The following is a 72,089-nucleotide window of genomic DNA, read 5'->3' on the forward strand; positions in this document are numbered from 1 at the left end:
GGTCGACGGCGACGGCGGAGAGAGAGGACGACGGGGCGAGCTCGATTCCGATGGGGAGAAAGGGCGGCGAGTGGCGGAAACAGACGAGGGAGGTGCGGGGAGGGTTTATATAGGGTTGGGAGTGAGAGAGCGCGGCCAACGGGGAAGGAAACAGCCGCGGGAGACCCGGCCGCCATTAATTGTGCCGGCGGGATTAGGGGGTGCTTCCATCCGAAATAAAGAGAGAAAGAGAGAGGGGAAAATGGGGGGAAAGGGAGAGGGAATCGGGGGGAATATTTCCCCCCATTCAATTTTGAACGGGAACGGCGGAGCGCGGCGGATTTGGCGGCAGCGGCGGCGCTAGGCGCGGGCGGAGGGAGCGGCGCATGCGGAGGGAGGAAGGGGATGACGGGTGGGCCCCACCTGTCAGCGAGGGTGGTGGGTGGGCCCGCCTGTCGGCGGCTGCGCGCGAGGGGGAAGGGAGAGGGCTGAGTGGGCCGCGGGGAGAGAAGAGAGAGGAGGGAGATGGCCCGGATTCGGCCCAAGAGAGGGAAGGAGGATTTTTAGGGTTTTTCTTTTTATAAAACCTTTTCAACTTTGTTTATTTCTTGATAATTATTATTTGTGCTCTGAAAATTCCACTAAAATTTATTTACACCTTTTAGGCTTTTAGGGAATATACTACAAAAATCCTCCAAGCCTTATTTGACTTTTAACTTTGCACATTTTAATTTTTGGAGGCTTTCACTAGGATTTTAATTATTCTAGGCATAATTTAAAGGATATATTTTAGGGTCGTTTTGGGATGTGACAAGTACACTTCTTGGTTTTCACGATTCCTGTAAAATCGATCTCCAGAAAGGAATTTCTTGGTTCGAGAAAAATAGGTTTGGGGAAGACATTTCTTGTGCCCCAATTTGCAAGAAACCTAGAACGAATGATATCCATAATCCTACACTTAGGCTCATGCACAAATGGATTGCTATGACTTTGTTTCCTAGAAGTGATCTGAGACCCATTAGGGGGGATGAATTGATTATCATGTTTGCCATGGTTAGAAAGATCAAAATTGCTCCTATGAAATGTATAATAAGGCAATGGTTAGAAAGTATAAAGTTCCCTATTCCTGTTGAGTGCACTTCTCTGATTACTCGGATTGCAAAAGGGCTAGGGGTCGTTAGCAACCAAATTGCTTTTATTTCAGCCACTCGTCCGTGTATTGATGAGAATTATCTAGTACAAGGGCATATTCTAAAACATGGAGTAGATGGATCTTTGATTTACATTTTCCCCGGTTGTACAAATGAAATCCCGTTGCCAAATGCGGGGTATCATCTGTACAACTGCCATAAACTAACCATTCCCTTGCAGACCATAGAAGAATCTCGTACAGGTGGAGCATACAGGGAGACGCGCAACATGACAAGGAATGAACGAGAGAATTCATCATCCTCAATACCCGTACAGATGTATGAGGCAGATTGGGCACCAACTGGGATGCACCCGGATGGACCCAAGCTCCACGCCACAGCATCGGAGTCTCAACTTGGGTGAGTGCCAGTGAGGACCGGTGGCGTGCGCCTCATGACATCCAATGGGGGGACAACCAACCTTCCAGATCAAGTGGTAAGCCTCCATCTCCAAGTGAATGGAGCTCAAGTTCTTCTCATTGGGACTTGGGTGAAATCACTAGGAGAATAGAAACCCTTGATGTGTAGGCAGGGGAGGTTCAGTACAACCTCACGGAATACATAGCTCAGACGCAAGAATGGCAACAATCCGCTGATGCTCAGTTCGCCAACTTCAACAACATGATGCAGCAACAGCACGATGACCTTCAAGCGTACTTCCGTTTTCAGGGGTTCAATTCTTATCAAGGACCCTGAGCGAAAGCCAAGCTTGGGGAGAGACATCTCTCCCCTCACTAAGGTAACTTGTATCAGATTGCATATTTCCCTTTCCAATTGCATATTTGCTTTCCAATTGCATCTTATAAAACTTGAAAACAACATAAAATTTGCAAAATAGAAAATACCAAAAAGATAGGATAGGTTTGAGTCATGCTAGGTTAGAAAAGCTAGTTCTCTTTGTTGAAATGATGAATAGTTGCTATGTTTTATATCTCTTATATATGGGTTCATAGGTAAGTGCTCTCTCAAAGGCTAAATATGAGTAGCCAACAATTATCCAAGAACCTGAGGTAAATGAGCTGCACTTGCTGATCTAAGTCTAAGTTGTTGTGAGATATGAGATAGTAAATATGAGTTGCTATGATCCTGATACTAGTTTGACGTGAATTCCAGATGTTTTGTTTTTCAAAATGATAAATTGAGAGTTCCTCATTTGATATAAATTCCTACCAGAGCCAAAAACGTGCCATCATGATTAAACCATATACATTTTGGTTGCTTGTCATTCCATTGAACTTTGTCAAACTCTTGAGACTTGTGTAGATACTTCTCATGCTCTATGATCAAGATCATACATCCACATATATGCACATGCTAAACTCCTACACTGGGACCTAAGCAATATTTCGTTCCATTCCCATTTTACCACCAAAATAAATTCTCCATGCTTTCATGTGCTTTCTTCTTATAAAAGAGAAAAGTGCTTTTGAAAAAAAAAGAGGAGGGAAAGGCATGGTTATGAAAAAAAAAATAAAGTTATGCTCTATCAAGCATGAGCATGATGTTGAAAAAAAAATGTAGCCATGCCCTCTCCTAATCAATAAAAGAAGGATTTTTGGAAGAAGAAAGTAAGCACAAAGGAGAAGCATTTTTCTTTTATTTTTCCTCATATACCACACACATTTTGCACGATCTTGATCTTGAGTATGTTTAGTCATCTGCTTTAATCTAAGTTTTTGACTTAGTAATAAATGTGAATGCAAGTATGCCATGTTTGATCCCTGCTGAGTTCCACATATCAAACCTTAGAGTAGGAATCAAAAAGGCAAATTGGTGAGGAATTCATTTTGATATACTTGGAGAGACTGTGTGAATCAATTGAGGAACTTGGCTTTCTTTTGCAAAATCATTTGAAAACTTCCGGAATAAGAGTTGAATAAAGATTGGGTGATTGGTGCTCTAATTACTGTTCTGTCTTTCAACCGCCCAAGACAAGGAGAAGCAGAGTCTCGTGGGAATCAGGGGTAAGGGTAAGCCACGTGCCAAAGATTATTTAATCTGAGAAAGAGTACATATACCTTGCACCAGTATCTTTGAGATATGCAGCATAGTAGCAACTCCTGATCAACAACCAAGTCTTTATTTCCTTTCGTCCTTCACTCGGGACGAGCAAAGGTTCAAGCTTGGGGGGTTTTGTTGACGGTCATTATCGATCAGTTTCGACCGTCAATATTACTAAAATAGAGGAGAACTAGTGATGCTTGCAATGCATATACCTGTTAGAATAATAATATTCCACTAGTATTAGGTATAATAACCTTTTGCAGAGAATGACAATAAAGTGGAGGAGAATTGACATCAACTCAGACGTTAAACCAATCGGACGGTGTCAAGAACCAGACTTATGTATGAATGGGCCAAGAACTCAGAAATAACACGACACATGAGCCAAAATTCACAAGTCTACAGAGGAGGACAAGAAAGGAGGTCGCCAGCCGAAGATGGACTGGGTTGGGCCAGCCCATGGTTTGGCCGAACCATAGGGTTCAGCCGAACCTCCCGTGGCGCCGATGGATGCAGGGTTTGGATGGACGGCTGGGATTGATCCCCAATGACAGTTGGAGGGTATTATCGACCATTCCAACCGTCACAACCGTCATTACCTGCCTATAAAAGGAGCTCCTCTTCTCACTTCACTCACACACCTCAAGCAATAGCTCTCTCATTTCTCTCAAGTTTAATTTAGTAGTATCTAGCTAGTGGAATAGGAATAGAGTAGAAATCAGGAGTCCGGAAGCCTTCAGAAGAGTACGGGTATTCCTCCGCACCGGTATATAATCCTAAGTTAATTCCCTGGGGAGGGTATTCCTATGCTTTTAGCCCCAGTTGTATGGTCATGACAAGCTGTTGTAATGAACTCGGCAGTTAGGGGTGGCTTCTCGAAGTACCAGGAGGGCATCGGAAAGAGGATATTAGCTAGTATATCGGTTAACTAGAATGTATACATACTATGTATATTAGAAGTATAGGAATAGATTATCTCTCTCTTTTCTTTTCACTTAGCTTAGATAATTTATTATGAGAATGAGTAGTTAATGCATGTGTGTCACTCTACCCTTGGATTATTTTAACCCATGCTTAGAATATGATTATCAAAAGTAATATATAAATTATTAGTCAAGTTCTCTCTACATGATCTTCCCACGAGATAAAATAAATACGATACCCTTGGAATACTCTCGGGTGAAATACTACTATGGTATATCCGTGCGCTCGGGTGAAATGCTACTATGGTATATCCGTGCGCTTGCGGATAAACTTTGTAACTGAAATTTTACAAAATTTGAGACATGCCACCCGTATCTCAATGACATGTAGGACCCACATGAGTCAATGACATGTGGGTCAGGGTGGCATATCATAAATTTTACAAAATTTGTGTGGCATGGTTCAAATTTTCCCTTTCTAGAAATACCAACAACCTGAACTGGCCGACTCAAGCTTGCTGGGCCACTTGATGGCATTATTCTGTATGGGCCATGTAGGAGCTAAGGCCCAACTTGACATTTATATGATAAAAATAGTGCAGGCAGTGGGATTCGACCCCTCACTGCTAGGATTGAGGCAAACTCTTCAAACCACTAGGCCAAACTAACTGTTGTGACTAAGGGGAAATACTAAATGTACATATGATATAAACCGCGGTTCAACTGGTGACCCAACGGTTGAGTCGGTAAACCGGTGAACCGAGCCCTCCACCGGGTCAAGGACCGGTCCAGGTTTTCTTACTATGCTACGGACCAAAAGTGACGTGGTGAGATGGAAGTGGACTTAGGGAAGGTCTTAGTTTGGTCCCCAATGAACTTCTTTGATCATCCATGCATTCCTTACGCTCGGTTTCTTTTCTTTCGCCCAACCAAGTACCTCTGCAAATGGAAACACATGAAACTCATTGTGTAGCAACATTTGTTCAAATATATAACATGTAAATCCAATATAGAACATATGCACCTTTGGTTAATTAATACATAAGATAGTCATGGTTATATCCAAGCTAGTCGTGTCCTCATCAAAGTCTATGTCAGTCTTCCTTGTTTAGGGCGGTACTAAACGATGGGTTATGTCATGGCTTCGGTCAATTTGCCGTGGTGGCATGTGGCACATGGAAACATGTGAGGAAGATGTGTCTGGTGGGTAACGATGTACACTTCTGATCAGAGTATAATATATTCGAATAGTTGCGCCCTTGGTTATGGCAAACCGAGCAATGTACCCGAGTTAGAGTTTAATTCTATTAAAATTTGAATAACTAGAGTTATCACTTGTGGCCTTGGATTAAGGCAAGATCGCGTTGGTGCACGGCTTGGTAATAATTTGACTAGAGATATGTTTGTGTTTTATTTAAATGCTTGTAAATATTGAAATGCTTTTAAATTCTAGTTTTCTGCAAAATAACCTTATAAATGAATTCTTTGTACTCCCTTGCATTATATTTGCATTTTACTAGCATGGCTTGCTGAGTACGGTGGTTGTACTCAGCCTTGCTCCTTTTTCCCCCTTCCAGCAGAGGAGTACTTTGGAGATAAAGGCTTTGATGTCTAGCTCGTGCCTGCCGTCAAGTACCTGTAGTGGCCCGACGTAGCATCTGGCTTTTATCGTTTATCTTTCAGTGTTGGGCCTTTGGTTGCCACTCTATTTACGCTTATGTTTATATACTCCGTTATTTACCAACTTTGTAATGTGTACCTTGCCTCCTGGGACAAGGAATTATGCACTCACAAATGGAATATAGTGTTCTATTTTCCGGGCATGACATTATGCAAATATAGTAAAGGACCACAACTATATAAAGAAGAATATATCATTAATGGATTAAGTCTTACAAGAGAGGGAAGAGCTACTAGAACCATACCCAAATTCTCCAAAAGACTTGAAGAACTAAGGAGACTATTCTAATTCTAACTCTACTAGCACTAGAGCAAAGTGAGTAAACTAAGAGAGCTTCTTATTCGCGAATCCTTCTTTGTGTATGCTGGAATGAAGGATGAGAGGTCCTTTTATAGCTTGAGGATGACGGTTGTGGGCGTCATTGGAAGGTCGATTACAACTGTCATTGGCTTGGGCCTAGGCCAGCGGAGCCAGGCCAGGGTCGGCCGACCCCTAGCAGGCCTCCCTAGCCCAGTGCTTCCTCCTGGACGTCGTTTGATGGATCCTCAGCCCAGTGGCATGGTGGTTGGGCCCATTTGTAGATGTTTCAATGGGTTTGTGGGCCCATCAATCCATATGTTTGACACAGGTTTTGATTGATTGAACGGTGAATTTCCATCGTTTCTCCTCCATTTATGAAGTAATCTCCTGTATACAAATACTTTAGCAAGTACAAGTGGAACTAGACTATTTCTAAATAAATATGCATGCAAGCTTTGCTAGTTCTCCATTATTTCCAGAAGTATTGATGGTAGAAATTGGTCTATAATGAACGTCAACAAACCCCCCAAGCATAAACCTTTGCTCGTCCCGAGTAAAGGACTTGCATAAACTAAACTTAGTTGTTGATCAGGAGTTGCTACTATGTTGTCCATCTCAAAGGTACTAAGTGCATAGTTGTTGATGGCTCTTAAGTACCAAATTCATGCCATCAGTACCTGCATAAAATGGAAAGCATAAAACATCCAACATAGTGGTAGGGTATATTTGTAACAATTTCCACGAGTGTTGGTGTATATTTGGATGTAGATGACAAACTACCAAAGTTGAGAGAAAATATACATGAAGAACAAGGAGAGTCAAACTCATATCCAAACTTACGAAGTTTTGGACCGAAAAGCCCAATTAAACTACCATGGCAATGGATTGAGGGCCCCAGAATGAGTGTCTAGGCTGAAAAGCGGGGCCAACGGAGCTGGCCAAGGTTCGGTCGAACCCTGACAAAGGCCATTGGCCCAGGCCCAAGTTCAGTTCGGTAGATAACGACATCCCAATAATGGTTGTGACTGTTTCCGGCGCTCTAACCATCATCAGAAAGGACACTTGGCACTAGGAGGATGAAGATACTCATTGGATGCTTGGAAGAAACTGTAATACCCCGTATATTAAAAGGTATTTAGGTTTTTTTAGTTTGGGTTGACTTGTTAAAATAAAGATGTTAACAGAAATAAATAAAAGAAAATACCTTTAGAAGTGGCCCAACATGAGAAGGCCCATAAACCCAGCCCACTAGTTCTCCCCTAAAACCTAGAGAGAGGGGAACCGAATCCCACCTACCCTCTTGGTGCCGCCACCCCTCTCCCTGGCCGGCCTCCAACGGCGCCTCCTTCCTCCCCTCCTCCTGTGTTCACATCTCTCCCCTCTACAGCAAATTGCCCTCATAGATCTCCACCCCAACAACCTGGATCAAGAAGCGAAGTGGAAAAACGGAACGAGGAGAAGGAGAGGAGTAGGAGGGGTTAGATCGGAGTCTCCTCTATTGTCTCCTCACAAGTTCTCTAAAGAAACCCTAGGTGAGGCTTTTCTCTTTGTTGTATTAGTTGTTCTAGCATGACTTTATTGCTTTAATTCGTGGTTAGGGAAGGCTAGAGAAGGAGTTTGGGTTCTTGCGGTTCGGTTTGTTGCAGTTCTACATTTGGGCAAATTTACAGTGCTTCAGTTTTTCGATGTTTCGGGGCTCTAAATGCTATTTTCTGCAAAAGTGTATACTAGGAAGATGTAGATAATGTTTGGATCTATCTTCTGACCAAAGGGCGTGATTTTATCTCAAGTGGTTTAGGAGATATAATTTTTTTAGTATGACTGTTTTTATGTAGTAGTAGATTTAACTGTTTTTGGAGGATTAAACAGTGGAATCAGTCAGGCCGCCTATAGGCAAAGTTATAGAGTTTTCTCCAAGCTTTCCATATTGGTAAAATAGACTTTGATCGGATGAGTAGAACTCCATATATAGTTGTTTTTGTATGTATCCTCTGAAATTCTGGACAGATTCCGAAGCCTACTTTCAAGCGCAAATTAAACCATTTAAATGGCAGAATAAAAATATGCTTTCTACATAAAAGTTGTAGGTATTGTTTTGTAGATTTTTGAAATGTATATATTTTCAGTCATAGCCTTTTCATATTTCAAGATATAAAGGTTTGAAGCAGTAGTCTTGTGTATAGTCCAAGCGGCGTTCCTTGTTATTGCGTTTCGACAGGATGGGGCAGTAGGTTCACCTTTTTCATTGTTTTATATGTATATTTGAATGTGTTTCCTGAGGTTTTGTTTGTGATTAGGTGGTGGTCCTTCAGATCGTGTATCATACCAACCCTTCATTGGAGGCAAGTGCATGACGAACTAATTGTGTGATTCTTGGAGTGTTTGCTCTATCTATTTATTTTCATTATATTTATGTGTGATATGTGATGGCATATTTTCATATTGTTGTTCATGCTATTTTGATGTCAAGTTTATCTTATGTTTACGTCATTATTCTTGTTTCAATATTCCGGATTCAGGTTCTGGTTAAATAGTTAAAGTTCCATGCTTGTCATGGATGTGCAATATGGTTTTCAATTTGGTTCTTTATTTCTGGTTTCATTTATTCATGTTCCATGTGAGTCATGGATGTGCTATCTGGTTTTATTCATGTTCCTGTGGGTAAGCGTTGATCACGCTTACTCGGCTTTGCTGGCAAATGCTAGGATGTATTCACTATTGTCTGGGATGGAAACTACTATTTCAATTCATGTTTACCCGGGATGGGAACTACTATCTTCTTTGACTTGGTGTTTGAAAATGTGTTTCCTATCAAAGAAAGAAAGCCTTTTGTACATGCTTTATTGCCAATGATGTGTATATGTGTTTTCTAGTTCCATATTGTACTTGCTGAGTATTTTTATACTCACTCTTGTGTTTTATTTGGTTTTATGCACGCATTGAGACCGACATGCATGGGCAGGAAGTAGCTCCATTATATACACATTTATCTGCACAATATCAAACTATATTGCCTAGGTCTATAATGACACTTAAACTACCTTTTAGTTTCTTTCCATGGATTAGATGGATGGATAGTGCTATGGGAATGATGTTATTATTAGTTTAATCTATAATTGCATGTCGTGGATGTCCGTATTTACAGGGATACTCTTTCGAAATTTTTAATGAATTTAGGACTCAGTGGTTTCTGTACCGTAGTGTGTAGCATCCTAGGTAAGAGAATGTAAATCGCCCTAAATTTAAATCGTGCTTTAATGCATTTCTAGAAATTTTAAAAAAAAGCCTCCAACAATTAAAACTCACCAACATTTATTTCAAATTGGCTTGTGGGTATTTTTAATAAATTCCCCATGCTTAAAAATGTTTAACCAATTTTTACTTGAATTTTCAGAGCATTCTAAATAATTTTAAGGCAACAAAAACAATTAAAGAAATTTTATAAAATGGAAAAGCTAAAAGAAATCCTCTTCCTCCTGTTGGGCTGTTTCCAGCCCATCTCTCCCTCTCTTGGCCCAGCCCAGCCGCCCCCTCTCCTTCCCTCTCTCTCCTCCCCCTCCCTCTCCTTGGGCCGGCCCAGCTCATTCCCTCTCCCTCGGACTAAGTCCATCTTTCCTTCTCCGCGCGCCCCAGCCTGGGCAGGTGTGCTCCCTCTCGATGGCATGTGGGTCCCACTCGTCATCCCTAACCTTCAGCCATCCTCTCTCTTTCCGGCCGAATTCCTGCCGACGGCAACCTCCGATTCGCCTCCTCCACTCGCCGTTTCATCAAATTAATTGAGGGGAATTAATTCCCACCTCATCCTCTCCAATTCCCTCATAATTTCCTACTCTATCCCGCATTATTCGTGGTGGATTTTGATGGTGTTCTTTAATGGTCAGCTCCACCATGGCCGGCGTCGATCTCCTTCCCCGGCGTCTCTCTCCCTCCCCTCCGAACTATAAAAAGGGACCCCTGACTCCCTCCTCTCTCCCCACACACCGCCGCCCTCTCCTCCTTTCTCCGCGGCCTCCGCTCCGCTCTCTTCTTGTGCCGCTGCCGTCGCAACTCCGGCCATCCCTCGTCGGAGCTCAGAGTCGCCACCATCCGCTTCGGCGATTCCTCCTATTCCCCGTCCACCCCTCTGTTGAGCACGAGGACCGCAGGAACGACGACGACGCCGACGACCCGAAGCTTCTCACCGTTTCTTCCTCACCGCCGGCAACACCGCCGACCTCTCGCCGCCGTGTCTGCTCGGTGAGAACCGTCGTCTCCTCCCCTTTCTGTTTTTCCCCTTCCCATACTCTGTCGCACCGCCGCCGCGCCGTTGGCCGTTGCCGGCGAGCCGCCTGCTCGGGTACTGCTCTACTCGGCCATGTCTGTGCACGTCGGTGCACCGTGAGCCACCTCGGTGTGCTCGGCTCACGGTGGACCGAGCGGCTGTCAAGTGGGACCCGCTCGTGGACCCGGTCCGCGTGCGCTCTCTCTCAATAATTCAAGTTTTCCTTTAGAAAAATAATTCACAAAATTGCAAATTTCCATTTAAATAACACCTAAACTTCAAATGGCCATATCTTGACCGTTTGAACTAGGAATCAACCCGTTCAAATCTCTAATTTCTCCTAAAATTGAGTAGATCCCATTTATGTGCTTTATTGCTTATGTTCATGTGGTTTTTATTAGCCTTTTTGTATTTCTTTGTGTTGGTCGTGTAGATCCTGCCGTTCCGGAAGATCAGTTGTTCATCGTCGTTGATGGCGAAGACTTTGTGAGCAATCAAGGCAAGTCATATCTACCTTGAACATGTTGAATCCCATATTGTGAAAATTATGTTGTTTTACTTATAGTGCATTGCTTTATAAATTATACTTTTCATTATTAATATTGTTTTATTAGTTATTCCTATGCTCTTTGTTATGGCCATGTTGTTGATTTGATATCCATGATCATTGTGAACCCTAGTAAAATTATAACTTGACTAGTCTAGTACCCTACATGATGGACTAACTAGTTGCTTTAGGTAAATGCTTAATCATGCTTAGTTCCAACCTAGAACTTTTGGATAAACTAGACTGGTGGTTAACAACTAAAACTGGATTAGTTATGGACTATTGACTGGTTTGTCAATAGATAGGTGATAAAATGCTTTGTACAGCTAAAATATATTTTTGGGTTGGGCTTGGGGTGCAAGCTGGTTACTTTGGTAGTCGCACCCTGGCTAATATAAGGACCGGTCTTCGGGCCTCTGTTGCAAGGCATATTCGTGCAACCACAAGTCTAGTGGGTAAGGCCTGACTGGAAGTTTAGATCTTCTCAAAAGACAGACCATTGTTTGGAAGGGTATGGGGCCAGGATTAAGGCTGTCTTTTCACCCGGCGCAAGGGGGGGCCTGTCTCGTCCCGGGGGATCCGGCAACCTTTACCTTGTCGTGGACCGGCGGGCGGCGAAACCTCGGCGGGTTCTCCTGTTTTGGGTAGACCTAGATGGATAGTCTTGTCACGACCTCTATCCGGGTACCGTGGTGGTACCCAGCGCGTGGCAACGCGTGTTGAGGTTGTGTCTTATGGGTAAAGTTGTACACCTCTGATCAGAGTTAAAAACTATTCGAATAGCCGCGACCTCGGTTATGGGCAAGCTGAGCAATGTACCCAAAGTTAGTTTTGTTTTATAAAACCTTGGGAGGGTGAAATCATGATGGTGTAGTCATGTGGAGATTAGCCTGGGTTAAGGCAGGTTCGCAGGCTCATGCGACCTTGATGATATTAAAATATTGGCTTAGAACAGGATCGTGTTTTAAAATGAGCTTTAACCTGATTAAAATGTTTCAACTATGGCTTTATGCAAAATAAACCCTATTAGGCCATTTCCTTGTTTCCCCTATGCATTATGGTTGCATTTCCGGTGTGACTTGCTTAGTACGGTGATGGTACTCACTCTTGCTCACAAAAATAATCCAGAGGATGGACCTAAGGAAGATGAAGGCTTGGATCTCTAGTTCGCTCCACCGTTGAGTGCCTGTGGCTGCTGCTGTTCCGTAGTCTTCCACTGTTTTATTTGTTTATCTTTGAGTGTGAGGGCTTAAGTCGCCCATGTAATAAAGTACTTCCTTTACGCTTCCGCAAGTGTGGCTTGTAATAATCAACAATGTCTATGTGTACCTCATCTCCTGGGACGAGGATTAATGCACTGAGCGTTTGGAAATGGTGTATATTTCCAGGCATGACAGAGAATACCGGGGGTGTTACAGAAACTCTATCCTCCCAATGCACTTCCACCTATAAATACCCCTCTCCTTCCTCATTCTCACATACACCAAAGCGTGAGCTGAATTATAAGAGGCTCTATTGTACTTTATTGTATACTAGAATTAGGGATAGAGTAGAGTACAAGAAGTCGGAGGAATTCTACAATTGTCGGTAGTCCTCTCTCATTTCTTATACTGTAACATACCCAAATTTTAGACCTTAAAAGTTTCGTGTCAAAATAGTTGGAAGCTAACTTTTCCATTTTTGAGAGCCAAAAATTTCCATTTTTAACCTAGGTGTGGTCAGTCTAACTTGAACCTAAGTAAAACTTGAGAACAAATTAAAACCTTTGCATCTCTAACCTAGGACAAAAATGTAAACCTATGTGTAAGCATGCATACTCATAGGACATGTTTAGACTTGAGTCCTTCATATGCATTTGGATTTTTGATTTGCATTTCATCATAGGTCTTATGAATATAATTACAATCTAGACAAACAACTAAACCATTAGAGCTTAGTGCTAACTAATGGAAAATAATACATAGAAACCTTAAAATATATCAAAAGGCCAATGTCAAGCCCCACAAAAATAATTTGGTCATCCATATGAAGACGAGTCATGAACATGGAAGTGAACAAATAAATTAAGTCATATAGGGTATATTCTATCTTAATCATCTCTATAAGCATCCTCTTAATCTAATACTAAAGTAAACTTATACATAAATAGGTAAGAAGCTTATGATCTGTGTAAGGTAAACTGTAACTCAAACATATCAACATCATCTCAGGTTAAGAAGAGTCCAAATATAACTTATATAAATATTTGCATGCATTTAGAAAAGGGAAACACATATAAGAGATAAGCCTTGCGGATTATCTAAGATATTTTGTGCAAGATAAAATCATGGAAAAATTTATGTAGAATATTATTAGCACAAGCTATTCACTGTAATTTTGGTCAAACATTAACTAAATTTGATACCTTAAATAAACAAGTCAAACTAGTCGAATAATAGACTAAATATAGTTCTTAATCAGCTAAAACCATACATAACTAAAATGTGCATTTAACTGCATGGAAGTGTATAGGCGAAATAATTTATTCAAATACTAGGTTAATTATAATGAATAAATATAATTTTTCCAGAATTTATCTTCTCTGTTTAGGTCTCTTAAAAATCCAAACTATTTTCCAAAGAGCCCCTCTTCTTCTAATTTCTGTGAGTAATCTATCCATACTTTTTAAGTGCAACCAAAGAAAATGGAAACTAGGTAACTTCATCTACCTCCAGTAAAATCAACACTAGTTAATCTGGTCCACACATTAAGTTACGAAGCTACAAATTTAGAGGAGAAAATAATCCTGAAAATTAGTCCAAAATCAATTAACACCCCATCTTCTACCCACCTCTCACAATCCAGCCTTGTTTCCTTCGCCCTGGGCCATGTTCCCTTCGCCCTGGGCCCACATGGCAGCCTCTTTGGCTTGCTCCACACCCTGTGCATCTCCTCCAACCGACCAGAGACAACCGAGACTGAGAGAGAGATCGGCGCCGGCTATGAACGACACGTGGCCACAACGTGTCGACGCCATCAAACACCTAGTCTAGCCTTCTCCTCCTCCCAGCTGCATCGCCACACCCCATTATCCATTCCTAAACTGAAGAAACCAAGAAGGAGAGCTCCATCTCCCTTTTCCATCTCAACCTCGCCGCCGGTCGTGAAGACGACGACCGCCTCCAGCGTCATTAAGCCGCCGTCGTTTCCTCTTCTCTTGCGTTCCATTATCACCTCTCCTCGCCGATTCCAGCCCTCTAAGTTTCATCCCATTTCATGCAGTGGTTTGGTGGGAACTCAAACCTCGACGATAATGCTCTGGAGCGCGCACTGGACGCCGCCATCGGGACATCGTCTTCGTTGCTGTCGAACCGGAGCAAGCCGAGCCGAGCCACCGCATCATCAACATCTCCTCGGTGTCCTCTCTTAAATCCCTCATGAACCCCAGCCAGTGGTGCATCGAGCTTGGAGATCGGCATCGTCTTCCCCAATTCCAGCCGTCAAGCTCCACCTTCGATTTCTCCCTCTCCGGTGAGTCACAGCTCAATTCCTCGGGCATGAAGCTTTCCAGAGACCTATTATACACCGTGTGTATGCATGCATGGTAGATCATCAGCCATATCAAGCCGGCGACGTCATTCCGAAGCTCCCCGCCGTCGCCGAGTCGTTCTGCTCGCGGTCACCGCTATCTGGACCCTGCCAAGTTTCATTGGACGCTCGGTAAGCATCCTAGGATCCCATAGCGGCACATGCATGTAGCTAAACATCTAGATCAATGCTCTAGCTCCACATGCACCATCACCCGAGAACCACCGCAGCTCGCGCCGCCGTCGCCATTAATTCCGGTGACTAATGCTTGCAATAATACCACCAAAAGCGTCGCCTTGAACCCCTTTACATTTTATCCTTACGTTGCACGCCGAGATCTGCCACCGTTTGTCGCCGGCGAGCTCGAGGACGAGCTCGGCCATGGCTAGCTCTGTATCAGCTCGAACCAAGGACCTCACTTGAGAAGAATCAAAACTCTAGGTAGTAGTTTGTAAAACCTACTTCACACACAGAACAGTCATGGGACCGCGGGTTGATTTTGCTGAAACACCAGGGGCCTTTCTGCATACTGGCTTGAGACTAACCTGTCGACCCAATCTATTTAAATTCTGAAAAAATCTAAATGAAATACCTAAAGCTTTATGTTTTCAACAGAAAAACATGTAAACTTGTAAAATCCATAACAAATTGAAAACAACTCATCTTAGAGTAATTCAAATTACTGCTAACTCATCTAATCAAGAACTTTAGTTTTATTGCATAAAAACTTGCACTCACAATACAATTTCTGTCTCTAAAATTCATCTACGTAAAATCACATATAAAACATACACAGGATTATAAAATGCATACAAAATTCATTTCAACTCATTTTAGAGCAAACTTAGTTTCTACAGATTCCCCAACATGTTCTCTAAAAAAAAGTAAAATAAAACGTATACACACTTTACATCAAATGCCTCTAAAACTATTATCTTTAAAATAACTAGTTCTGCATAAGCTGAACTTTAGAAGTTTATATAAAATTCATCTTAGATCCTTTTCGAGTAAACTCAAGTTCTGTAGAATCATAGAGTTGTGCACTTCAATGTTATAAAATAAAAAGACATACTTACAGTATAATAAGAACCCCTAAGCATTTATGTAAGGAATAAGCAACATGGAGCATACCTTAAATTGTAAAATTTGTAGAAAATTCATCTTTAGTCTAAATGAAGTGAACCAAATTTCTGTAGAACCAGCAAGTAATATACTTTAACCTAGTAGAGTGAATTATGGCACCCTCTGTACAGACCATAGCTCTAAACCTTAATTTGGTAGAATAGGTACTAAACACATAATAGTGGTTAAACAATACATATGAATAAGTGTATATATATATGCATGGTAGCTCCAAATAAATCCAAATAAAACTTGTTAGGACCAGTGGAGCCATAGTTCCATCCCCATCTACCAAAACTTAGATGAACTTATCTCATGCAACAATCTTTAGATTGATAAGTTAAGTAACTAACATAGAACATCCCTATTTATAAAATATGTAGTAAAATAATATAAACTCCGAAATTATGAACTAAGATTAGATTAGTTAACTAAAATACTCATTTTATACAACACTAGCAAGTTAAAGCAAGTTCTGGACCTAAGGGCGCCATCGTTTTGCAGTTGCTGCTGCTTTTCAGCAGTACTAGCCTAATGCTTATAAGCATCAGCAATTCCATTGTTTTGTTTATGGCTGATTACTGGATCTTCTATGAACTGATGCATTGCCTCTGCTTGCCTGCCTCTGTGTGCGTTGTGTGCTCGTCAGCACTGAGTCCAAATGCGTGGCCGTAGATAGATCCCGACATGTGTAGGGCCCACTACCAATAGCTGTTTGCATTTAGGCCGTAACAGCGAACCGATGCGCTTCTGCTGCAAAACAGCAACCGCAAAAGCGAACCGATGGCAGCCTAAATCTCCAAAGCCATGTACACATAGAGACTATATGCCTAGAACACGTTATAACTTGTAATTTGTGAACCACATAAAGAATACATAATAACTCTAAAAATTGTGAAACCAAATGTATTAGTCTTAGAAAACACACCTCTACACCTCTGTAAAGTCAAACTTAATAAACATCACTTTATAAAAATATTTTATAACACTACCTAAGTAAATACTATCCTATACCGAGCAAACTTCTATAATTCATAACTCTCAAATGAAATGAGATAAAATAGAAATTCTTTCACGTAAATTCATTTTAGACCAGTACCTATCCACTGTGCACAAATCATGCATTTTAGAGCATTTTAGATTTTTCGCATATTTCGGTGTTTAACTGCATAACATGTACTTTGTATAGATGATTGCTTAAACGGTGAAGAAGTGATTTAGGTGCTGACTTTTTCCGGTTACAAGGAAAGTCCCACCTCCCTCTCTTTGATCACTTTGAACCTATGTTTTGGAGGTTATTGAAAATGTTGGCAAATCTTGCATGTCGATTGTACACTAATAAATTAAAATTTTGTTAAACTTGTTAGGCAAGCTCCTATTATTTGAATTATCACCTTAACCCACATATATCCATATCCCTCATTCCTAACCTTAGGAACAATACGACTATACCACTTTATATATGAGTTTTGGTGACACTAGGTTACTATAATGCTTAGCCATGTTTAGAATGGTTTTCCTTGTCATTATGGGCTCATTACAAACATGAAAATTAATTTTTAAATAATCTGGAAAGAATTTTAATACTTGTGATTTTGATAAATAAAATGGTGGAAAACATGGATTTTAGGTTTGGGCCTCAAGTGGTGCACATATGGTGATTAGTTGTGTACCGATAGGGGGAGAGTGTGCCCAAACCAACCTAAGGACTTCACTCAATGTCTGTTCATTATGTTTACCATACATCCACATGTGTCTTTATGGGGGATCTTGGCCTATTAAGTTAAGCACTTGTCTAACCTTGCATTCGGGAGGCCGTTATAGTATAGGTAGGGGCCACGAGTGTACTGTGGGCTACCTAGAGGAACTACCCATGTGTGTGTTGAACCTTAGGACGAGTGTACTGTTCCTAAGTGTGATCGTAGGATGATAAATTCCCTACGTGTGTGATTTCCGTGAGGGGACGAGTGTACTGTTCCGCCTCACGTGTTCCGCCTCACGGCATGGGCGTCTAAGTGTGTCCAATACAACGATATTGTGCCACGTGGTGGGTTCCCATTGTGTCCGCTACCACGGCGTTAAGTTTAAAGCGTGTGCCCGCCACTTAACGGTTCTAGGTCATATAACGTGTATGGCCTAGGATGGAGAAACACGTATCGTGCTCATGCATGGTTAGACAATACTTAATGTAAAAGCCTCGTTGTGTCCGCTATCACGGCGTTAAGTTTAAAGCGTGGGCCTGCCATTAACAGTTCTAGGTCATATAACGTGTATGGCCTAGGATGGAGAAACACATATCGTGCTCATGCAAGGTTAGACAATACTTAATGTAAAAGCCTCGTTGTGACCTCTAGACCATACTCAATGTGTAGAGTATGGTGGTACCGACGGGTACCGGACAAACCAGAGCGATTCACATCATGTGGGTAAAGCTGTATAAAGTCTGCAGAGTTCTAAAACCTAATCGATTAGCCGTGCTCGCGGTCATGAGCGGCATGTCGATATGTGTTGAGTATAGACTTGTGTTTATTCTTCTAAATGCTGAAATTTAACTTCAAAATGTGATGAGATTTGAGAATGATCTCCTTGTTGCCATGGATGGCAATGAGTAGTATATTTATACATGATTAATGACTACTTTGATGCCCAATATGTCAAGTACTTGCTTGCTGAAATTTATTTGAAAGCAAATCTGATTTGGAAATGTTTTATGCAAATAAAACTTGCTTTATGCTAAAAAGAACCATATCATGCCTTCCTTGATTATATGCCTTGCAAGTAGAGTGTTAGGCTTGTCTTGGTGCTTACCAGTACATTATTTCTTATAATGTACTGACTCTTGCTATTGAATTAACCTTTTGTTTGCAGGTTTAGACTTAGTCTTTGAGTGATTGCGGTAATCGACTGCTTCTTATAGGACTTGAATTTAATGGGGTAAATGTCATAATATAACTAGTAATATGCCCGTACTAACGTTACGGGGATGTTTCATAAGACCACTGTGATATCACAGAAAAGGAAATTCCTGCTGAGAATGATACAACTTTACAGTGTAAATGAAATGATGCTAATTAATTAATTAATTATACTTGCATCTCACAGCATATTGATTTACGCACAAAACTTACTAACACATAAAACTCATTGCATGATCAACTTCACTTGAGCTATTAGAAGGGTTCTCTGAAAAACAAGAGCAGCACATGCAACATTAGTGGAGACTTAACATAATTTACAGGATCATTCACATGTAATTACAAGTGCAATAGACATGCTTTCTCCTTTTCTCACCTCTAGAAATATGAATATTGATTCCAAAGGACGGTATGCTAATAGTTCACTAATCCTACTCTCCCAAGTTACTCCAGGAATGTGGACTTTGAAGATCGTCTGATTTCCAAAGAACATCCTTTAAGGTGTTGGAGACGTTCTTGTAAAACTACATACATTAAAACCTACATGATTCAGTACAAGAAACAAGAAATTCAATCAAATGGTGAATATTAAATGATAAATTATAAATCAGTGAAACCCAATGTATCAGATTAGTGACTCAAATTTTCCAATGAAAGCCCATGAACATCAACTTCATGATCACCACATAAAATATCTACCTCAAGGAACTTCAAGTTGCATCCTCTCTTAATTTGGTTGATAATAATGCACAATAACAGTTAGATTGAAAAGCTTTTACACAAAGCAGATTGCAGTATACCATTTTTTTTCATATTGCCTCAGTAGCAACATTGGGATTTCCTTTTCTCCCTGTTTTTGTACCTTTTCTAGCTAATATTCAATGAACTAAATAGTTCAACATGCAGGAAATATCTATTTCAATTTACTATAAATTATGCCTAGAAGGCTAGAACCCACTATTTTTTTCAAGGGAAATATAAGCAAATAATGTGACAAGGGGAGCAGACCTTGCATTTTTTTTTCTGGACATCGAGTCCAACAATTAATCGGCAGGAAAATCCGACAGAGTAGAAAAAAAAAACTGAAGGCTAATAAAAATCTGAAGTTATATATGCACAATACAACTACAGTGGGCAGGTATAATAGTATTATGAATGGTGTATAAGAATATTTGTAAGAGAGAACTCTGACACCAGTAAGAGAAAAAAAAAAGAGAAGTGATCCAGTATGCATTTTCCGTTAACTGATCCGTTAACTCATATCAGGAAAGGCTTATATAAAGAGAATGCATTTTCCTAGAATTCGGTACTACACACATCAGTTACTATGAAACTACAATTAACACGTTGGCTTGCAAACTCAATAAAGCAAAATATGTGTTTTCACACTTTCAAATGCAGTGTATATGCTTCTCTTGATCGATCAGAATTAAACTAAACATTGCACAGATTTCACTTGGCAACTAACAGTGAAGTTTCTGGGATAAAATTTAGGGGGAAACTTACTGCCAGCATATGGGAATTTTCCTGTGTGAGCGAGCTGCCAGTTAGCGAGCCACAGCTTCTGGCCCATTCCTGCTCAAGTCTATGATCTTGCTGTATGCACCAAAACAAAGCAAAAATCGCATCAAACCAAGAGCACATAGCATCAAAAGCCCCAGCCACTCAAAGCCTCAATAGAAGGGATGAACTGATGCAAGGAATCAGGTGGTTTCAGGGACGTACTCCCTCCCCTCAAGGAGCCTCATAGGTTCCGAATTCTCCTGGAATTGGCACAAAATTTAGAAAAATATCACCTTTAGTTTAGTAGCCTTTAGAAAAATATCACCTTTAGTTTAGTAGCAATCTCAGAGATCGAGATTAACAGAGAGAGATGGGATGTTGCCTTGACCAGCTGCGCGATTCCCTTCTCGCCCGCATCCGCCGCACACACCGATCCATCATGGTCCACGGGTGTACCTCCTCATTACAGCCCCGCCCTTGGATATCGAGGTCACGCTGTTCGCGGCCATCCTCCCCGGTGCAGCAGCGGTAGCCACCTCCGCCTCCACCGCTGGCAGTGCCAGGATGGCGACCTGGTGGGGAGCAAAGACAGCGGCCTCCATGGTGGTTCGTCTCCATGGAGGAGGTGCAGTGGCATCCGTAACGCGAGGCGGAGATCGGGGATTCGCAGTACCGGTAGAAGGGTACGGTTTGGGGATTGTGAGCGGCGGCGCGGTGGCGATAGGCGAGCGGCAGGGGCCTACCGGCGGCTAGGTAGGGTTTGAAGATTTGAGAGGGGCAGGGGCAAGAATCGCGGCGGTGATAGGTAAGGGGAACGGGCATGAATCGCTGCGCACTTGCTGATGGAAGATGAAGCAGTGGTGCTGTGATGTTGCTGAAGAACCACTGCAGTCCGCGTCATGCTGGCGAGGCGCCTGTCGCTCCAGCCATCGCGCCACCTCGGTTTCACCGAAGATCCACCGCGCCACCGCTTCACCACCGTCGAGGGCTCATAGTAGTGGCGACAGGGGAGAGATGTGACGAAGACCATGGTGAGCCGGCGCCCTTGACCACGGAGGATTGAAGGTGGCGGTGGCAGGGGAGAGATGAGGGCGGTGATGGAGACCGCGGCGAGCGGCACGAGCTGACACGCCCTTGAAAACGGAGGATCGAAGGCCGCGGCAACACGCAGCGATTAGGGTAGAGGCGCGGTTAGGGGATGAGCAAGGTTGCGGGTTGCGACCTTGCGGGATGAGGACAGAGAGGAGACGTGGATCTGTGACTGGGAGAGCGAGAAAGAGAGAAAGGGGCGTGCCGCGTGCGCGATTCAAGGTGGTGGGAGCGATTCATAGAGGTGGGAGGTGGGATTGATCTCGATCATTTGATTTTACACTGGTCGATCTTAACCGTTGAGTGATGAATGTAAGAGTGTAGGAGTGAAAGATGAGTAAAATGATTTGGTGAATTATAGGGTAGATTAAGGACTAAATTATAATGAATCCCATTGTGAACTAATTGATCTAAGCATGGCTAATCACTCCTAGAGCAATCATCTAGTCAGTTATAACCCAAGTTATCAATGGCATAAGATATTCAACATGCTGAGTATGATAGGCATCCATCCCACATGACATTCTAAAACAATGCAATTTAATAGAAAGAAGGGGATTTTATAAAATAGGCTCCACATGATCAATGATGCATGTATGACCTGCCTTGCTCTTGAGCTGACTAAACCTCGGCGACCACTTCGAAATAAACTAGATCACCAGACCTGACAGAGTCTAAACGACAAACAAAGCACACAAGAAATACCAGCAATGAGGCTACTGAAACAGCAAAAGAAACCAATTTTAATGGATTCTATACATTTTAACGGATTCACTACAATTTGAATGGGTTAAAATGGAGCTCAGATTATTTAGTTACGAATTTTATAATATGAGTTGCGTTATTACTAATAACTGAAAAACCTTAATCATTTATTACATATTATTGCCGATAGATAAATAGATCAATGGAAATAAACCTCTGGTAAGCAAGCCTCATGAATTAACGACTCAACGACCCAATACTTCGTGACATGGGACCATCCAAACGGTCAACCGAACCGGCGAACGGAACCGACGGCTCAGACACGGTTTACGACAGAGACTCGGTACAGCAAGCGATAGGCCGGTAGGGGTTTAGGGATGCACCTATGGCTTTGCGACTCGGCTACTGAGCTACGGGCAGCGGCAAACCACGACAGCTAGGCGGTGACACAAGGCAGCGGTGACACGGCAGCTAGGCGGCGGCGGCACGGCTAGGCTACTAGGGTTTTGTCGGGGTTACACTTTTAGGGTTACAACAACGACACTAAAAAGAATTAACACCTAAACCGGGAGATTACGGATAGGTTCCTCACCAAACCGAGACAATCAGCGAGGAGGAGACGACGACTACAGTTCGGCGGCAACATGCCGAGACAGCGGTGATGCTAGATCAAAATCTAGGACGGAGATAAATTAGAATAGAGATAGATAATCGTGGTAGCCATGACACGGAGAGGGAAAACAGATTATCGGTGACGCTAGGGCGACGCCGGCGACGGCGGGAGGCGGCAGCTAGGGCTAGGACTAGGGCTAAAACAAAAATTGAATAGGAAAAATAATAGGGGGTGTTCTAACTTATACAGGAGTGGGGAAAAAAGAGGGAGGTGGGACTGGTGGGGAGGCAGCAGAGAGGGAGGGGAGAGGGGGCCTAGTCGGACATGGGGAGAGAGGAGGCATGCGCGCGGAAGGGGGAGAGGGGGAGTGGCGGCCGAGTGGGATGGGGAGGGGAGGAAAAATAGGAATAGGATTTGGAAAGGAACTTTCCCAAATTGAAAAAGAAATGCTGTGCCGTTTTAGGAAAAGAACGGAAACGGACTCACAAACGGAAACGGACTTGGCTCGTTATGCAAAACAAAACCACGGACGAAGAGGGCAGTGAATCGGGCACGATTCACGACCAAATGCGGGAGAGAAAGATTATTATTAATTCAAATCTTGACAATTCAATCTACCAACATTAACTCCGATGTTCTGAATATTCCGCTTTAAGTGCTGTTAATGATTTTAGAGCAAAGAGAATTCGAAAAAGAATTCTCCCTGACATTTCCGATTATTAAAATGTCTTGTTAATTTGGGCTTTCTCTTGGTTAACCAAAGTAATTTCTATAGACAATTTATTGGTGAATTAGAAACTACAGAGAAGGGGAAACTCTGGGTGTGACAGCATATTTGCTTTCATATTTATTACTAAGTCAAAAAGTCGGGCCAAATAAGATAACAAAACATACTTCTGATGAAGATCGTGCAAGTGTCTGGTATGATAGTGGATATGGAATGACATTACTCCTTCTGTATACACCTTCCTCTTTTTTTTCAAAAATTGAGAGGGTGTATGGCTAGGTTTTTTTCTTCTGTTTTTTCATCATGCCCCATACTTTGTATGAACAAGATTTTATTTTTCTCTCCTTTTTTTTCTTTTTTTCCTTTTGCATAGCCATACCTCTCTTTCATTTTGAATGATACTTTTGGAAAGAGAGCCATAAATAACATGGAGTATTTATTTTGTGGATGAAGTGGAAGAAAATGGATAAAATGGATAAAATGAATGCTAGCTTCTAGTATAGATGTTTAGCATATGTGCGTGTAAGTGTGTGTCTGATCATAAAGTATGAGAAGCATCTAACAAAGGTCACGGAAATTTGACTAAAGTTTAATGGAATTACAAGCAACCATAACATTAGGTTTTTGTAATTTAAATGAGTATATGTCTCTGGTAGGACTTCATATCAAATGAGGAACTTTCTAAAGTTATCATTTTGAGAAAAAAAACATCTGAAATTCTAGTCAAACTTAGAATAAGACCATAGTAACTATAGTTTACCAAATCAGATCTCATAACAACCTAGACTTAGATCATGCAATGTTCTATTAACAACTCCCAGGTTCCCAGATAATATTTGGCCTTCCGGCTTAAAACTTAAGAGAGTAGTACTTAACTATGAACCAATACATAGGAGATATAAAAGATAGCAAGTATTCATCATTTCAACATAGAAAATTTAGTAGTCTTACATAGCATATAAAAATCTAACCTATATATTTTTGACTTTTTATGTTTTACAAATTTTAATGTTCTTTTCAGGTTATAAATGCAATGTGAAAGGGAATGTCACGCCTAGAAATTCATGAACCAGAATTTCAAGAAGAATGTGTATTAAATCCCCTATCCAGGACAAGCCAGGGTACACAAACAACAAAGTCGAAACTCAGATCCACGTCTTACAAATAAATAATGTCTTAAATATGCAGCGGAAAGTGGAAGCATCATTTGGGGATTGCTCTACTTCATCGCCTCATCTTGACAAGTCTGAAATGATTATCTCCTCTGATCAAGAAGGTCTTATCTCATCATCCATCTCACCAACATACAACTACAAGCAAGGTAATGAAATGGTGAATAAGGTTGATGATTGTCCAACTCTCCCATTGTACTCCAACAACACCGATAATGAAATTGCTATATTTGATTGTGTTGTTGACTCATACAAACCATCTAGCGCTAAATGTGTGCATGAGGATGATATGGATGGATGCTCTACTTTCCATAGTACTTGTGGAACTAACCTTTTGAAGGAAGAAGTGAATGAACATAAATGGTTAAGTGAAGAATCCACATCATCAACTTGTTTATCTTCCATTGCCGAAGATCATGCATGCTTTATGGGCGATGATGATGACTTTGTGGTTGATCAATTGAACAAGAAGGATACAACAATGGTGATCATGCTCATGGGGGTTATTGAGAAGCAACATGAATGACTCATTAAGAAGAATGAAGAAATCAAGGGTCTATCTGATGAACACAAGAAACTCAATGGATCTCATTCTTCATTAATTATGAAGTACGAAAAATTGGAAAATGAATTTTCTTGTGCCACTAATTCAATTGCTTGTGTAGCATTTTTAGAGAAGGAAAATCAAGAGCTCAAATCTGAATTTGAGATCACTAGCAAGTATATGGATTTACAAGAAATGCATCATGAACTTTGCAGATTCTCATGACCATAGTAGAGATAGCTCATGAGGTGATAATTGCAACGGTAAAATCATATGGGCCTCATGCTCAGGTTGATCTTACTTGTGCTAACACTTGCTGCTCCGAAGCAAACATTTCCCTGAGCACTACATGTGACTTGGATTATGTAGGAAAAAAGGACAAGGACTTGTGGGCAATGCTTAACCTTCTCAAGATAACCGTGGGAACATGGTGAAGAAGCCTGAGAAGGGATCAACCGTAGCTTGCACCAAGTTCTATCAAGCAAATACTAAGTTCAACAACAAGAGTAAAGGGCAAATTCAAAGTAGTATCAAAACTCTCAGTACTTGCATCATGTGCAAGAAAGTGGGACACTATGCGTTGATATGTTCCAACAAGATTGATGACCAAGAGGAGAACAAGAAGAAGCAATATGAAGTGTTATGGATGCAATGTGAAGGATCATGAAGTTGCATCATGCCCCCATATGAAGGATGAAGACTTTATGTCATCAAGGAAGAAACTTAATATCAAGGCAACAAGTAAGATGAAAGATGCGGTGAAGAAAGCACCATGTAAAGACAAGAATCGACTTTGTTACAATTGCCGGTGAAAGGGACAAATTGGTAAAAAAATTGTCCCAATGGTAACATTCTTAACCCGAACTTTTTATTTGAATCTTAAATTGCTTAGGAAGGCAAAAAATGTCACTAGTATTACTTAAATGATTAGTTCACCACATGCTAGCACAAAGCTCACTTGGGTGCCGAAATCTCTTATGACTAACCTATATGGACCCAATTTTCTTGTGGACAAAAATGTGCTAAAATGAGAATATGTGTACATGGAGAGACATTGGAGGTATGGCTTATGCAAGCAAAGGTGGATCTCACCAAGTTCGGAGTTTAGAGCCAACCATTGCAAAATTCACGTCAAGAACCAATCTCATCTCGGTAACATGTATCTACATTGAATTATCTTGTATTTAATCTTGTATAGGTTGCATTGCATTCTCATAGCATTTAAGAATTTACCTTCCTTGCATATGTGAAATTCATCATTTATGCATTCTTGAGCATGATAAGTTGTGTCATATGAGTATTTAATACTCAATCATATTCATGCATATCACACCAATATATGTTCTCAAGTTGGTTAAGTGCTAGTTCGTAATTTCAAAACAAACCTTTTAGCCAAAAGTGAAAATTTTGAAAACTATAGAAAAAGCTTTTCTATGAGAAATCTAATTGGAAATGATCTCAACGTGTGTTTCAAATATCTCTCAATACTTTTATATTTCAAAGAAGAGCTAATTTTCAATGAAAAAGAATTTCAACAAAAAAAAATGTAGCTCTAAGTATCTTGTTTTAGCTAATTTTCAAAAGGAATTTGAAAATGGTTTCAAAATGAAAAAGATAGGGTTGGCTAATTCAAACATTTTTGGTTTTCAAAACTTCTCTAAAAAGCCAACCAACTAAAAGAAATTTACATTCCAATCTTATCCAAAATATTATTTAGACCATACATGGCCACCTACTATCACTTAGATGAGTTCTCATTGTTGGGGTTGCATAAATGCATCATACTAGCTCAAATAAGTACATAACATTCATTCATATTTATTTCTCACCAAAACCATCTTATTTGTTTGTGTTTGCATTTTTGGATAAAAGTGTTTAGAATAGAAGCTTATGTAGCTTTTTGCTCAAACTTGGTCTTTTCTTCGAAACCTTGACTTCATGATGTTAAAGTGTGAAATAAATCAATTCGGAGTGGTCTTAATCATATTTTTATATCCCATGCTTTCAAAATATGAAAGATTTCAAAAGTTGGATTTATAGCTATTTCAAATATCCTCTTTGGTCAAAATTAAGAAAAATCTCATTTAAGAGGCCAAATTTTGTGAAAATCCTCCCAAAAGTGCTTCAATATGTATTTCAAATTTTTGCAAGGTATTTGAAGTAAAAGATCTTATTTCTAAAATAATATAGAAAATGGGCGTAAAAGGATCTTGCATGATCTTATTTTTATTCAAAATGTTCTATCTCCCTAATTCAAAATATTTTGTGTTTTTGAAAACATTTCTAATACGAAAGTTTATGGGTTGGTCATTAAAAACAAATCTCTAGTTCAAAGTTTTCTCAAAATACCAACCATTCAAAGGGTATAGCTATTTAAAATTCATCCAAAATTGTGTAATGTAATGACCACAATGACCAAAACATGGATTTCAAGGGTTATGCTAATGGAGCTAAAGTACAATGTGAATATTGGCTTAAATTAGTATCTCTAACCCATATAACGCTATACAAATGTCAAACTCCATGAAAAACACATTTGTGTGTGATTTGTGACTTTCATTCGAATTTACTAAATTGAAAGGCCTACAATGCTATTTTTGGTTTTTATATTGATAGAAAAATGTTTTTCCAAAAACTTCATTTGGACAAGATTCTCTCATGTCTAAAGATCATTTCTGTAAGATTTCATCTTATTTGGACATGATTTGGAAGAGTTTCGAGTTTTTCTCACTTTGATGAACTTGCTAAAAAAAATTTGGAAATGACATGGTTTTACACTGATTTGTGAGTTTTATATCTCTCAATTTATTGCAAACTGGAAGGAGCTTTCGGTATGACTTTTGATCCCCTATATTTGAAAATTATTGGTAATTTTTGTTTTAATTTTTGCAGCTCATTTGGACTCTGTTTGAATGCTTTTTCAAAGCCCATCTTAAGTTGTGTAAAAATCTGGAATTTCAGCTTGCTGAAATCTTATGATTTTTGTTTTGTCTATATGGTTGAGATATGAGCAAGACTCCAAAATGAAACTTGTGCATGATTCCATGAATTATCTCCAGGATTTATTGCATGTTTTTGGAGATCATTTCCACAAGTTTTGTGTTGCTACAAGAGCTTGCTTGGTTGTATCTTTTTTTTTTGGTTAAAATTCAAATTTTAAAAGTGCGTTTCATTTTGTTGAAAATCTGAGTCGATAGCTTAATAAAAATTGTTTCGTGTAGTGAGTTCTATGTTACGTGAATGTTAAATCAATTTTGAGCTCTATTGGATTTGTTCCTTGCATGAATTCCTCTTGCTCTTAAACCCCATTATTTGAGCCAACCTAAACTCAAATGGAATTTTCATTAACAACCTACATATTCCATTTCCTTTGCTTTTGAAATACAAGTTGATTCTTGTTGCCATTGCCAACTACCATTCCTTGATCCAAATTCGCACTTGCATACACAAGTGGTGTCTATATAAAATGGTACTAACCCTTGATCATCTTGAACTCGGTATTTGTCAATCATTGTCATTCCATTGCCGAGATTACTCACATGACCAAGAATCTGTCAAGTATCTTTGACCAAACTCCTCTCTTAGAGAAAAATACTTGATGAGTGCATTTTGAGAGAAAGTTCTAATGCTCATAATCACTCCCTCCAACAAATGAAATCCATTCTAATTCTTTTTGTCTAAGTGTTGAGACTACGAGAGTAAGGGGGAGTAATTGTTAAATGGACCATTTGTAAAATTTTTGCTTTGAGCCTCGATTTCAAAAAAAATATTTGGTCTTGTGAATGTTTGTTCTTGTTTTGCTCGAGCAAAATTGTTTCTTTTTTAGTTCCTTGCAAATGTTTTTTTGTGAGATTAGTGCCAAAAGTGGGAGAATATTTGAGGATCCCACATTTGATATGATTATCGATATACAAGGGGAAAATATTTTTGGATCCCACATTCATTTGGTGCATGTCTTGAAAAGAAGCATATCATGACCTATGATAGCATTCAACATGCATCATATGCACAAGCATGTCATACATGTCATACATCGATATACAAGGGGGGCATATTTTAGGATCCCACATTCATTTGGTGCATGTCTTAAAAAGAAGCATATCATCACCTACCGTAGCATTCAACATGCACCATATGCACAAGCATGTCATACATGGGTATAAATCAATCATCAAATATTCGTACCATTATTATTATTTGATCCCATCTTTCTTCACTTGCTTCCTTCCTTTCTACTAAACTGAATTTTACCCTATTTCAGTACCACTTGATAAGCCCGGATCTGTCTGACGACATAGGAGCGGGATTCTCTAAAAAGCCAAGGTCATGGGTGGCCAAGAGGGCCCACTTGGAGACTTGGGATCTCAGCAGGAAATATGAAGGTAGAATTCAAAAGTTTTTCCTTATTCTTTTATTAATAAGAAAGGGCTATGTATCATATTTATACTTAATGCTCCCCAATTCTACCAGAAATACTCTAAGAATTTGTTAAGAGTAAATTCTTTGAACTGATTCATCCATAGCCTTAGGTCAGAACCCTTTTTGACTATGTACCTTTGATTCTACTATGATTATTCATCAATAGGTACTAACCCCCCGAAATCACTTTCCCTACTGCTACGTTGAAATGAAAATGCCCGCCTCCAATCCGCTTAGTTAAACCAGATTCTCAGACATATGATTGTTGAGTTAAGGAACAACTCGAACGGTTTTCCCTTCAAGAACAAACATAAATTTTACATGTCTACTCTTGTTAGTAGAAGTAGTAGAGGAGAAATCATTGAGAAAGATTTTTCATTTGAATCATACAAAAAAGTTTGAGCTATCCTAAACTGTTGCAGAATGTTATTTGCTTCATAGGAAGTGATGAGGAAGTTGTTGGTATTTCTTACCAACACTACTGGAAATATAATTCCCAGCAATGGCACTAGAAATAATCCTGGTATATTATGGTTACAGACATGATCCGCAAGCGCACGGATATACCATTGTAGCATTTCACCCGGGAGTATTCCAAGGTATCGTATTTATTTTATCCCAAGGGAAGATATGATTAGAGAGTACCATGCTAATAGTTTATATATTACTTATATACATCGTCAAAGTCTACGCAGGGGTTAATTCAGTTAAAAGGGTAGGGTGACACACAGAAGAAAGAACTAAGAACTACTCTCACTAAAATATAGTCTAAGCTAAGTGGAGAAAGAATAAGAAAAGTATCATTCCTGTACTTCTAGTATACATACATCTTTAGTCTATACTTGCTATTATACAGTCATGCAACCAATACCACATACCCAGTGTCCTCCTGGTGTTTCGAGAAGCCACCTCTGACTGCCGAGTTCCTTACGATAGCCTGTCATGACCATACAACCGGGGCTAAATAAGGAGGAATAACCTCCCAAGGGAATTAACTTAGGATTATATACCGGCGCGGAGGAATACCCGTACTGAGCTGTTACCATCAGCGGCCCACCTCTCATCCGCAATATATAACAACAATTAATGGTATCTAATAATCTAAGCACCACGATTACATTACTGAATACTACTCTACATCCTTGCAACCGACATAGAGCAACCGAGTAATCGGACACTAAACCCACACCAATACACCTATCTGGAAAGCTAGTTACATGACTATATTGATTCAAGTATAAAGTAAAGTCGGCACTCAAGTAATATGAATGGAATAAAATACCGAACTTGTATAAAGAAAAATATTTTATTAATTCAATAAATCTTACAAAAGAAGAGAGAAAAGCTATTAAAGCCATACCCGGAATCTCCTGAAGACTCGAGGACTATGAAGACTATTCTATTTCCTACTCCAATAGCACTAGAACTACTAAACAATACTTGAGAGAGCTCTTGATCTTCTTCTTGAGGTGTGTGAGGGAATGAATGAGAGGAGGGGTATTTATAGCCCATGAGGTGCCTTGGGAGTGTGGAGATGCTCCAAGCATCCTAGGAGCATGTTTGCTCTCCTCATGACAAGTGGCAAGATGAAGTATCCAAAGAGCATCTTACACCTCATTGTGCCATGTGTCGATGCTTATGACGGTTTCTACCGGTAGAATTGCTCCTAACCGTCATAGGATACATGTAGATAACTGCCGGTGGAAAATGGGCTAGATTAGGCCAGCTGGTGGTTCAACCAAACTAGGGAGTTGGGCCGAACCCTGGCCAGGCCCAATCAGCCCACAATTCGGTAGGTGGATTCCTCGTTTGCCCCTTAACTCAGAACAGGGAATTTTGGGCTTATTTGATCATGTCATATCTGAGTTCTCAGCCCATCTATCCACAAGTTTGATTCTCGACAGTGTCTGTTTGATTGATCGATTGTTTTATTGTCGATTCTACTCCATTTTGATAGCTTCTCCTGCATGGTTAGTTTTCCAAGCATATGGTGGAGTAGAATATTTTATTTATGGAATAATGCATTGCAAGCATAGTTAGTCTTCATTAATTGGGTAATATTGACGGTCGAAACTGGTCGATAACAACCGTCAACAAAACCCCCCAAGCTTGAACCTTTGCTCGTCCCAAGTAAAGAACGAAAGGAACAAAGACTTAGTTGTTGATCAGGAGTTGCTGCAATGTTGTATATCTCAAAGATACAGATGCAAGGTATGGGTACTCTCTCTCAAATCAAATAAGTTTGGCACGGCGGCTTACCCTTATCCCTGATTCCCACGAGACACTGCCTTTCCTTGTCTTGAGCGGTTGTGAGACAGAACAACAATTAGAGTGCTAGTTACCCAATCTTTATTCAACTTTTATTCCGGAGGTTTTCAAATGATTTTTGCAAAAGAAATCCAAGTTCCTCAAATGATTCTCTAGATCACTCAAAGTGCATGAATATGGATTCCTCACCAAATTTGCCTTTTTGATTCCTACTCTAAGGTTCATATGTGGAGCTTGAAATGGATCAAACATGACATACTTGTATTCACATTTATTACTATGTCAAAAACTTGGACTAAACTAGATGACTAATCATACTCAAGATCAAGATCGCGCAAAGTGTGTGTGCATGATATGGTGGGAAAATATGATGGAAAACAAAATATGGATAAAGAAAATGCTTCTCCTTTGTGCTTATGCTTTTCCTCCAAAATATCCTTTAATTTTCATAGAGGGGGTATGGCTACTTTTTCTCTTTTTTTCTTTTTTTATTTATTTCTCATAGCCATACCTTTCCCTCTTTCTTTTTTTTTCTTTTACTTTTGCAAAGGATTTTTCTTTGGAAAGGAAGCATGGATGGAGAGCTTATTTGTGGATAATGATAACATGGATATGGTGGATGATATGGATGCTATCTTCCAGTGTAGATGCTTAGCATATGTGTGCAAAAGTGGGTGTATGATCTTGATCATAGAACATGAGAAGTATCTACATAAGTCACAAAGATTTGACAAAATTCAATGGAATTACAAGTAACCAAAATGTATATGACTTAATTAATATGGATATTTTTGGCTCTGGTAGGAACTCATATCAAATGAGGAACTTTCAATTTTATCATTTTGGAACATAAAACATCCGGAATGCAAGTCAAACTTAGAGCAGGTTCATAGCAACTCTTATTTAGTATCTCATATCTCGCAACAACCTAGACTCAGATCACTTACCTCAGGTCCCCGGATAATTATTGGCTACTCCTATTCAATTTTTGAGAGAGTACTTAACCATGAACCCATGTATGAGAGATATATAACAGAGCAACTATTCATCATTTCAACATGAAGAACTAAGCATGTCTTACCTAGCATATTAGATCTAACCTATCTTATTAAATATAACCTATCTTTTTGGTATTTTTGATTTTGCAAATTTTTATATTGTTTTCAGGTTTATAAATGCAATGCAAAAATTTAAACATGCAATTTGAAAGGGAAATATGCAATGTGATACAAGTTAGCTCAGTGGGGGGAGAGACATCTCCCCCAAGCTTGCTTCTTGCTATGGCTCAAGGTGGGGATCAAATCCCTGGTAGCAGTGAAACGCTTGCCAGTCAGCTTGCTGTTGTTGCATCATGGTGTTGAAGTTTGCGAGCTGTGCACCAACAGACTGCTGCCGTTCCCGTGACTGTACCACATGATCCTCCAAGGTGTGTTGCTCATTCCCTGCCTGCAGTTCTAAGTGTATCCATCCTCCGGATGAGTTCTCCCAGATCCCCTCGAGAGGAGACTGAGCAATGCATCAAGAGGATGGAGGTAGACCACTTGAACTGAAGGAGCCCGAGTATCCCTAGTGCAGCTCCTGTGGCTCATGCCTCCTGCTGTCGCTGGCACTCTGCCAGGACGAACCTCCGGTGTCATGTTGCAGGAATTGGGTCCAACCACGGGCATGCACGGTCGGGCCCCAACTGTTTCCATACATCTGCACTGGTGGTTATGAGGAAGACGCCTCCAGAGGTACTTCTCTCGCCATTCGTCATGTTACCCTGCGTGGGACTTCTCGAGGCAACTCCGCTTGGAAAGAAATGGTTAGTTCTCGGCAGTTATACAAATGAAACTCCGGGTTAGGTAACGTAATCTCATTTGCATAGCCGGGAAACAAAAATATAAGATAATCATTTGGACCATGTTTGAGTATGTGGCATTGAACCAAATAGGCCTCATCAACATAAGAGCGGGTAATAGGAATATTTGCATATAAAGCAGAGTCCCAACTCTTCATGCTAAATGAGTCACCAAAGAAATACACTCAACAGGACTAGACAACTTCACATTTTCTAACCATTGCTTGATCCTGGGTTGAACGGGTGAAACTTTGATTTTTTTTTTAACCATGGCATACAAGAGGACTAGTTCGCACTATCCGGATATTAGCTCTAGGAAACAACGTGAAACAAGAAACTTATGCAACAGCCTTAAGGTAGGATTATGGATGTCATTAGTTCTAGGCTTTCTACAGGATGAGAGACCCGAAATACTTTGTCAAAACATACGCTTGTTAAAATCAGGAAATGCGTTCCTGAAATTAACTTTGCATGTTTTGTCAAAGACTAGAAGCAAGCTAAGTTCTTTCCAAGAAAGGTGATATTCCTTGCGGAATAACCGGAAAGTAACGCCATCGCCTACCTCTAGCAAGGCACATAAAAACTGCATGGTAAGCAAACGGGAACCCGGCTCTTCTACACATGCAAATTTATCCCATCCTACAGCACGCCAAATAGTATGAAACTCAGCATCCATACCTATCCTTTTCAGAAGGTCGAGTCGTATGGTCAGGTCTGAGCACACGTTTGGTCTTTCAACATATGATAGGCTTGCATTTCCCGGTGGCCCACAAGGTCGAGATCAGAGTTGTCGTACAGCCTTGGTGGAACGTACGCCTCCTCCATGGATGCATCCGCGGAAGAAGGTGCACTCGGCTTATCGTGTCGGCTTGTCCGTGAGCTTGATCGTCTCTTGAATATGCCCGAAAGTCGTTTCTTCATAGCTACAGCAAAGAGCAAGAATACAAGACTACTCGGACGGGGGTTAAGCAAGTACCCGCCGATTATCCTTGCACCGAACTAAAGCAAACTTGTATATGCAAGGTGTCTAAACTAAATGCAGTGAATTGTGTGAATTTGAGGTAAGCCTGCAAAACTTTGAATGAATTTTGCAGCAAGGTTTTGAGAGGGAGTGAAAATGAGTTAAAGTGGTGTGACCTCCCTCTCCCAGTTGAGCTGCATATATAGTGCATGGATAACGGCTAGTAATGGCATGTGGGCCCCACTAGCCACTACCCTGCAGAAATTTGCAACCAGCCGGTACCAGGCCAATTCGACCGAACCAAGGGGTTCGGCCGAACCACTGGTGGACCCAATCGGCCCCACATTTAGCCATTGGGCTCCAACGACTAGTGTGAAGGTGGCTGTGCAAAATTTTGCCAAAAATTGCATTTTATTTTGCTCACAAAAAATCATTTGAAGAAATTGCCTCAAATTCAAATCTAAATGTGCATTTGAAAATTCAAACATGCTTTGATGCAATGGAAAATAAATATGAGATTACTACCAATTTACCTGTTGGCAAGGGCGACGTCGTTTCAGGTCCGATGAGCACGACCATACCTCCAACGAATTTTGCTCGATGAGGCACCCAGTTCCGGAGGTACAGGAACGGGTGTCTTCTCCTTAACCCGCCACACCTTCCTGATCATAGGTGCGGGCAGCGGCCTCTTCGAAACTGGGAATGCAGGTTGACCGGCCTGTATTTCCAGTTTCTTGGATGCCGGCTTAAGGTACTGACGGTTCCTCGTTTCTTCCCGCTCCAGGAAGTTCATCATGAAAGTGTTGAAGTTATCCGTCCTTCGGGGTTTTACTTTGACCTCCTTGTGTGTCGATATGTTCTTGATCTACCCCATGGAGCAATGCTCCATCCTTGGTCCCCTTGTGGACGATTCCCGTTGTTGTTCATGAGCTTGACGTTCTCACAGGTTTTCCGACAATCCGTGCCAGAGTGACCAGTATTGCCATCGACCTCACATGTCTTGTGAGAGTCCATGGCCTTAACGGTACCCTGCTCGGCGTCCTTCTCATTGTTGTCCAGTCTCCTCATAAGGAGATCCAACTGAGCGGCTAGCATTTCCGTCCACTTGACGGTGTACATGTCGCATTGACGGGTTTGGAGTCGTTCCTTGCTCCACCCCTTATTTGAGAGCATCTTCTCAATCGGTTGGCATATAACTGTTCTTGAGAAGAATGTCCCTCCAGCAGCAGCATCCAGGTGATCCCAGGACGAGGGGGTTAATCCGTTGAAGAAACTCTGCAGGATGAGCCACTCGGCCATCTCATGATGAGGACGGGTGGTGACGTATTCCTGCAGCCTTTCCCAAGCTTTAAGAATGGTTTCATCCCTCATCAGCTGCAAACTGGGTATTCTTCGACGAGGAGCGTTGGTCTTGCCCATCGGGAAGAATCTTGAGAGGAATGCCGTTGAGCGCTTATTCCGGGTATTCACCGTTGCACGGTTGATGTAGAACCACTGTTCTGCTCTCCCGAGGAGAGAGAACGGCAACAGGTGGAGTCTGACTCTTCTGACGGTATACGTGCTACAGCTTTCCAGGAATTCCTGCAATTGAGCACTTGAATCCTCCTTAGGCTTACCACAGAATGGGCAAGCCTGCACCATCGTTAATTTAGCTGGTCTTCAAATCAAAGTCACCGTTTCCCCTGCTGACTTGGGTTCCAACTGGCATGTTACCAGCAGAGGGAGCAGCGAACTTGCAAAGGGTCTTCTCATCCATATCGTGCAATTCTGGTGGCACGGAATTGGCTGGTCTAGTTGCCAATAGAGTGACCTTGAGGATGAATGACACGGGGTCGGCTTCATTTCACCCGTGACTCCAGATAAAAAATTGGTCGGCAGATCAGAACCAGTCCTGTACTACTCTGTTTTCACATAAAAGAGAAAACAAACAAGGTTTGCCTACAAAGGACAGTGACTTATATAGAGGTAAATATAAAATTATTAGCAAGTAGTAAACTCTTAATCGTTTATCTTACCCGGCAACGTCACTAGAAATGCTTGTTGGTATTTCTTAGCAACACAACTGGAAATATAGTTCCCAGCAATGGCACTATAAATAATCCTGCTATATTCTGGTTACAGACGTGATCCGCAAGCGCACGGATATATACCATTGTAGCATTTCACCAGGGAGTATTCCAAGGTATCATATTTATTTTATCCCAAGGGAAGATATGATAAGAAAGTACCATGCTAATAGTTTATATATTACTTATATACATCAAAGTCTACGCAGGGGTTAATTCAGTTCAAAGGGTAGGGTGACACACAGAAGAAAGAACTAAGAACTACTCTCACTAAAATATAGTCTAAGCTAAGTGGAGAAAGAATAAGAAAAGTATCATTCCTGTACTTCTAGTATATATACATCTTTAGTCTATACTTGCTATTATACAGTCATGCAACCAATACCCCGTACCCAGTGTCCTCCTGGTGTTTTGAGAAGCCACCCCTGACTGCCGAGTTCCTTACGACAGCCAGTCATGACCATACAACTGGGGCTAAATACGGAGGAATACCCTCCCCAGGGAATTAACTTAGGATTACATTCCAGCGCGGAGGAATACCCATACTGAGCTGTCACCACCAGCGGCCCACCTCTCATCCGCAATATATAACCCCAATTAATGGTATCTAATAATCTAAGCACCGCGCTTACATTACTAAATACTACTCTACATCCTTGCAACGGACATAGAGTAACCGAATAATCGGACACTAAACCCACACCAATACACCTATCTGGAAAGCTAGTTACACGACTATATTGATTCAATTGTAAAGTAAAGTCGGCACTCAAGTAATATGAATTGAATAAAATACCGAACTTGTATAAAGAAGAATATTCTGCTAGTTACACAACTATATTGATTCAATTATAAAGTAAAGTTGGCACTCAAGTAATATGAATGGAATAAAATACCGAACTTGTATGAAGTAGAATATTCTATTAATTCAGTAAGTCTTACAAAAGAAGAGAGAAAAGCTATTAAAACCATACCCGGAATCTCTTGAAGACTCGAGGACTATGAAGACTATTCTCTTGATCTTCTTCTTGATCCTAGGAGCATCTTTGCTCTCCTTAGGACAAGTAGCAAGATGAAGTATCCAAAGAGCATCTTTCACCGCCTTGTGCCATGTGTCCATGCTTATGACGGTTTCTACCGGTAGAATTGCTCCTAACCGTCATAGGATACCTGTAGATAACTGCAGGTGGAAAATGGGCTGGATTAGGCCAGCTGGTGGTTCGGCCGAACCAGGGGGTTCGGCCGAACCCTGGCCATACCCAATCAGCCCACAATTCGGTAGGTGAATTCCTCGTTTGCCCCTTAAGTCAGAACAGGGAATTTTGGGCTTATTTGATCATGTCATATTTGAGTTCTCAGCCCATCTATCCACAAGTCTGATACTTGACAATGTCTGTTTGATTGATCGATTGTTTTACTATCGATTCTCCTCCATTTTGATAGCTTCTCCTACATGGTTAGTTTTCCAAGCATATAGTGGAATAGAATATTTTATTTATGGAATAATGCATTGCAAGCATAGTTAGTCTTTATTAATTGGGTAATATTGACGGTCAAAACTGGTCGATAACGATCATCAATAGAAGTTAGGTCCCGATCCTCTGATAGGTATTGATAAACAGTCGATTTGGGCGGATTCGCGACACAACTCAATCCGGCTTCTGAACGAACACACTACTTAGCCCCGCAATCGCAGCACCACATCCTCTCTGTTTATCAACCGTGCCGAAACCCAGTTGACCTCACCTAGAAGGCTAATCCATGCATACGAATCGAAGAACACAAGCAAGAATAAGATAGATTAAAACACAATTGCATATGAATGATTAAGCACTCGAATATGGGGTTCTACAAACCGATCTAGCGGCGAAATTGTTCTTAACAAAATAATCTAAGCAAAACTCGACTCTAAATGATGACGGCTACTGATTAAGTATGATTAGGGACGTCCTATGGTTGCCCTAGGACGCACACCCCCTTGGGCTAAGCCCACGATTCAATTACAAGGCGCAAAACCCAAATCAGATTCGGACATGATGAGATACGGGACTTGTTTTGAAAATTCCGGCAGCTCGGTAGGAATTTTAATGTCGGACCAAAACCATCTGAAAGTAGACTCAATAATCTTTCCAACAAGTACTCATGGGCCCTGAAATTGCTTCTAGATCAGCGGCAAGGTCCGTTTGAAGTCAGGAGGCCTGAATCCGAATCCAAAACGTGTAGAACTTTATCTCTTGTCTTCTATGGACCAAAAGTGACGTGGTGATATGGAAGTGGACTTGGAGAAGGTCTTGGTTTGGTCCCCAATCAACTTCTTTAATCATCCATGCATTCCTTTCGCTCAGTCTCTTTTATTTCACCCAAGCAGGTACCTCTGCAAACGAAAACACACAAAACCCCAAATTTAAGTGCTTAATCATTCATATGCAATTGTGTTGCAATCTATCTTGTTCTTGCTTGTGTTCTTTGATTCGCATGCAGGGATTAGCCTTCTCGGCGAGGTCAACCGGGTTTCGGCACGGTTGGTAACCAGAGGAGACATGGTGCTGCGATTGCGGGGCTCAGTAGCGTGTTTGTTCAGAAGCCGGATCGAGTTGTGTTGTGACTCCGCCCAAATCGACTGTTTATCAATACCTATCGGAAGGTCGGGACCCTAACATCCCTCATCAGTTTGTATCCCCTAACATCCCTCATCGGTTTGTATCAGAGCGCAGTTGCTCGTTAGGTAATTTATCTTCCCATAACAAGAAAATTGCCATACAAAAATATTTATTCTTTACCTAGACAATTTGAGCAGTTGCATTGTTCTATTAGATTTTGCATTGTTGAATTCTAGATTGCATCGTCATGTCGAGTGCTGGTTTAGTTTTAGATTTAGTTTTTTAGTTTTGAGTATTGCATCTGTTCGTCACTTAGGGCCTGTTCACTTTGGTGTCATTTTCAACCTTACCAAATTTTGGTACAGTTGCCAAAAAAGTGGCTACATTTAGTTTGCTGCCAAATTTTTTAACTATATAAGAAATCCTGCCAAAATTTTGGTAAGTTGCCAACTATGCCAAAATTTTGGCAATGCCAAATTTTGGTAAGGTTTTTTTTGGCATCAAAGTGAACAGGCCCTTAGGTCTAGGGTTCATCACTCAAGTCTGTGAGTTGTACGTCAGTTTTGGATCCAGTTTTGCATCTCGTCGGTTGTTGTCGGGACCATGAAAAATCGAATCTAATCATCGACATTACTTGAACATTGCATCCCGTCCAGTTTTGCAGAAGTTTTTGTCAAGTGGTTTTGGAGGTACTCAAAATCTAGGGTTCCTGCTATTGGTCTTAATTAACGACGTTACTAGAAATATAATTCCCAACAATGGCGCATAAATACTTCTGGTATATTATGGTTACAGAGTTAATCCACAAGCCCACGGATATACCATTGTAGCATTTCACCCGAGAGTATTCCAAGGGTATCGTATTTATTTTGTCCCGTGGGAAGATCATGTAGAGAGAACTTGACTAATAATTTATATATTGCTTGTGATAATCATATTCTGAGCAGGGGTTAAGATAATCTAAGGGTAGAGTGACACACATGCATTAACTACTTATTCTCATAATATATTATCTAAGCTAAGTGGATAGAAATGAGAAAGATAATCTATTCCTATACTTCTAATATACATAGTATACATACATTCTAGTTAACCGATATACTAGATAATACCCTCTATCCGATGCCCTCCTGGTACTTCAAGAAGCCACCCCTGACTGTCGAGTTCCTTATGACAACCCATCATGACCGTACAACCGGGGCTATATATGGAGGAATACCCTCCCTAGGGGATTAACTTAGGATTATATACCGGCGCGGAGGAATACCCTTACTGAGCTGTCACTATAAGCGGCCCACCTCTCATCCACAATATATAACCCCAAATAATGATTTCCCGTAATCTAGACACCACGTCTAAACTACCAGATACTACTCTAATATCATCATCATGACATAGAGTAATTGCATAAGCAAACACTATACCCACACCAAAGCATCTTCCAGATAAGCTAGCCGTATATTCAGTATAACATGAATATAATGTAAAGTATGTACTCCTATAATCGGAAAGTATTTCAATACATAAATGTATTTAGAAGAGTATTCTAATAAAAGTACAAGGCTTACAAAAGAGAAGAGAAAAGCTACCAGAGACATACCCGATCTCTTCCGAAGGCTTCCGGATTCCTGATTTCTACTTTATTCCTATTCCATCAGCTAGATACTACTAAACTAAACTTGAGAGAAATGAGAGAGCTATTGCTTGAGGTGTGTGAGTGAAGTGAGAAGAGGAACTCCTTTTATAGCTGAACTATGATGGTTGTGACCGTTGGAATGGTCGGTAATACCCTCCAACCGTCATTGGGGCTTCATCTCAACCATCCAGCCAAGACATGGATCCAACGGAGGCGAGGGAGGCTCGGTGTCACATCCTGATTTTCGCTTTAGGATTTAATAAATTATTTTTAGAATTTATATTAAATATTTATTAATTTACAAGTGAAGTTAAATGTGGGAAATCAAATTTCCTAAATATAAAGTATGGCTGGATTTAATTTTTATTAAATTCGCCATAGTTAATTATACCCTCTGGAATTTTCTTTGATTTTTCGGAGCTCAATTTGTAATTTTAATAATACAAACAACATTTCAGTAATTATTCACATATTAAATTAATCAATAAATGGTCTACTTATAATTTTGTTAAATATTTATAGTGTTCAAGTACTTTCAGGATTTTTCTTGATATTATTTGAGCAATAGAAGTATTGTTAACAATTCAAGGATCATTTCAGTGATTAATTTAATTGGAAAAGTAATTAAATCCTCTTTTTCATTTCGGGCCGAAACAGGAAAAGTCCTCTCTCTTTCTCTGCCCAATCTCTCTCTGGGCCTGCAGCCCCTCTCCCTCTCTTTGTCGAAGTCTGCTATTTGTCCCTCTTTCAATCAGGCCTTGGAAGAAGAAGCCCAGCCGGAAGTTTGTTATTCTCCCTCTCGCTACAGTGGCATCTTCAACCTCCAGCCAGCCGTCCAGAGCCCCTGTTCTTCCCGATCCGGCGCCGTTTTCTCTCTCCAACTCCGGCCGCCATCTTCAGCCGCCTTTTCCCGTCACGCCGGCCGTTCTCGATCAGTGACGCCACCTCCCTCCGCTCCGCAAGGTTGATCTCTACCATGGCCGCCAGTTCTTTTGCGCCAAATCCCGCCGGAAGGTTGCCGTCACCGTGAACCCGTTGGTTGTTGCCTTGGTTTGATCTCTAGCCGTGCCGTTCGTCGTCGTCCGTCATCGCCTTCGGTCGCCGTAGCCTTCATTGGATTCGCAGCTGTAAGGAGAACACCGTCCACCACCTCTTCTTCACCAAAGATCGCCGGAAAGCCGTCGCCGTCGTTGATCAGTACCCCGTCGCCACTCCCGATCTCGTCGCCGGCCATCTCCTTTGTTGTTCATCACTGCGTAAGTGTTGGTAAGGATCATCGCGTCCTCCTCTTCCTTCCCGTGCTATCGGTTTCTGCTGTCGTCCTGCCATTCACCGGTGTAGGTTTTTCCCTAGGGTCTTAATCCAATCTAACCTAATCCGTTGTTTGTCTAGCATCGTCGTCGTCTCCGTGTGTTGCTGCCGTATCGTTGTCGTCGTCTCTCCCTCTTCAATCGCTTTGGTTCGGTGAGGCTTCTATCTATGTTCCCTCGGTTTAGGTTTTAATCTCTCGTTTGTGTCATTGAGTAGCCGCCGCCGTGCCATGCTTAGCTGCTGCCCTAGCATCACTGCTGCGCTAGCCGCCTAGCCGTCGTTGTGCCGCTCCATGCTACAGCCGTGCTGCTGCTGCTCGTGAGTGCCAAGTCATTGTCGTCCCACTACCGCAGCCACCATTTGCCGTCGTTGCTGTGCCGTGTCGGATTCGTGTAATCCTAGGTTCCTACCGGCCTATTGTTTGCCGTACCGGGGCTTTACTATGAATCGTGTCGAGCTCACCGGTTTAGCCGCAGCCGTTGTTGAGTCGTTCGCTCGTTCGTTCGAACGAGGTGTCCCCCGTGCTTCATTCGTTCGTCCGTGTTGAGTTGTCCTTTAGTTTAGAGCCATTCAGAGCCGCCGGCGTTGATCCCGCGTGGTTGCCATGTCATTGCCTTGTCAGCTGTCGTCCCTGCCATCTAAGTGTCACGCCGTCTCTCAGATCCCACATGGCAGCCATCTAAAACCTTAGATCAGATCAATCCGAGCCATCCAATTTTGGTCAACTAGGTCAAAGTTGATCTCAGCCGTCCAAAATCAATATAAATCCTGTTATTCCTTTTCAATGGTATATTAGTTCTTTTTACTATATGTCGTATACTAAATTCATTCCAATAATTTCGGCGGATGCTTTAGTCTTATATCTCAGATATAAATTATTTGTAAATTGTTTAATTAATTTGGAATAGTCTTTTCTTTAATAGGTTTAATTGGAATTAATCTTGTAAAATTCATAACTAATTCATATGAAATCAGAATGAGGCCGTTCAAGTCTCATAATTCATCTAAAATCATGATCTACATGTTTGTTTACTTTTATGTACTATTTATTTGGTTTTTATTAGTCTTTTTTTTTCGTTTTGCGTGTTAGCTTGTAGTTTCCATTGTTGCGAAGGTTCGTGACTGCGTTGGAAGTGATTCAGAAGAATAATTGAAGACTGATTATTGCAGGGCAAGTCACACAGATCCCAAACACAATCCTTTGAGCATGTTGATCCTATATTTAAATTCTCTATTTATTTCAACTGTGCATTTATATTCGAATGTCACCGGGTGGTGTGAACCTATTCCTTTGTTATGGCCAATTTGCATTGATTACCTTATTCCTTGATACCTTGGGTAATCAATTGATTAGCTTGAACTTTATATATTGGTTTGGTTTAGCTAAATGCTTTATATATATAACTTCTTAGCCATGCTTAGAAACAATAGCACATGATTGCGATAACTAATGTTACACTATCACTTATGATTATATTTAATGGTAGCTGACGATGGCCAATCGTGATTGGTTAATTAATTATTTGCCAATTAAAACTTGTCAATGGTGGGTTGTGAGCACATGGTTTTGAAGGTCGTGCTCATGACAATTAAGGACTGGTTCGCGAGCTACTGTTGTGAGACATTAACCGTGCCAACCACAAGCCAACGTGGGCAACGGCTTTACCTTTTGTATAGCATGGTTCATTACGGGGTGCCATACTGAGAAGCGGCGAGAAGTCTGTGGGGGTCGCTGGGGAGTCCATGCCTCTGGTTATATTTATAGAGGGGGTGATTATGATCCAGGAATGGTGCACTGTGGTGAGTTGTGTTGTGCAGAGGGTATTGTCACAGCCTCTATTCGGGTACTTTCCAGTATCGTGACGCATGGTAGACATGATGTTGAGGCTGTGTCTTGTGGGTACAACGGTACACCTCTGGCTAGAGTAAAACTATTCGAATAGCCGTGCCCGCGGTCATGGGCGGGTTGAGCAATGTTTTTCGTGATTAGTCTCACACCTCTCACAATAATTATTAATGCTATAACTGGTAATAATTTGCCTAGATCCTGGTTGGAGTTAGATCTGTACAGCCGGGTATGGTTGTTCAGGATGGTTGGGCCTGTGCAACATGGGTGTGCTGTGCAGTGTTGATGATTAATTACTTTACTGTTTTACTACTATTTAATGTTTGCTAAATGCTGCTTTTGCAAATAAGCCTATATTATGCCATCCTTTGGTATCCTTGTGCACTTGCATATTTGCTGTGTGGCTTGCGGAGTATTCCATGTACTCACTTTGCAATAATCAATCAACCTCAGTTGAAGAAAAAGGATCTAGAAGGATAAGACGTTTGGCTTATACCCCAGTTGAGCTGCCTGTGGGAGTGGAGCTGAAGCCATCGCTAGACCGTTAATTCCGCTGCTGTTTTCTTTTCTTTTGCAAGTATGTAACGTTATTATTATAACGGATTTGTATATTAAATTGTCAGTTTGTGTACCTCGGCTGATTCCTGGACGAGGGTTTTATGCACAAATAAGTCCGGAAATTACTAGTGAATTTCCGGGCATGACATTCTGCCGAACCTGGGACCGGTGTTGACAGTCGTTATTGACCAGTTTCGACCGTCAATATTACCCAATTAATGAAGACTAACTATGCTTGCAATGCATTATTTCATAAATAAAATATTCTATTCCACTATATGCTTGGAAAACTAACCATGCAGGATAAGCTATAAAAATGGAGGAGAATCGACAGTACAACAATTGATCAATCAAACCGACACTGTCGAGAATCAGACTTGTCGATAGATGGGCTGAGAACTCAGATATGACATGATCAAATAAGCCCAAAATTTCCTGTCCTAAGTTAAGGGGCAAACGAGGAATCCACCTGCCGAATTGTGGGCTCATTGGGCCTGGCCAGGGTTCGGCCGAACCACCAGTTGGCCCAATCCAACCTATTTTCCACCGGCAGTTATCTATAGGTATGCAATGACGGTTGGGAGCAATTCTACCGGTAGAAACCGTCATAAGCATGGACACATGGCACAAGGAGGTGAAATATGCTCTTTCGATGCTTCATCATGCCACATGTCAAGAGGAGAGCAAAGATGCTCCTAGGATGCTTGGAGCATCTCCACACTCCCAAGGCACCTCATGGCTATAAATACCCCTCCTCTCATTCATTCCCACACACAAGTTTTGTTTAGTAGTTCTAGTGCTAGTGGAGTAGGAAATAGAATAGTCTTCATAGTCCTCGAGTCTTCAGGAGATTCCGGGTATGGCTTTAATAGCTTTGCTTTCTTCTTTTGTAAGACTTAATGAATTAATAGAATATTCTTCTTTATACAAGTTCGGTATTTTATTCCATTCATATTACTTGAGTACCGACTTTACTTTATACTTGAATCAATATAGTCGCATAACTAGCTTTCCAGATAGGTGTATTGGTGTGGGTTTAGTGTCCGATTATTCGGTTGCTCTATGTTGGTTGCAAGGATGTAGAGTAGTATTTAGTAATGTAAGCGTGGTGCTTAGATTATTAGATACCAATAATTGGGGTTATATATTGCGGATGAGAGGTGGGCCGCTGATGGTGACAGCTCAGTACAGGTATTCCTCCGCGCCGGTATATAATCCTAAGTTAATTCCCTAGGGAGGGTATTCCTCCATATTTAGCAACAATTGTATGGTCATGACAGGCTGTCGTAAGGAACTCGGCAGTTAGGGGTGGCTTCTCGAAACACTAGGACATTGGGTACGGGGTATTGGTTGCATGACTGTATACTAGCAAGTATAGACTAAAGATGTATGTATACTAGAAGTACAGGAATGATACTTTTCTTATTCTTTCTCCACTTAGCTTAGACTATATTTTAGAAAGAGTAGTTCTTAGTTCTTTCTTCTGTGTGTCACCCTACCCTTTGAACTGAATTAACCCCTGCATAGACTTTGATGTATATAACTAATATATAAACTATTAGCATAGTACTCTCTTATCATATCTTCCCTTGGGATAAAATAAATCCGATACCTTGGAATACTCCCGAGTGAAATGCTACAATGGTATATCCGTGCGCTTGAGGATCACATATGTAACCATAATATACCAGGAATATTTCTAGTGCTACTGTCGGGAATTATATTTCCAGTAGTGTTGCTAAGAAATACCAACAGCCGGCCCAACCAGCCCATGGTATGGCTGGCGGCCTCCTCTGTTGTTCTTCTCCGCAGACTTGTAAATTTTGGCCTAGTTTGTCGTGCCAATTCTGAGTTCTTGGCTCATTCATACATAAGTCTGGTTCTCGACATCGTCCGATTGATTTATCGTCTGAGTTGATGTCGATTCTCCTCCACTTTATTGTTATTCTCTGCAAAAGGTTAGTAGACCTAATACTAGTGGAATATTATTATTCTAACATATTTATGCATTGCAAGCATCACTAGTTCTCTTTTATTTTGGTAATATTGACGGTCGAAACTGATCGATAATGACCGTCAACAAAACCCCCCAAGCTTGAACCTTTGCTCGCCCCGACTGAAGGACGAAAGGAAACAAGGACTTGGTTGTTGATTAGGAGTTGCTACTATGCTGCATATCTCAAAGATACAGGTGCAAGGTATATGTACTCTCTCTTAGCTTAAATAATCTTTGGCACGGTGGCTTACCCTTACCCCTGATTCCCACGAGACACTGCTTTTCCTTGCCTTGAGCAGTTGAAAGACAGAACAATAATTAGAGCACCAATCACCCAATCTTTATTCAACTCTTATTCCAGAAGTTTTCAAATGATTTTGTAAAAGAAAGCCAAGTTTCTCAAATGATTCACTCAGTCTCTCTAAGTGCATCAAAATGAATTCCTCACCAATTTGCCTTTTTGATTCCTACTCCAAGGTTTGATATGTGGAGCTCGATAGGGATCAAACATGGCATACTTGCATTTACATTTATTACTAAGTCAAAAACTTAGACTAAAGCAGATAACTAAACATACTCCAGATCAAGATCGTGCGAAAAAATGTGTGTGGTATATGGTGCAAAAAATATGAGTTTGACAGAGTTCAATGGAATGGCAAGTAACCAAAGTTTATATGGTTTAATCATGATAGCACATTTTTAGCTCTAGTAGGAATTTATTTCAAATGAGGAACTCTCAATTTATCATTTTGAAAAACAAAACATCCGGAATTCAAGTCAAACTAGTATTAGGATCATAGCAACTCATATTTACTATCACATATCTCGCAACAACTTAGACTTAGATCAGCAGGTGCAGCTCATTTACCTCAGGTTCACAGATAATTGTTGGCTACTTATATTTGACCTTTGAGAGAGCACTTACCAAAAACCCATATATCAGAGATATAAAACAGAGATTCATCATTTCAACAAAGAGAACTAGCTTGTCTTACCTAGCATGACTCAAACCTATCCTATCTTTTTGGTATTTTCTATTTTGCAAATTTTTATGTTGTCTTCATTTTTATAAGATGCAATTAGAAAGCAAATATGCAATTGAAAAGGGAAATATGCAATGTGATACAAGTTATCTCAATGGGGGGGGGGAGAGATATCTCATCTCTCCCCCAAGCTAGGCTTTCGCTCAGGGTCCTTGATAAGGATTGAACCCCTGAAAACGGAAGTACGCTTGAAGGTCATCGTGCTATTGCTGCATCATGTTGTTGAGGTTGGTGAACTGCGCATCAGCAGATTGTTGCCATTCTTGCGTTTGAGATATGTGTTCCGTGAGGTTGTACTGGATCTCTCCCGTCTGAATATCAGGGGTGTCCATTCTCCTAGTGATTTCACCCAAGTCCCAATGAGAGGAACTTGAGCGCCATTCACTTGGAGATGGAGGCACACCACTTGATCTGGAAGGTTGGTTGTCCCCCCATTGGATGTCATGAGGCGCACGCCACCGATCCTCACTGGCACTCGCCCGGGTTGAGACTACGATGTTGTGGTGTGGAGCTTGGGTCCATCCGGGTGCGTCCCCAGTTGGCTCCCAACCTGCCTCATACAGCTGCACGGGTGTTGAGGATGATGAACTTTCTCGTTCATTTCTTGTCATGTTGCGCGTTTCCCTGTATGCTCCACCTGTACGAGATTCTTCTATGGTCTGCAGGGGAATGGTTAGTTCACGACAGTTGTACAAATGATACCCCGCATTTGGCAATAGGATTTCATTTGTACAACCGGGGAAAAAGTAAATCAAAGATCTGTCTACTCCATGTTTCAGAATATGCCCTTGCACTAGATAAGCCTCATCAATACACGGACGAGCGGCTGAGATAAAAGCAATTTGGTCGCTAACGACCCCTAGCCCTTTTGCTATCCGAGTAATCAGAGAAGTGCACTCAATAGGAGCAGAGAACTTATACTTTCTAACCATGGCAAAATTCATAATCAATTCATCTCCCCTAATGGGCCTCAGATCACCTCTAGGAAACATAGTCATAGCAATTCATTTGTGCATGAGCCTAAGTGTAGGATTATGGATATCATTCGTTATAGGTTTCTTGCAAATTGGAGCACCAAAAATGTCTTCCCAAAACCTATTTTTCTCGAACCCAGAAATTCCTTTCTAGAGATCGATTTTACAGGAATCGTGAAAACCAAGAAGTGTACTTGTCACGTGTGAGCATTCTCCGGAGAGTATTCTCGCGTGTGAGCATACTCCCGGTCGCTCAGCATGTAGTAGGCTTGTCTCTCCCGATCACTGACAAGGTTGAGTTCGGTGTCGTTCAGAAGTCGTCGCGGAGCTTCGGCGTCTTCCATCAAGACATCTGCTGATGAATGAGTACTAGACTCGTCATGATGACTTGATGAAGAGCCGGACCCCTTGAACAGACGAGACAGTCGCCTCCTCATTCTGCACAATGGAGCAAGATCGGACTAACTCGGCAGGAGTTAGCAATGACAAGAATTTAACCCGCCGGTTAGTTTCACCAAAGCAACTTGTATATATGCAACTAAGTGTTTTGAATTTCAGGGAAACTATCAAAGCTTGAATGAACTTGAGAGCAAACTTTGGAGAGGGAATGAAAATGTGTTGAAATGGGGTGGAATTCCCTCTCTCGGCCGGCTGTCTTTTATAGGGTACCCACAATGGTCAGAAATGACATGTGGGACGCACTAGCCGTTACCCTGCCAAAAGTGGCAGGGAACCATTGCCTGGCCGGTTCGGCCAAACCCATGGTGGGCCCAGTCGGCCCCACTTTCGGCCGTTGGGTTCCAACAGTCAATGTGGTCGTGGCATAGCGAATTTTCGTTGAAATTTTTATTTTGGTTTGCTCTAAAAAAATTCAATTGAAGAATTTCCTCAAAATTCAAAAATCCTAAATGCAACTTTGAAATTCAAACATGTGATGATGCAAAAATTCAAATTGTTGAAAGCAAATATGCGGATACATACCAATTTTTCTGTTGCCGAAGGTCGCGTCATTTAAAGTCCGACGTGCAAGATTGTACCTCCATCCAGTTCAATTTGCGGATTTTCTACCCGTCTCCGGAGGTGATGGAGCGGGCCTCTTTGGTTTCTCCCTCCACGGCTTCTTCTGAGCTGGCTGCTCTAGTTTCTTGGTCGGTATGGGTGGTTGTTGATGTAAAAACCCGAGGCCTGAGAGATTTGCTTAACTCCAGTGCAGGTCCAAATGCTTTCCTTTAGGTTCGTGAGCATGCCAGTTGATTTGATCCTGCAATCAACAAGAAATAAAGACAAAGAAACCGTGGTTAAATCCATAAAGGATAGCCGATCGGCTAGTTACCGATGACATCATTTATCTCTGAGCCGATGTCATGTTTGAATCGATCGGTAGATATAAACAAGTAAGAAGAGACTAAATCTACTCGATCGGCTATAGATATTGACAATATATTATCTCTATGTCGGTATATACTTAAGTCAAGTGATTGGGATAGATCGGACGCCATGCCGAGACAATATAAATCACTTAGATCGAAGTATATATTCACAACAAGATTATAGATGTTTATAGCATTGCCTATCAGATAGATCTAGCACGTATCGACTAATACTCCGATACCACTCTATATTAAGATATTAAAGCAAGTAAAATATATCAAACAGAAGCCTAATATACTTTGTTGTAATAAGATCTTAATATAAAGGGTAGATCTAGCATGTCAATTAAGCGCATGAGATAATAGGGCTAAATTAGGTAAGATCGGCTGAAACCCCGATACTACCCTAATCGACAACCAAAAGCAGGCTAGAGATTGAAATTCTAATCACGACTTATAAGGTCAAACTCAACTGATGCAGCTATAAGTATGAAAAGAAGAACAAAATCTAGACAATCAAGCCGTTGGATGTTTCATAGAGTGGTGGATATCCTATACAATCTAAGCCAACATAGATATTTAACCTAATCGGCTGCCTTCCAATGATAGATGTTAGCCGATTGAAGGTTAGATAACGACATTGTCGAAGATTATACAGAATATATGATAACTCTACGAATTACATAAACAAGATTAGAGTATCATAAAGATGGAAGCACTAATCCCAAGAACGCAAGCCGCCATAACAAGTTTTACCTCTAGTTGAAGATCGAAACCGATGCAGCTCAACCCGAATGCAAGAACTCATCGAAACAAAACGAAAGTAAAAGGATGGCGATGCTCCAAGATTGTATTGAACGTGTGTTAGATTGATTACATGAGGCTCGGGGTCTATTTATACCCGAAATTAACAAAATATGTCCGTGTTGGACATGACTCTTATCTCTAACAAACTCTAAGATACCACAAGTCTTTGCGGCAGACTCTTGCCCAAACATATCTCTAAGGAAATTACATGAAATATCCTAATTAATAGATACAATTGCCTTCTCAGGACTCTATTCGTGCATGGCAATCCTCATGAAGCACATTAACTCAACCCGACAACATATGCTATGTCATATTGTCGGATTCGGCTCAATCGGCTAACCTTGTCAAACTCAGACTCCGCCGATCCTGGTCGTAGACTAGTCGGACTTTAGCCGATTCTTGCTCTGTTTGCGGAACGATCTCCATCTCGGATTCCGCTTCGACTTTATCACCATCTCCGATACTCAGATTACCAAATTTGGTTGTTAACACATGCCCCCCAAGTCCAGAATATTTGATAATGTTTCGAATTTGCTTTATCTATGTCTCCGAGAGAATATCACACTTGCCATTTTTCCGACCATTACCGCCACGCTTTAAATACTAACTGTCATCCCCGAGAAATTTCACACTGTTAGTTCCGTTTTCACCGCTTAAGCCAACTCTGTCCTCTCTCTCTCTCTCTCCGGCGATCCCCTCGGTGCAAGGCGATTTCAGGGCGACTTCCCCTCCGGCCAAATCTTCTGCCCGCAGAGATGTCGCCCTCCGCTAGGCCATTCGTCGTGCCATCGGCCGAATACGCAGAGGTAAGTACCCATCGGCTAGATCCTCTTCTTTCGCAGCATATTGGTTTTCTCTTGCCTCATCTTGTTTTCTTCTTCTCTGTTCTTGTTTATATCTGTAACACTTGTCCAATCTGGTAGCAATTCCAAGTTTGTCGCCTGAGAATCACTATTTTCTTGGTCCAATCGGCAATCTTGATCCTACTGAATTCATCATCGTCGAAACCAATAGAATCCACTTTAGATTAGCCAACCCTAATCTAAGCCACTGGAAAAACACCTTCACGTCTTGGCCATCTCTTGAGAAAACCACCCCTGAGAAAAGCTGGGCCGTGTGGTATAAGCGTGTATCGGCTAGCAAGCAAGTTCACTGCGATGAACTCGGAATTAGCCAGGCGCTCGACCTCACCATAGCAAATTCGGCTAAAGATGAACCCTTGATGGCAGCTGCCACCTATTTCTGGTCCAACACCATCAATGCCTTCCTATTCAACCAAAGGCCGATGACCCCCACCTTGCTTGACATTACCATGATCACCGGTTTGGATGTGACCTCTTCAGCTAACCCCATGAGTTTGAACACCAAAAACCAGTTTGACTTCAGAACTAAGAGCATAGGTGGCTGGTCTGGTTATGTGGCAGCATATATGGGCAAAGGACCTGTCACTTCCCGAGAACATGTGGCCTTCCTGCTAATGTGGCTTGAGAAATTCCTTTTTTGTGGATCAAGTTGTGGCCCTACCACCAACTGGCAGTTCTTAGCCAAAGCCCTTGAGACAAAGAGGCAATTCCCTTTGGGCAAAATCCTTCTCGACTATTTGTACCAAATGTTAAACAACGCATCGACTAAGATTGCTGTCGGCTTAGTCGTTAGCGCAGGCAGGCCATGGTGGTTGCTGCAAACTTGGCTAAACTTGGTAGCCATGAAAGCTGTCAATCGGCCAGCCGTAACAGAAGCTGAATTTCCGAGATTAGAGCCGATCACAGATGATGATGGAGAAGAGCGCACCCATCGCAGATGTATGTCCTATGGGGAGTATGCCTCTACACTAGCCGATGCTGGAGCAAAGTTATCGGCCGAACTACTCAAAGACTGGTTCTGCCGTTTCTATGAGGGTTTCCAAAGAGATGCTCGAGTCTGTTCCCATACGAGGACTCAATAAACTTCGATCTCCCAGGAGACTTTAGATTTGAAGACCTCAACTCTGAAAAGTATCAAAAATCAAGAGAAGTCTTCTCAGCGGCCATTAGCCCATGCATCCTTCCTAGTGGCATCCACCAAGGAAGAAATATACAAGTGTCCTATGAATTCTACGATCCGATGAGCTCAGCCAGGCAATTTGGAATGGGACAACTACCAATCGGCTTGTTCTTTGCCGATAAAATCCAATGCCGAGGAGAGGTTTCATTAACCCTGATGATGGATCGGCTACTCAGCATCCCATGACCTCCTTTGCGCAGTATCGAAAACATAGAGTTGGCAAAATTCAGGAGCAGAAACATTGACCGATGGTGGGGAGAATGGAAGCAACATATATTCCATCAATCGGCTTCTATGTATATGACAGACTTATTCCCAGATGTCATTCCTCAGGTACATCTTCACTCTTATCAATTCAGTTAGCCGATTTGAATCGTGACTAACTTTTCTCTTTACCTTGCAGACAACATAATCCTCTCCTCCATACAAGAGCAACAGTGGCAAAGACATAGAATATGCTCCGGGCCTTTTGCCAAACGGTGGCGGATTAACTCCTCCTATCATCGGCTACCATGCCCTCAAGACCTCAAGTCTGCTTCAAGGGCAGATGAGAGAACCGGCCGATGTTGGCAGGAAGAGAAAGACCAAGGAACTAGCACTCGATCCATCAGCTCTGGCTCCCAAGAAGAAGACCAAGAAGAATAAGCCTAAGCCAGCCGATGACTTGCCTGCCTTAGATCCATCCATCGAGCAAGCTTTGGATGAAGAAGAGACTGAAGAGGATGTTGACCAGGCCGCAGCCGAAGCAAGTGATACAAGAAAAACTCCATCGGCTTCACCCAAACGAACTCCTCCAACTCCTTCTGCACCACTTCTCAAGCGTAAACATCTCTCCTTGATTCTCTTTTGCAATTATTTTACTCATAGCCGATCATTTATAAATCTTGTACTTTGCAGAAAAAGAAAACTGTCGTGAAGAAGAAATTGGCAGCAGCAGCATCTAAACCAGCTCCACCGGTAATATTTCTTTTATAACAGGATTTTTAATCATAACCCATGCGGACTAACATTTGAATTTTCAGCATCCTCCTCCTCCTTCATCTCCTGTGCAGCAAATGTCAAGTGACCGAACTCCATCGGCTGCAGGAAGCCATAATATCGAGGAAGAGGAACAACCAGCCGCTCCTGCCATCCCAGTAAGTCTTGTCTATAAAAATCTCAAATCGGCTGAATAACTCATCTTGATAATCAATTGTCTTCAAATTTCTTCTTACAAGCCTTAGCTGATTTGTTCTCTTTTGACATCAAGGATTACTTTGATAAGGAAGCAGAAGAAGAAACCACAAGCACGGCCCTAGCCCCCCTGGATGAAACTGTTAAGAAAACACTTGAAGACATATACCTTCGGCTAGGGTCATCATTAGACAGCTTAGTGGCGGATTGTGGTTCAATCTGGGCACGATTTGCTGAAATCCAAGCCTTAATCCCGGAAGATCTAGCGAACATCATTACTCCAGCTATATACCTCGAGCAACATCAATTCAAGCTAGAGAAGGCTCAGCAACGGATAGCCGATCGGCGGGAGCGGAAAGTCATTGAAGCTACCATCCAAGCCAATCGGCAACTCGTGCATGAAGAGAAAGCCAAGCTCGATCAACTCTCTATTGGGCCGATTCAGTCGAACATAGATCGGCTTGAAGCCCGCAAAATTGATCTCATAGCTCAACTCAAAGAATGCAATGCCGAATTGGATCTTGAAAAGCAGAAGCTACCCGATCTTCCAAGTGCTATTGAAGAACAAAAGTCTAGGCTGAAATCGGCCATTAGGAATGTTGCCGATATGACTAAGTCCTTAAAAGTCGCCCCTGGAACCGATGCACAAGATGCCCAAGCAATTGAAGAAATAGAACAAATCAGACAACAGGCTGTATCGGCTATCCAGCGATACTTATCTCAGTGACTATGTAATAGGATTTAGAAAAAAATTTGTATTCGGCTAAGAAATTATGGTACTTCATTTGTTGCTTTTGTTGCTGAACTGATGTGCCGATTAATATAACCTCTCGTTTTTGCTAAAAAAATTTGCAACTTTTGCTTTGCAACTTTTACATATATGTGCCCCCCTAATTTTACAATGACGAAGGCATTAATAAAATTATAAATTGAACTAAGGGCGATATAACCATATCGGCCATTGTATATCGGCAAAACACAACCGATTACAATATAAAAACAACTAAGGGTGATATAACCATATTGGCCATTGTATATCGGCAAAACGCAACCGATTATAATAAAAAAACAACTAAGGGCGATATAACCATATCGGCCATCTCAAGGCGATGTAAACATATCGGCTATCATGTATCGGCAACACCAGCTGATCATCTATTAATCCAAACACTTGGGTAATATTTCTTCAAGTATTTGCCATTGAGTGCTCGTCCATAAACTTCACCATCAAGTCCTTGCAACATATAAGCCCCTTTGGATACAAACTTATAGATTTGAAACGGTCCTTCCCAATTCGGCGACCACTTGCAAAATTTGTTATCTTGAGTCCCTGTCGGCAAAATCAATTTCCACACAAGGTCACCTTCCGAAAAGGACTTTGGTACCACCTTTTCGTTGTAATGCCGAGTAATTCTCTCCTTATCTTTGGTGACTTTTGCAAGGGCTCTCAATCTCGATTGAACCAAGTCTTCCCTCTCATCGACCATGAGATTGTAATATTCATCGGCTGTTAACTCATTTTGTAACTCTATCCTCCTTGAGCCAATTTGAACTTCCCATGGTAAAACTGCCTCATGTCCATAAACAAGTTTATAAGGAGGAACTTGAATCGAACCATGACAAGCCATCTGATAGGACCACAATGCTTCGACCAATCTAGTATGCCATTGCCGAGGATAATCAGAAATCTTTCTCTTAATAAATTTGATCAAACTCTTGTTAGACGCCTCGGCTTGCCCATTAGCTTGTGCATAATATGGTGAAGAATTCAACAATTTGATACCCATGCTATCGGCAAACTGAACAAACTCATCGAACACAAAGATCGAGCCTTGATCGGTTGTAATGGTTTGAGGAATACCAAAGCGATAAATAATATGCTCTTGAACAAATCGAATAGCATGCACAGAATCAACTTTCTTCAAAGGAATCGCTTCTACCCACTTGGTAAAATAATCGGTTGTCACCAATATAAACTTATGTCCTTTTGTCGATGGTGGATTAATCATACCGATCATATCAATTCCCCAACCTCTAAATGACCTCGACTTGATGATAGGATTCATAGCCGATGCGGGTGCTCTTTGAATTGCTCCAAACTTTTGACAATATTGACATCCTTTGTAATATTTGAAACAATCTTCCAACATTGTCGGCCAAAAATATCCTGCCCGCCGAAGCAACCACTTCATCTTATGAGCCGATTGGTGAGTTCCACAAATTCCTTCATGTACCTCGCCTATTGCAACCTTAGCTTGATCAACACTTAAACATTTAAGCAACACCCCATCAATTTTCCGATAATATAGCTCATCATCCAACAAGGTATACTTCAAAGCCTTATAGCGCAACTTCCGAGAAGCCAATTGAGTTGGATTCTGCAAATAATGATGCACATCGCACCTCCAATCATCGACTGTTATCGTGGCAATTTCTATTGTGACATCCTTCATCAGCGGCTTGTAACCCGATGCCCCTTGAGCCAAGTCATTAGCATCAATATTTTGCTCTCGAGATACATGCTTAAAAGTTACCAACCAAAATCTTTTCATCAACTCCCGGCACTTCTAATTATAAACCATCAATGTATCATTCTTGCACTCATATTCCCCTGCCAATTGACTAATCACCGGCAATGAATCACCCATAATCCCAACAACATCGGCTTCAACTTCCTTAAGTAATTGCAACCCTTTGAGAACCGCTTCATACTCAGCCTGATTATTAGTTGCATAGGGCTTGATAGTATATGCAAACTCAAAACTTGTCCCCCGAGGAGAAATTATAACCAGGCCGATACCACAACCATGAGTGCATACTGACCCATCAAAAAACAAAGTCCAGGGCACAATCTCAACCGAGCCGATTGAGTCATCACGATGATCAACAATAAAATCGGCTATAGCTTGCCCCTTAATCGCCTTCGGTGACTCATACCGAAGATCAAATTCTGTCAAAGTAAATATCCACTTTCCAATCCTTCCTTTCAAAATCGGAGCTGATAACATGTACTTGACCACATCGGCTTTGCATATTACAGTGCATTCATTGGATAATAGATAATGCCTTAACCTTGTACAAGAAAAATAAAAGCACAAACACAACTTTTCCTCAGGAGAATACCTTGTCTCTGCATCCAAAAGCCGACGACTCAAATAGAACACAACTCTTTCTTTTCCCTCGAGCTCCTGAATCAAGACCAAGCCGATTGACTTCTCACCGGCCAATAGATATAACCTAAAAGGTATCCCTTTTTGTGGAGGAATCAAAACTGGAGGAGAGCTAAGATATTCTTTAATATTATCCAAGGCCTTCTGCTATTCTGCCCCCCAAGTAAATTTCTGATCGGCTTTCAATCTCAACAGCGGTGAAAAAGGTTCTAATCCTCCAGACAAATTAGAGATAAACCTTCTAACAAAATTTATCTTGCCGATCATCTCCTGCAATTCTGTCTTGTCCTCCGGAGGTTGAATCTTTCTGATCGCATTAACACTCCTCTGAGTTATCTCAATCCCCCTTTCATGAACAAGAAATCCTAAAAATTGGCTAGCCGATACGCCAAAAGCACACTTTGTCGGATTCATCTTCAGGCCATACTTCCTAGTTCTCTCAAAAACCTTCCTCAAATTGGCTATGTGGTCCTCTATTTCCTTTGACTTAACAACTACATCATCAATATAGACTTCAACCAGCCAGCCGATTAGATCATGATATATGTAGTTCATAGCCCGTTGATATGTAGCTCCAGCGCTTTTCAAGCTGAAAGTCATCACAACCCACTCAAACAAGCTGATTGCACCAAGACATCTAAAAGCGGTCTTATGAATGTCTTCTTCTGTCATAAAGATCTGATTAGAACCAGCATTACCATCCACAAAACTCAATATCTTATGCCCTGAAGCAGCATCAACCAATTGATCGGCAACTGGCATTGGGTACTCATCCTTTGGTGTAGCCTTGTTTAAGTCTCGAAAATCAATGCACACCCTAACTTTGCCATTTTTCTTGATAATTGGAACTATGTTGGAAACCCACTCAGCATATCGGCAAGGACGAATAAAACCAGCATCATACAAATGTTTAACCTCAGCCTTAACGGGTTCGATCATATCGGCTTTGCATCTTCTCGGCGGCTGCTGGTATGGTCTAACCCCCGGTTTGATAGGTAGCCGATGTTCAACAATCGATCGGCTGAGTCCTGGCATCTCATAATACTCCCAAGGAAAGCAATCTCTATATTCTTTTAAAAGCTCTATCAACTTGGTTCTAAATTCTGGAGATAAATTCTTACTGATAAATGTCGGCCTTGGTCTATCACTCGGACCTATATCAACTTCCTCCAAATCATCGGCCGACATGAACCCCTGTCCCTGCTTGTCATCGAGATCATCTACTGTGTTGTTGGTGTAAATGTTTGAACCCTCCACGACGCCCTCAAAATAATAATTTGGCTCTCCATCTTCAATCGGCTGTATATCATAATCGAACACTTTTAGAAAATCTCCATCCCAAACTTTTCCAGACAAGCAATCAATACTGTCCATCTCCCAAAGAGCTAAATCGGCACTGGCAACGTTATCTGACCTGTCGGCTGGCACAATTTCAATCTTGTCGCCTTGCCATTGAATCAAGCATTGATGCATGGTCAGCGGAATACAACAGTTGGCATGAAATCAATCTCTTCCAAGCAACAAGCTATAGGAACCCTTTCCACCGATGAGAAAGAATGTTGTAGGGACGGTTTTACTACCGACTGTCAGCTCCACATTTAAAACTCCTTTTGTTTCCGATGAATTGCCACCAAAATCTTTGAGAACCATGTTTGTCTTGATGAGATCTTCAGTATTTCTACCCAGCTTTCTGAATATAGCATATGGCATCAAATTCACGGCAGCCCCACCATCAACCATCATCTTGGACATCGGCTTCCCATTGACATAGCCGTTAATGTACAATGGCTTAAGATGCCGATTCTCTGTCCCTTCTAGCTTCTCAAAAACCGCTTGCTCTGGTGACAAAACCAACCTAGCCGAAGCTTCCTCAACTTCATCAACATCAGCTTGTTTAGCTCTGAATTCCGCAGGCAACATGAAAACCATGTTAACCAATGCGGTCACAACACTCTTCCCCTTAGCCAACATTTTTTGCTTCATCGGCTTTGGCATCATCGGCTATAGCAGCTTGGTAATTGACACGCCACTCTTGCCTCGGCTTTGTCTTCTTCAGCCGATGATTAATCTCTTGCTCCACTTCACGAAAACGTTCTCTGTTCCTCAATCTTTGAACCATTCTCTTCTGATTCTTTGTAAAAATACCAGAAGGACACCATTGAGTTTTTCTGCCCTCCTCAACATCTTGATCATGATCTTGATTTACTGGGTCCAATCTTTGATGAATAGGAACTCTTGTCTGCCTCAACCGATTGCTTCTATTGTGAGATCGGCTTGAACATTCTGCAATGTCACTGCATTCAGGACAATCTTCGATAGATGGCAGCCTCATACCTTCTTTCCAGCAAAATCTGAAAAACTCACAGTCCTAATGAGGATCAAAACCTCCATCATCTTCTTCATAATACCTCCCTTGTTGCTGCTTGTCATATTTCCTCTAATACTTGTTAATAATTCTAGCCGAATTCATCTAAAAACTTTTAGTCCTGCTTCCATCGGCTGTTCTACCTGCTGTATGTACCATATTGACCAGGAAAGGGTTACCATCGACCTTCATCGGCTTCTTTGAGTCATCAAATTTAATCTTTCCACCTTCAATGGCCACCTGGATTTGCTGTCTAAAAACTTTGCAGTCATTAGTAGAATGAGAACCAGAGTTATGCCATTTGCAATACCTCCTTTTGCCTAGTTCCTCAGCCGATGGTATAATATGACCAGCAGGAAGTTGAATTTGCTTCTCCCGAAGTAACAAATCGAAGATCTTGTCAGCTTTGGTGATATCAAAATCAAACCTTTCTTTTTTTCCAGAACTCTTCACCCATGGGCATGGCACAACCTTTTTGCTCCTAACCCATTCGGCTGCTGCTACTTCGGAGTCATCATCATCATCATAGCAACCTGTTCCTGAGTCATCATTGACATTTTGTCCAGCATGTTGTGGTTGCTCTCTAGTCAACAAGCGAGGATTGGTCAGTTGCCTTGATGCCGATGATGGTGCAGCAGGTGCAGGAGCTGATACTGGTGCTGTCGGCTAAGCTGGTGGTACACTGGAAACATTCGGCTGATTATTTGTGATCAGGGGCCGATAATTTGGGAAAACACCCCTTGGTAAATATACTGGTCCTGTAACCTGATACTCAGCCATTGAACCATCAACCAATGTGTCACGACCCCAAATAAATAAATAAATATATATATATATATATATATATATATATATATATATATATTCCGTGACAGTCTGTCATATCCTTATACGCATATATACTAATATTTATATATGTCCATAAGGATGCAAGGCAAGATGCAATGTCTAACCATCACAACTGAAGCTTGGACATCTACAACAGTGGTTCCGTTTATTATTATTACTTTTTTTCCACCAGCTTTACTGCATATTACATCGGTTGGTTCACTGACCAACTTATTGTCACCAGGACGAAACCCTATACCTAGCATGCAAGTATGTCCTCTGGATATCTCTAAAGACTAAGTAGACCACACTCCCCACTAGTTCTGCATGTCATCATTCCCCTCTGACATCTCATCTTGACTAGTTTCTGCGCACATCAAATAGTAATAATAATATATGAGTATGTTATACATACTCAGCAAGATTAGTACATATAGCAATATATATATGTTTTTAAAGACAGAAGAAAAATACTACTACCCATAGATATTAACAGCCAATAAATAATAAAGGACATTAAACATAGTAAATGAGTTAAGAATACACTGGAGAGGTATTAAAATAATCGTCATAATCTCGTTCCTTCAATCCATTTTTTCCCCAATTAGTGATACCCTCATCTGAGAATCACGCCGCCGGATTCCCTACTTGTGTGAGGCATTCATCATCTCACACTGATATCAGCTGACCCGATATCGTTATTTCAGGTATCGGATTTCAGGTATCGGCCGTCTCAGGCTAAGTATCATAATCACGTTATTATTCTCACTGATAAAATCATCAATCCATTATTCGAGTGTTAATAATGTTTATTGTTAGATTATTAGTACACCATCTCAATATAATGTAGGTAAACAAATTCAGTTAGAGGTGATTAAGTAAAATAGTTGACGGGCGTAGTCTTGCCTTGTCTTCTGTTGTTCTTCCTCTGCGTCCCACCTAATCAAATATACAGGTCTTCGGTATTAATTTATATCTATATTTGTCATGCAGGACATTAGCTACTGACATCAGCTACTAGCACCATAGATAGCTGGTTGATGTGACTATACTAGAGAAAGAAAACCAACATGGAGTAGTGTGTAGGTGCTTGCATGCATCTATTCGAGTGGGCAGTACTGCATGCATGCACGCATATAGCATATAGTACAGCTGCTTGCTAGTAACTTCTAGTCTCTGTACTAGCCACAACAAGTATTAACCTTTCACACTAATATATCTACCTCCTGCTCCATTTAGTAGTACTGGCGGAACCAGGACTAAAATACAGATGGGGCGAAAAATACTAACACGATAAAGACATATGAACGCAACACATACTATATTATGATGCAATTGTAAAAAAAATAATATAATTCTACAATTAACAAGTAAGGCATAAATGACATGAGTAGTGACCACGCATCAATTAAGCGAGTTTGTCATGTGGTTGTTTTAGCATCGTCGTTAAACTAGTGTCACATTAGTGGTGCCCATAACCCTCTAGACCTAAGAGTAAGATAACCCTCAAAATCTAATTACAAACAACCGTGTGGCTAGATATGGGTACCAATGCTAGTTGCTCAATATTTATTCCAGAATTCCAAATCTTGATATTTTGTAAGCTAGATAAAAACTGTCCTCACAGTTGCAACTATAATATTTAAAACATTGAATAAAAATAGAAATAAAAGAATATATTATATATCTACAGAAAATTATCTACAACTTTTGTGTTTTTGAGAACAATTTAATTAGGGACTACTTTTGAATTACCCTTGCAACAAGGAACATCAATTCGAGACGAATTTCCACCTTTTCTTCCCTACTCTTCTTTGGAACCGATAAAAAATGTCCTGACAGTTGTCTTCTATTCTCCTCTTGTCTTCCTTGCTACAGATCAGAAACAGACGTGCATTAGCGGCCAAGACGCCAAGCAACGTAGCAGCAACAGCAAGCGGGGAACAGTTCTTCCTCCTCCTTTGTTGGTGGTTGCAGCGTGCAGCGTGGTGGCTAGCAGAGGCTCCATGCTGCCCGCCAGCCGGTTCCCTCCGGCTCCAGGCTGGCTGGAGGCACGCCGCCACAATGGGCTGGCCTGGCCGGATGGGAAGCGCGGCTGGTGGGCTAAGGCAAACAGGGCGGCGGCGGCACGCACGGGACGATGACGACTTTGTGGCGATGCGGCATGAACTAGCAAAGAAAGAATGAAGATGAACAGGTCGCCGATTGGAATACGATGCATCGCTATTTCCGTGATTGGTTGATTTCTTCGGTGCACCTGCGCCTGATCGGTTTTTGGGTATCTGGAGGCCCAAGGGGGGGTGGGGCGACGTGGGCCATAGCTGGGCCGGTCGCCCAACCCCGCCTAATGGGTGGTTCTGCCCCTGTTTAGTACACAGGATCATGAAAAGCACCCTAAAAATATGGTAAGTGTAGCAGCCTACTAGTACCACAAGAAAATTTTGCTAATATAGCTAGCTTACTTCTTGCTAGGTCTGAAAACTATTAAAATGTAACCATACACTTACCTGCTTGCTCTGTGCAGCCCTGTGCTCACGCTGGCTTCTATGGTGCAAGTAGTATTCCTAGGCTTTGGGAGGCTTTTATAGCAGCAGCTTCCTTCAAGTCTAAGGAGACACCTACCCAGATAGGAGAGTGATGGATAGCTTTCATCTCCTAGACATTTATCTGCTCATTTTTTTTAACTGGTCCCTACGATCCTATCCACTGGTACATGTTTATCCTATCCCCTTTGATCATTAAAATATACAACCCTCCCCACTCTCTTTCTATCTCTATCTTTCTCACACTTTTAAGTTCACAAAATAATAATAATAATAATAATAATAATAATAATAATTATTATTATTATTATTATTAGTACTACTACTACACAATGAATTCACCATGTTTGACAAGGTATTGACTAGCACTCCAGATTGATTAATCAAAGTATGTTGCACGGCGTAGTCAATCCGATCTTGGAAGTTGTTAAACTGTGGTTGTACTACATTGCCATCTGGTCCAAGATCTTCAACTTGTACCCCCTGAAAACTGTCACCTTTATCTCCCGAGCCCTCTAGAATGCCTTTACTACCTGATTCAGCTGTAGCAGCCGGAACTTGTTGTAATTCTCCATCGATCCTTAGAAGAACCTGTTCCAGGAACATCAGCAACTAATTTTACCTTATACTTCTGAACAACTGTTCCCTTACGGGTCTCCATGAAAGAATTCAAGAACTGGTGTTGTGTTTGCTGCATCATCAGATCGAGCTCCTTCTTTTGTTCCGGTGTTAATTTGTCTGTAGTGACGGGAACAATGTTTCCCTCATGAACTTCAAACCCACTAGGCTTTGGGCTATTAGTCTTGGGAGGGACCTCCGTGAGAGAACGTTGTTGCAACTCGGTCCCACTGGGCATGCCAAAAGAGTGTTGATGTAAAAACACGAGGGCTGGGAGATCTGCTTAGCTCCAGTGCAGGTCCAAAAGCTTGCCTTTAGGTTCGTAAGAGTGCCAGTTGATTTGATCCTGCAATCAACAAGAAATAAAGACAACGAAACCATTGTTAAATCCATAAATGATAGCCGATCGGCTAGTTGCCGATGACATATCATTTATCTTTTAGCCGATGTCATGTTTGAATCGATTGGCATATATAAATAAGTAAGAAGGGACTAAATCTACTCAATCGGCTGTAGATATTGATAATATATAATCTCTATGTCGATATATGTCACACCCTAAAAATCCTAAATATATAAATTGTTGTTTAATTGGAATTATTAGAATTTATTTTAAAAGTCTAGAAAAGAAGATCTAATTTTAAATAATAAATTCCAATATAAAATGGGGCCAGATAAAATTTCATTAAATACTTTGCTTAATTCTATAATTCCTAGATTTTTCTGGGATTTATTTGAGCTAAGGAAGTATTTTTAATAAATGGAATTGCATTTCCTGAATAATTTAAATTGAAAAAGGTTTTTAAAATCCTCTTTTGGCTTTGGGCCGAAAGTCGGCCCAAAACCTTCTCTCTCTCTCTCCGTCGGCCCAGTCGGCCCAGTCAGCCCGCAGCTGCCCGTGCGAGCGCCCTCGGCCGCTGACAGGTGGGTCCCACCTGTCGGACTCGTCGTCCTCCTCGCGCCGTCGCCCGGCCGGAACCCTAGCCGAGCCGCGCCGCCGTCTCCTTCCAAATTCGCTCGCGCCTTTCCTTCTCCGGTGTAATCAATTGAGGGGAAATGTTTCCCGAGATCTCCTCTACCTTTTCTCTTTTGGAATCGTCGGCTAAATCGTTTGGAAATCCGTGGATTCGAGTTCGATTCGGATCGATCTCTCTCCTCCGAACCCTAAACATTCCTTCGCGTCGCAGGTCGCCGTGGGCCTTCGCCGCCGCCTCCTTGCCCCTATAAAAGGACCCCCAAGCCCGCCGCTACCTGCCGCCACCCCCGCCTTCGCCTCTCGCCGCCCGTAGCGCCCTAGCCCCGTGTAGCCTAGCGCCGCCGTCGTCGCCGTTCGTCCAGCCATGCGCCGCCGCCGATCCCGTTGTCGTCGTCGCTCGGGAAAGTCACCGTCGTGGTCGCCGTCGCGTCGCCGTCCTCGTCCGCCCCTCCATCGCTGCTGTAGACCATCGGAGCACCGCCGTCGTCGTCAAGCCGAAGGTTGCCGCCGCTTCTTCCTCATCGCTGTCGCCGTCCGTTGATCTTCCGCCGCCGCTTTGGTCACCGGTGAGTTTGCCGTGCCGTCCGCTACCCGTAGGTGCTCTCCGTTCGCGCTGTCGTGCCGTCGTTCGCCGGCGAGCATGCACGCCCGAGCCGCCGCCGGTGGTGACGTCACCGCTGACGTCATCGTCATCGTCTCCCGTGGTCCGGCCGTGGACCGGTCGATCTCGGCCGTTCGTTTTGGATGGAAAGATCTCGGTCGTTCGTTTTCGTGAGCCGCCGCCGTGCACCCGGTTCACCGCGAACCCTAGCCGCTGACGCAATAATTACCTTTTCCTTTTCAAAAATAATTCATTATTGCGTCATAATTCAATTAAAATCTAAATAAATGATTTAATCCGATTTAATCTTTGAAAATTCATAACTAATTCATCTTAGCTCAGATTTAGTTGGTTCAAGTCTCTAAATTTTTCTAAAATTGAGATCTACATGTTAAAAATATCCACATGTACTGTTCATGCTTGTTTATGTGCTGTTTTGGTGATTTTGCTCCTTTCTATTTAGATTCCGACGTTTCCGGAGAGTCCGTTTTTACAGGAGAAGAATTTGAAGAGTTCCAAGGCCAGCAAGGCAAGTCACACAGATCCCAAACAACCCTTTGAGCATATTGATCCCATTTAAAGCTATTGTTTCTATTCAACTATTGCATTTATTTTCGAATGTCATTGGGTCGAATTAACCTATTGTTTGTTATAGCCCTTTTGTTCTTGATTACTTTATTCCTTGATACCTTGGGTTATTATAACTTGACTAGTTGGGCTATTTATATTGGTTCAGCTAGATATTAGATATGATTGCTTAGCCATGCTTAGAAACATTAGCACATTATTGGGATAACTTATGACTTACTATTATTTAATGTTGGCTTAATGATAGTTCACGATGGTCCATCGTGATTGGTTAATTAATTACTTGCCAACTAAAACTTGATAATGGTGGGTTGTGAGCACATGGTTTTGAGAGTCGTGCTCATGACAATTAAGGACCGGTTCACGAGTTTCGGTTGTGAAACATTAACCGTGCCAACCACAAGCCAGCGTGGGCAACGGCTTTACCTTTTGTATAGCATGGTTCATTACGGAGCACCAGACTGAGAAGTGGCGGAGATAAGCCCACGGGGGTCACTGGGGAGTCCATGCCTTGTTTATAAGGGGGTGATTATGATCCAGGAAAGGTGCGCTGTGGTGGATTGTGTTGTGCGAGGGGTACTGTCACAGCTCCTTTCCGAGGTACCGTGGTGGTATTGAGGCACATGTCGACATGTTGTGGGGCTGTGTCTTGTGGGTACAGTGGTACACCTCTGGCCAGAGTAAAACTATTCGAATAGCCATGCCCGTGGTTATGGGCGGGTCTAACAATGTCTTTCGTGATTAGTTTCACACTTCTCATCATAATAAAAGATGTTATAACTGGTAATAATTTGATTAGCTCCTGGTTTGGAATGGTATATTCCTGGTTTGGAGATAGATCCGTACAGCCGGGTATGGTTGTTCGGGATGGTTGGGCCTGAGCAGCATGGGTGTGCTGTTTAGTGTTGATTAAAATTGATGATTAATTACTCTAATGTTTTATAATCCTCAAATGTTTGCTAAATGCTGCTTTTGCAAATGAGCCCTATATTATGCCATTCTTTGATATCCTTGTGCACTTGCATATTTGCTGCGTGGCTTGCTGAGTATGTCATATACTCACCTTGCAATCATTCATCAGAGGAAGAGTTCTACAGTGATGCTGATGGTGTGGAGGATTAGGTGTAGCCCTGGTCAAGCTGCCTATGGAGTGGAGTCGTCTGCGCCATTTATCTTATTTTTTTCCGCTGCTTAGATCTTTATTGATTGAGAGGAACTATCTACCTCTGTAATGACATTTTATTCGCTTATTAATTAGAGTAATAATTGTACTCTATTATCAATTTGTTATTGTGTGCCTCGGCTGATTCCTGGACGAGGGTTCACACACATGTAAGCGTTTGGAATTTTGGATAGAAATTCCGGGCGTGACAAGTTGGTATCAGAGCCTCCTTGACCCTAGGTTATGCCAAATGGTTACCCATAGAAGCCCTCTAAAAATATTGGAAAAGTAGAACTGTTCTCCTCCCTTTCTCTTTTAATTAAACCAAACTAATAGCACATGCACTTCATAATCTCTTTTAGTGGTTCTCATTCAAAATTTATTCCAGTGTTGTTAGTACTGTACATCTAATACTGTACTAATGGCTCATTTACCAGCAAATGTTTTACAACATTGTTTTATTTTGCTGCAATGAAATAAATTTAGCATGTTGATTTTATAACTTTCTTTTATTTCTTTTGGAACCTGTTGTTCAAAAGTACAAAATTTGTGACCTTGTTTCCAACTGTTTCAACTTATCTTGCAAGCTTGGTTTACTTTATTTGCTTACCTTTTACTTTGATTTTCTAACTTTATTCAAATTAATCCAAAAACTTGTGCTATTAATTGGATAAATGTCTTAACTCCCTCCTTTCACTTGTCTTTAGATGCCGCGCTACAAGCCTAAATACTTGTTTGGTGTTGAGGGATTTGTCCAGGAGTTGCGTACGATGTCCTTTGCCATAGGATTTGGGACTGCCCCTTTGTATGCCCAGATTCCTCATGATCGTCACGAAGAGAAGTGCCGAGTCAAAGTCACCTTGAACAGTAATAGTGAAGATATCCCATCAGTGATGTTCGAAGCTGGAGAAGGAAACTACATCCATGCATGTCAGGAGGTGGCAAGGATCGCCATAGGAGAGCTCCGCGATCGCTACAGTGATCAGTTGGCCGACACTGAGTATCGCTACCATCCTCGCCAACCCCAGGGAAGTAACCATGGCAGCTACCTTGAGACTGAGGGGATTGAGAATGATGCTACCACAAGGCATTTGGTTGAGATGCTGTGGGCTATGGATGAAACCCGTGCGGAGGTTGTGCTAGCAGCTCAAGATCGTGAAGACTGGAATCGTGGTAAGATTTGCAGGCTAGAGGACAAGGTGGATCGTTTGGAGAAGGAACTAGCCGCGTTGAAGGGAGAAGAACCACCGCAGAAGGCCAGGATTCGTCTTACCGCAAGGAAGAGAGCTCTATTTGTCCCTCGCTACCAATTGGCGCCAAAGGTCCGTGTGGTGGAGAAAGAAGTTACCCCAGCCCTAGCGGATCCTCCGGTCGTCAATGTAAGTGATGATGAAGGAGAAGAATCGAAGCACACCCATTCAAAGGTCGAGTGGGGAGCTACTCAAGATGATGGAGACGAGCCGAACGAGCCTTCAATCAACTTCGATGCCCGGAAGACCTAGAGTGCCTTGTTAAGCCGTTGTATTAGATCGTTGTGTTAGTTTGTTCGTTTAAGTTTGGTTGTGTGTGTCTCACATGTGATTTACATCAGTGGTGGGATGTAAGTGCATGCGTTTGTTTGCTTTTGAGTGTTAGGAAGTTGGTGAGTTTAGTGGTGTGAGAGTCTTCAGTTTTGTAATAATGAAACTCAGTTAAGATCAGTAAAAGTTAAGTTAGTAGAAAAATTAATTCTCTGTCCTAAGTAGTTTTCCCCGGTTTCTCTTCTTGTGATCCTGCCCATGCCAGATGGTGCACACTCGCAGCAACGGGAATGGCCCCAACAACAACAATAACAACAACAACAATGGAGAGAATCCCACACTTGCCCAAGTCCTGGCTCAACAGGCACAGCTTATGAACATGATGATGCAGCAACTCCAGAACCAACAGAACCAGGGAAATAACCATGCACCTCCCCAGAACAAGTTAGCAGAATTTCTTCGTGTGAGGCCGCCCACTTTCTCTAGAACCACTAATCCTGTTGAAGCTAGCGATTGGCTGCATGCCATAGAGAAGAAGTTGGATTTGCTTCAGTGCACTGATCAGGAGAAGGTCTCATTTGCATCACATCAGCTGCATGGCCCTGCCTCTGAGTGGTGGGATCACTTCCGCCTTAACAGAACTTCTGCTGAACCTATCACTTGGCTTGAATTCACCGCTGCTTTCCGGAAGACGCATATACCATCGGGAGTGGTGTCTCTCAAAAAGTAGGAATTCAGGTCGCTCACCTAGGGATCTTGCACGGTCACCGAGTATCTGCACGAGTTCAACCGTCTGGCTTGTTATGCTCCGAAAGATGTGCGCACTGATGAAGAGCGCCAGGAGAGGTTCTTGGAAGGACTTAATGATGAGCTTTCTTACCCACTCATGACTAGGGATTATCATGATTTCCAGAAGTTAGTGGATAAGGCTATTCGCCAGGAGGACAAGTACAACCGCATGGAGTAGAAGAAACGCCGGATTGCTCACTTCAAGGCACAACAGGGGAATAGTCAGAGGCCGCGTCTTACTTTAGGACCCCAGTCCATGCCACAGGGAGGTTCTTCGTCTGTTGTTCGTCCGCAGCGTCAGTTCTTCAACAACAATGCTGGCAACAACATCCGCAATCAAGCTCCACGCCCTGTTGCAGCTCCAACACAGCAACAGCCTGCCAAGAGGGAGCAAGGTAGCAAGCCCGGGGTGTGCTTCAACTGTGGAGACCCAGGACATTACTCTGACAAGTGTCCGAAGCCCCGACGCGTGAAGGTTGTCCCTGCCCAGAGCAACTCTACCACACCAGCATCAAAGGCCCGTGTCAATCATGTTGCTGCTGCAGAAGCTCAAGGTGCTCCAGATGTGATTTTGGGTACGTTCCTTGTCAACTCAGTTCCTGCAACAGTGCTTTTCGATTCTGGTGCTACACATTCATTTTTATCTATGAGTTTTGCGGGAAATCATGGGATGGAAGTAGAAGATCTTAGACGTCCTTTGATGGTTAGTACCCCAAGTAATCAAGCACTCTCTTTGCAACGTAGCCCCTCTGTCAGAATAGAAATTCAAGAAGTACCATTTCTAGCCAATCTTATCCTGTTAGAATCCAAAGACCTTGATGTCATCCTAGGGATGGACTGGTTAGCCAGATATAAAGGTGTGATAGACTGTGCCAACAGAAAAGTAACTCTCACCAGCAATGATGGTCGAGTTGTAACTGTTCATGCATTGTCTTCTGAGTCTTTAAGGTCAAGACTGAACCAAATGACTTTGGAAGAGATTCCTATAGTCCGGGAGTATCCCGATGTGTTCCCAGACAATTTACCTGGTATGCCGCCTAAAAGGGATATAGAGTTCAGAATAGATTTGGTACCAGGAACAACTCCGATCCATAAGAGACCTTATATAATGGCGGCCAATGAATTAGCAGTAGTCAAGAGACAAGTAGATGATTTGCTTCAGAAAGGATACATCAGACCGAGTTCATCTCCATGGGGAGCTCCGGTTATTTTTGTGGAAAAGAAAGATCATACCCAGAGGATGTGTGTGGACTATCGTGCACTAAATGATGTGACTATCAAGAATAAGTACCCGCTGCCCAGAATTGATGATTTGTTTGATCAGCTTAAAGGTGCCACTGTTTTCTCCAAGATAGATCTTCGATCAGGGTATCACCAGTTAAGAATCAAAGAGGAAGATATACCTAAGACAGCTTTTACCACTAGGTATGGGTTGTTTGAATGTACTGTTATGTCTTTTGGACTTACCAATTACCCCGCTTTCTTCATGAACTTGATGAATAAGGTGTTTATGGAATATCTAGACAAGTTCGTGGTGGTCTTTATTGATGACATTCTTATCTACTCTCGAACAAAAGAAGAGCATGAAGAACATCTTCACCTTGCACTAGAGAAGCTACGAGAACATCAACTGTATGCCAAGTTTAGCAAATGTGAATTTTGGTTGTCTGAAGTGAAGTTCCTTGGTCATGTCATCTCAGCCGGAGGAGTTGCCGTTGATCCTAGTAATGTGGAATCCGTAATCAACTGGAAACAACCAAAGACAGTTTCAGAGGTTCACAGTTTCCTAGGCCTCGCAGGATATTATCGGAGGTTTATAGAGAATTTTTCCAAGATTGCTAAGCCCATGACACGATTACTTCAAAAGGATGTAAAGTACAAGTGGTCAGAAGAATGTGAGCAGAGTTTTCAAGAGTTGAAGAATCGCTTAATATCAGCTCCTATTTTGATTTTGCCTTATCCAAAGAAGGGTTTTCAAGTGTATTGTGATGCATCCAAGCTTGGGTTAGGTTGTGTTCTGATGCAAGATGGGAAGGTGGTTGCCTATGCATCTCGTCAGTTACGTCCGCATGAGAAGAACTACCCTACTCATGATCTTGAGTTAGCTGCAGTGGTTCATGCGTTGAAGATTTGGCGTCATTATCTTTTCGGTACTCGTACAAAGGTATACACTGATCACAAGAGTTTAAAGTACATCTTTACTCAGCCAGATCTGAACATGAGACAACGGAGATGGTTGGAATTAATTAAGGATTATGACGTGGGAATTCATTATCACCCGGGAAAGGCTAATGTTGTAGCAGATGCTCTTAGCAGGAAAGGCTATTGCAATGCTACGGAAGGACGACAGCTGCCATTGGAGTTATGCAAGGAATTTGAAAGATTAAATTTGGGAATTGTCAGTAGAGGTTTCGTTGTAGCCTTAGAAGCAAAGCCCACTCTAATTGATCAAGTTAGAGAAGCCCAAATTAATGATCCTGATATTCATGAAATCAAGAAGAATATGAGAAGAGGAAAAGCTATCGGTTTCTTGGAAGATGAGCAAGGAACTGTATGGTTGGGCAAGAGAATCTGCGTCCCCGACAACAAAGATTTAAAAGATGCAATTCTGAAAGAAGCTCATGATACTTTATACTCCATTCACCCTGGTAGTACCAAGATGTACCAGGATCTCAAGGAAAGATTTTGGTGGGCAAGTATGAAGCGTGAAATCGCAGAATACATAGCAGTATGTGATGTTTGTCAGCGAGTCAAGGCAGAACATCAGAAACCCGCAGGTTTGTTGCAGCCTTTGAAGATTCCTGAATGGAAGTGGGAGGAAATCGGTATGGATTTAATCACTGGTCTACCTAGAACGTCATTAGGCCATGACTCTATTTGGGTGATAGACGACAGACTTACCAAAGTGGCTCATTTCATCCCAGTAAAGACAACCTATTCCGGAAGTCGGTTGGCGGAATTGTATATGGCAAGGATTGTGTGTTTGCACCGCGTCCCTAAGAAAATAGTGTCTGATCGAGGCAGTCAGTTTACTTCAAAGTTTTGGAAGAAGCTTCAGGAAGAGATGGGTTCTAAGCTGAACTTTAGTACTGCTTATCATCCGCAGACAGACGGACAAACCGAAAGGGTAAACCAGATTTTGGAAGACATGTTGAGAGCTTGTGCTTTAGACT

At 41.7% G+C, this 72,089-nt stretch overlaps 3 long non-coding RNA genes and 1 pseudogene across 4 annotated transcripts; 3 read left to right on the forward strand and 1 right to left on the reverse strand.

Moving 5' to 3' along the window:
• The first annotated feature begins 9,716 nt into the window (after positions 1–9,716).
• LOC136354108 (uncharacterized) lies at positions 9,717–12,306 on the forward strand. Its single transcript, XR_010737861.1, has 3 exons — positions 9,717–10,313; positions 10,772–10,837; positions 12,014–12,306. It is a non-coding gene; the product is annotated as an uncharacterized lncRNA (long non-coding RNA).
• A 1,607-nt stretch (positions 12,307–13,913) lies between these two features.
• On the forward strand, positions 13,914–24,535 carry LOC9266647 (uncharacterized). 2 transcript variants are annotated; one of them, XR_003239489.2, is made up of 3 exons: positions 13,914–14,395; positions 14,473–14,584; positions 24,148–24,535. It is a non-coding gene; the product is annotated as an uncharacterized lncRNA (long non-coding RNA). The 2 variants fall into 2 exon arrangements; XR_001540974.2 differs by lacking the exon at positions 24,148–24,535 and adding an exon at positions 18,443–18,660 and having other exon boundaries at positions 13,916–14,395.
• A 26,760-nt stretch (positions 24,536–51,295) lies between these two features.
• LOC136354167 (uncharacterized) lies at positions 51,296–54,483 on the forward strand (annotated as a pseudogene).
• A 7,110-nt stretch (positions 54,484–61,593) lies between these two features.
• On the reverse strand, positions 61,594–62,672 carry LOC112936944 (uncharacterized). The gene is made up of 2 exons (XR_003239490.2): positions 62,627–62,672; positions 61,594–62,482 (listed from the first exon to the last, which is right to left on the reverse strand). It is a non-coding gene; the product is annotated as an uncharacterized lncRNA (long non-coding RNA).
• Between the last annotated feature and the right edge of the window lie 9,417 nt (positions 62,673–72,089).

Source organism: Oryza sativa, chromosome 11 (genome assembly GCF_034140825.1).
Source record: "Oryza sativa Japonica Group chromosome 11, ASM3414082v1".
Classification (NCBI taxonomy): Eukaryota; Viridiplantae; Streptophyta; class Magnoliopsida; order Poales; family Poaceae; genus Oryza; species Oryza sativa.